Source organism: Protopterus annectens, chromosome 10.part0 (assembly GCF_019279795.1).
Source record: "Protopterus annectens isolate FY-2018-M chromosome 10.part0, PAN1.0, whole genome shotgun sequence".
Lineage (NCBI taxonomy): Eukaryota > Metazoa > Chordata > Ceratodontiformes > Protopteridae > Protopterus > Protopterus annectens.
This window is the reverse complement of record NC_056744.1, coordinates 1,686,696,735-1,686,768,823: the sequence shown is the minus strand read 5'-3', so window position 1 is coordinate 1,686,768,823 and position 72,089 is coordinate 1,686,696,735. Positions and strand designations below refer to the sequence as shown.

Sequence of the window (72,089 nt, the reverse complement as noted above, 5' to 3'; positions counted from 1 at the left end):
CATGATGCATCGGAGACCATCCAGGTGCAATTAACCATAGGCAAGACTGCTCTGCAATTTGTAGCATGTTACAGGCCACCCTCTCAAACTCAGGAACCTCACATAGCTTTCCTGAAAACACTGGAGGGGACAAATGTATCTCCAAACACCATCATACTAGGTGATTTCAACTACCCGAATATAGACTGGGATCACTACTCAAGCCCCAACACTCTAGCCCAAAGGTTCCTAGAGTTCATAAACTCAAATGCCATGGAACAACTAGTCATAGTCACCATCCCCACAAGAGGAGAAAACATACTAGATCTCATCATCACGAACATGGGGTCGCAATGTTCAACACCGGAAGTATACCCCTCACTGGTGAGATTAGATCATAAACTAATCTCACTGGAAGTCCACATCCCGCCCCCACCCTAGATAAAAAAGACCACAGTGAAGAACTTCTCTAAAGCCGACTTCACACTTCTAAAGACTAGTGTGGTCTCTTTCAAGGCCCCCGAGCCTGCGGAAACCATTACTCAAGCCGCTGAGTCACTTACAAATGCCTTCTACCAGCACCTACAGGACTGCATGGATCAGGCAATCCCAAACAAAACAAAGACTCTTTGTACCAAAGGCAAGCGTCCAGTCTGGTGGACCCCAGATATTAACAAGCTCTACAACAAAAGGAGGAAGCTACTACAAGATAGAGCAAAATCCTTAAAAGGGAAGACACCCTTGATCATTATAAGTAAAAAAACTAAGATCTGTCATAAAATCATCCAAGGCAAATTTTGAGAGAAAAGTCGCTAAGGACTCAAAAGACAATCATAAGGCCTTTTTTAGCTATGTTAGAAACCTGGGAGGAAACTCCCAGATATGCTCAGAATTAGTTCAAAATGATGTAAAAATCACTGAACCTACAGACATTGCCAACATACTGGCTGACAGGTTCAGTCCAAATTCCCCCCCCCTCCCCCCAAAAGGAGAGATATCTATACCAGAGGATTGTATCCCCCCAAACATCTCAAACGCTCAGGTGAGAACTGCTCTCTCCAAGGCGAAAAATACAGCATCCATGGGACCAGATGGTGTCCCCGGTTGTGTGCTCCACGAACTCAATGAGGAATTAAACCCGCAGTTAGGGCAGCTGTTTATCTTAGCCTCACCTCAGGATACGTACCCAAGGAGTGGCGTACGGCAACTGTGGTCCCACTTCACAAAGGCAGTGCCTCCACCGACCCTGGAAATTACCGTCCCATCAGCTTGACAAGCCTGGTCTGCAAAGCTATGGAGAGGATCATAATGGAACTCATAAATAAAGACATAGGGGACTTGCAGACATTGGATCCAACCCAGTTTGGCTTTGTCAAAGGCAGATCATGCCTTTTAAACTTGGTTGACTTTTTCGAAACAGTCACCAAAGCCATTGATGAGGGCAAGGCAGTCCACACAGCCTACCTTGACCTGGCAAAGGCTTTCGACACAATACCCCACTCGGGTATCATTGAAAAACTCACCAGCTTAAATGTAAACCCATACGTCACAAGATGGGTTGCAAACTGGCTAAGTGAAAGAACCCACAGGGTCAGAGTTGCTGGCGCCATGTCAGACTCAAAGCCGGTCACAAGCGGTGTCCCACAGGGCTCAGTCCTGGGCCCACTCTTGTTCGGCATCTACTTTTCAGAAGTACAAGCAAACACAGGAGGGTTATGGCTGACAAAGTTTGCAGATGACTGCAAACTGGGCGCCATAGTCGAGAACACATCTGACACAGATATTCTTCAGAAGGGTCTTATGGAAATGGATAACTGGTGCCAGAGCCATGGCCTGAAGTTAAACGCCAAAAAATGCATAGTCATACCCTTCTGGAAAAACTAGGTTACCCCTAGCTACCATATAGGTGGCAATCCACTAAGCACAGAAGAGGTTATCAGGGATCTGGGGACCCAGGTTGACCGTAACCTTTCGTTTGACACTCACGTTGCCAAAGTAGTTAGGAAGACCTTCTACATTGCCCACCTGATCATGAAGGGATTCACATCTAGATCAAGGGAGGTCATCGTTCCCCTGTACTCATCACTCATCAGACCAATGATTGAGTACAATGCCCCATTCGGAATGTATCTGACCTGACACTTGCAGCAATTGGAAAGGCCCCAAAAGTTCCTCACCAAAAGGATAGAGGGTCTCAAAAATATGTCTTATGCTGCCCGACTGAAGGAACTCCAGCTCTGTTCAGTCGCTTACCGTCTGCTCAGAGGTGACCTGTGCCTGACATACAAGGCCATGTCCAACCCGGAATTGATGAACATGCTTCACCTCAAAAAATCTAAGTCCATCAGAACTACAAGGGCAAGAGACTTAAACCTTAACACGGTTATTAATAGGACGTGCTGGAGGGACAGATTCATCACCCAGAGACTCCCTATGCTGTGGAACAAAATCCCGGTACATGTGAGGCAGAGCACCTCGCTGGCTTTGTTCAACAGAAATCTTGACCAATGGATGGGAGATCGCAGGTATACCCCAGGGATTACCTCAGTGTCACTGCTTGACAGAGGCACAGCAAAGTAATGGGCATAGTATCCTTCAAACTAAAGGGGTGGCGAAAGCCACAAAACTCTGGGCTAGGCTTATAAATGCCCTTGGGCAGATAGCCTAGTATGAACCTATGAACCTAAATATACCATCCCTGAAACATGTCTACACATTTACCACTGAACATTCCATTTTATGCAATTTCTAGTCTTGTCTACCTGTAGCCAGCACTCCCCTAGAGGTGCATGGATCATTCTGGAAGGCTAACATCCCTGTGTTATTGACAAGTGTGGGACATTTACATGTCAAGTATATAACCATAAAACGGTTGTAACATTAGCCCTTGTGATGAAATTTAATAAGGCTGTGCATCTTAGAAAGTAAAAAGCCTTTACAAACATGCCTATGCCATCAGTATACTTTTAAGAAATGTATACAGAGAAAAGTAGATGGATAGATATGCATTATCAAATGCTACATTAATGTAGAAAAATATATGTTTCATGGTGACATTTCAGCATATCCAGTATATAACTGAAAAACAAGCATACCTTATCAAGATCAGTTGTCTTTTGTGCAAACAAATCCCAAAGTAATATTTTCTTCTGTGTTATCCACATAAACAAGTCTCCTCATCTTCAGGTTCCCTAGCTACATGGTTCCTTTTTTATATAGTGTACATTCAAGGCTGTGAGCTTGGTGAAGATGCAAATGAGGTGTGAACTCATTAAAACGTCTGAATCCGAAATACTTGATTCCGTGTAGCCGCTGTAACAGTAATGCAGGTACTCCCTCAGTGTTTGTTGCTAATGGATTACAACTGTGAATGATTATTGGTAAGGAGAAGGAAAACACAGCAGCAATTCAGACTCCCTAATCTCCCCTGGGTGTGTTAGCCAGGTTAGACTTACAAAGTGTAGAAGTAATTATGCCAAGGTTTGAAATGTAAGTAAGCAGCACACATTCCACAGTTTCTTTTCAGTAACATCCCCTTCATTTCTCAACAACTATATATTATTGCCATTTAATATCCTCACACATTTTAAGGGCAATTATACAGAATGCCGTACAGACTGGTCAGATAAGACATGAATGAGCAACAAATACACAGAGATAAGACAGAGCTACATTTGTGCAAGCAGTAGTCATAAATGGTTGTGTGATCACTCAATGTACTGCATCTGAAATTATTAAATGTACAAACAACTATCACATGTTTTGTTAGTACTGTGGATGATGTTGCGTTTGGTTATATGAATAATGATTATTAATAAATGTACAAACAGCAGTCACATGTTTTGTTAGTTTTGTGGATGATGTTGCATTTGGTTATATGAATAATGATTATTAATAAATGTACAAACAAGTGTCACGTGTTTTGTTAGTACTGTGGATGATGTTGCGTTTGGTTATATGAATAATGATTATTAATAAATGTACAAACAAGTGTCACATGTTTTGTTAGTACTGTGGATGATGTTGCATTTGGTTATATGAATAATGATTATTAATAAATGTACAAACAACTGTCACATGTTTTGTTAGTACAGTGGTTGATGTTGTGTTTGGTTATATGAATAATGATTATTAATAAATGTACAAACAACTATCACATGTTTTGTTAGTTTTGTGGATGATGTTGCATTTGGTTATATGAATAATGATTATTAAATGTACAAACAAGTGTCACATGTTTTTTTAGTACTGTGGATGATGTTGCATTTGGTTATATGAATAATGATTATTAAATGTACAAACAAGTGTCACATGTTTTGTTAGTACTGTGGATGATGTTCCGTTTGGTTTTATGAATAATGATTATTAATAAATGTACAAACAAGTGTCACATGTTTTGTTAGTATTGTGGATGATGTTGCGTTTGGTTTTATGAATAATGATTATTAATAAATGTACAAACAAGTGTCACATGTCTTGTTAGTTCTGTGGATGATGTTGCATTTGGTTATATGAATAATGATTATTAATAAATGTACAAACAACTGTCACATGTTTTGTTAGTACTGTGGATGATGCATTTGGTTATATGAATAATGATTATTAATAAATGTACAAACAACTATCACATGTTTTGTTAGTTTTGTGGATGATGTTGCATTTGGTTATATGAATAATGATTATTAAATGTACAAACAAGTGTCACATGTTTTTTTAGTACTGTGGATGATGTTGCATTTGGTTATATGAATAATGATTATTAAATGTACAAACAAGTGTCACATGTTTTGTTAGTACTGTGGATGATGTTCCGTTTGGTTTTATGAATAATGATTATTAATAAATGTACAAACAAGTGTCACATGTTTTGTTAGTATTGTGGATGATGTTGCTTTGGTTTTATGAATAATGATTATTAATAAATGTACAAACAAGTGTCACATGTCTTGTTAGTTCTGTGGATGATGTTGCATTTGGTTATATGAATAATGATTATTAATAAATGTACAAACAACTGTCACATGTCTTGTTAGTACTGTGGATGATGTTGCGTTTGGTTATATGAATAATGATTATGAATAAATGTACAAACAACTGTCACATGTTTTGTTAGTACTGTGGATGATGTTGCGTTTGATTATATGAATAATGATTATTATTATATGTACAAACAAGTGTCACATGTCTTGCTAGTACTGTGGATGATGTTGCGTTTGGTTTTATGAATAATGATTATTAATAAATGTACAAACAAGTGTCACATGTTTTGTTAGTACTGTGGATGATGTTGCATTTGGTTATATGAATAATGATTATTAATAAATGTACGAACAAGTGTCACATGTGTTGTTAGTATTGTGGATGATGTTGCGTTTGGTTTTATGAATAATGATTATTAATAAATGTACAAACAAGTGTCACATGTTTTGTTAGCATTGTGGATGATGCGTTTGGTTTTATGAATAATGATTATTAATAAATGTACAAACAACTGTCACATGTCTTGTTAGTACTGTGGATGATGTTGCGTTTGGTTATATGAATAATGATTATTAATAAATGTACAAACAAGTGTCACATGTCTTGTTAGTACTGTGGATGATGTTGCGTTTGGTTATATGAATAATGATTATTAATAAATGTACAAACCAGTGTCACATGTTTTGTTAGTACTGTGGATGATACATTTGGTTATATGAATAATGATTATTAATAAATGTACAAACAACTGTCACATGTTTTGTTAGTACTGTGGATGATGTTGCGTTTGGTTATATGAATAATGATTATTAATATATGTACAAACAACTGTCACATGTTTTGTTAGTACAGTGGTTGATGTTGTGTTTGGTTATATGAATAATGATTATTAATAAATGTACAAACAAGTGTCACATGTTTTGTTAGTACTGTGGATGATGCATTTGGTTATATGAATAATGATTATTAATAAATGTACAAACAACTGTCACATGTCTTGTTAGTACTGTGGATGATGTTGCGTTTGGTTATATGAATAATGATTATGAATAAATGTACAAACTGTCACATGTTTTGTTAGTACTGTGGATGATGTTGCGTTTGATTATATGAATAATGATTATTATTATATGTACAAACAAGTGTCACATGTCTTGTTAGTACTGTGGATGATGTTGCGTTTGGTTTTATGAATAATGATTATTAATAAATGTACAAACAAGTGTCACATGTTTTGTTAGTACTGTGGATGATGTTGCATTTGGTTATATGAATAATGATTATTAATAAATGTACGAACAAGTGTCACATGTGTTGTTAGTATTGTGGATGATGTTGCATTTGGTTTTATGAATAATGATTATTAATAAATGTACAAACAAGTGTCACATGTTTTGTTAGCATTGTGGATGATGCGTTTGGTTTTATGAATAATGATTATTAATAAATGTACAAACAACTGTCACATGTCTTGTTAGTACTGTGGATGATGTTGCGTTTGGTTATATGAATAATGATTATTAATAAATGTACAAACAAGTGTCACATGTCTTGTTAGTACTGTGGATGATGTATTTGGTTATATGAATAATGATTATTAATAAATGTACAAACAAGTGTCACATATCTTGTTAGTACTGTGGATGATGTTGCATTTGGTTATATGAATAATGATTATTAATAAATGTACAAACAAGTGTCATGTTTTGTTAGTACTGTGGATGATGTTGCATTTGGTTATATGAATAATGATTATTAATAAATGTACAAACAAGTGTCACATGTCTTGTTAGTACTGTGGATGATGTGTTTGGTTTTATGAATAATGATTATTAATAAATGTACAAACAACTGTCACATGTTTTGTTCTGTGGATGATGTTGCGTTTGGTTTTATGAATAATGATTATTAATAAATGTACAAACAGCTGTTATGTTTTGTTAGTTTTGTGGATGATGTTGCATTTGGTTTTATGAATAATGATTATTAATAAATGTACAAACAACTGTCACATGTTTTGTTAGTACTGTGGATGATGTTGCGTTTGGTTTTATGAATAATGATTATTAATAAATGTACAAACAAGTGTCACATGTTTTGTTAGTTCTGTGGATGATGTTGCATTTGGTTATATGAATAATGATTATTAATAAATGTACAAACAAGTGTCACATGTTTTGTTAGTACTGTGGATGATGTTGCGTTTGGTTATATGAATAATGATTATTAATAAATGTACAAACAACTGTCACATGTTTTGTTAGTTTTGTGGATGATGTTGCGTTTGGTTTTATGAATAATGGTTATTAATAAATGTACAAACAAGTGTCACATGTTTTGTTAGTTTTGTGGATGATGTTGCATTTGGTTATATGAATAATGATTATTAATAAATGTACAAACAACTGTCACATGTTTTGTTAGTACTGTGGATGATGTTGCATTTGGTTATATGAATAATGATTATTAAATGTACAAACAAGTGTCACATGTTTTGTTAGTACTGTGGATGATGTTCCGTTTGGTTTTATGAATAATGATTATTAATAAATGTACAAACAAGTGTCACATGTTTTGTTAGTATTGTGGATGATGTTGCGTTTGGTTTTATGAATAATGATTATTAATAAATGTACAAACAAGTGTCACATGTCTTGTTAGTTCTGTGGATGATGTTGCATTTGGTTATATGAATAATGATTATTAATAAATGTACAAACAACTGTCACATGTTTTGTTAGTACTGTGGATGATGCATTTGGTTATATGAATAATGATTATTAATAAATGTACAAACAACTATCACATGTTTTGTTAGTTTTGTGGATGATGTTGCATTTGGTTATATGAATAATGATTATTAAATGTACAAACAAGTGTCACATGTTTTTTTAGTACTGTGGATGATGTTGCATTTGGTTATATGAATAATGATTATTAAATGTACAAACAAGTGTCACATGTTTTGTTAGTACTGTGGATGATGTTCCGTTTGGTTTTATGAATAATGATTATTAATAAATGTACAAACAAGTGTCACATGTTTTGTTAGTATTGTGGATGATGTTGCGTTTGGTTTTATGAATAATGATTATTAATAAATGTACAAACAAGTGTCACATGTCTTGTTAGTTCTGTGGATGATGTTGCATTTGGTTATATGAATAATGATTATTAATAAATGTACAAACAACTGTCACATGTCTTGTTAGTACTGTGGATGATGTTGCGTTTGGTTATATGAATAATGATTATGAATAAATGTACAAACAACTGTCACATGTTTTGTTAGTACTGTGGATGATGTTGCGTTTGATTATATGAATAATGATTATTATTATATGTACAAACAAGTGTCACATGTCTTGCTAGTACTGTGGATGATGTTGCGTTTGGTTTTATGAATAATGATTATTAATAAATGTACAAACAAGTGTCACATGTTTTGTTAGTACTGTGGATGATGTTGCATTTGGTTATATGAATAATGATTATTAATAAATGTACGAACAAGTGTCACATGTGTTGTTAGTATTGTGGATGATGTTGCGTTTGGTTTTATGAATAATGATTATTAATAAATGTACAAACAAGTGTCACATGTTTTGTTAGCATTGTGGATGATGCGTTTGGTTTTATGAATAATGATTATTAATAAATGTACAAACAACTGTCACATGTCTTGTTAGTACTGTGGATGATGTTGCGTTTGGTTATATGAATAATGATTATTAATAAATGTACAAACAAGTGTCACATGTCTTGTTAGTACTGTGGATGATGTTGCGTTTGGTTATATGAATAATGATTATTAATAAATGTACAAACCAGTGTCACATGTTTTGTTAGTACTGTGGATGATACATTTGGTTATATGAATAATGATTATTAATAAATGTACAAACAACTGTCACATGTTTTGTTAGTACTGTGGATGATGTTGCGTTTGGTTATATGAATAATGATTATTAATATATGTACAAACAACTGTCACATGTTTTGTTAGTACAGTGGTTGATGTTGTGTTTGGTTATATGAATAATGATTATTAATAAATGTACAAACAAGTGTCACATGTTTTGTTAGTACTGTGGATGATGCATTTGGTTATATGAATAATGATTATTAATAAATGTACAAACAACTGTCACATGTCTTGTTAGTACTGTGGATGATGTTGCGTTTGGTTATATGAATAATGATTATGAATAAATGTACAAACTGTCACATGTTTTGTTAGTACTGTGGATGATGTTGCGTTTGATTATATGAATAATGATTATTATTATATGTACAAACAAGTGTCACATGTCTTGTTAGTACTGTGGATGATGTTGCGTTTGATTATATGAATAATGATTATTATTATATGTACAAACAAGTGTCACATGTCTTGTTAGTACTGTGGATGATGTTGCATTTGGTTATATGAATAATGATTATTAATAAATGTACAAACAAGTGTCACATGTCTTGTTAGTTCTGTGGATGATGTTGCATTTGGTTATATGAATAATGATTATTAATAAATGTACAAACAACTGTCACATGTCTTGTTAGTACTGTGGATGATGTTGCGTTTGGTTATATGAATAATGATTATGAATAAATGTACAAACAACTGTCACATGTTTTGTTAGTACTGTGGATGATGTTGCGTTTGATTATATGAATAATGATTATTATTATATGTACAAACAAGTGTCACATGTCTTGCTAGTACTGTGGATGATGTTGCGTTTGGTTTTATGAATAATGATTATTAATAAATGTACAAACAAGTGTCACATGTTTTGTTAGTACTGTGGATGATGTTGCATTTGGTTATATGAATAATGATTATTAATAAATGTACGAACAAGTGTCACATGTGTTGTTAGTATTGTGGATGATGTTGCGTTTGGTTTTATGAATAATGATTATTAATAAATGTACAAACAAGTGTCACATGTTTTGTTAGCATTGTGGATGATGCGTTTGGTTTTATGAATAATGATTATTAATAAATGTACAAACAACTGTCACATGTCTTGTTAGTACTGTGGATGATGTTGCGTTTGGTTATATGAATAATGATTATTAATAAATGTACAAACAAGTGTCACATGTCTTGTTAGTACTGTGGATGATGTTGCGTTTGGTTATATGAATAATGATTATTAATAAATGTACAAACCAGTGTCACATGTTTTGTTAGTACTGTGGATGATACATTTGGTTATATGAATAATGATTATTAATAAATGTACAAACAACTGTCACATGTTTTGTTAGTACTGTGGATGATGTTGCGTTTGGTTATATGAATAATGATTATTAATATATGTACAAACAACTGTCACATGTTTTGTTAGTACAGTGGTTGATGTTGTGTTTGGTTATATGAATAATGATTATTAATAAATGTACAAACAAGTGTCACATGTTTTGTTAGTACTGTGGATGATGCATTTGGTTATATGAATAATGATTATTAATAAATGTACAAACAACTGTCACATGTCTTGTTAGTACTGTGGATGATGTTGCGTTTGGTTATATGAATAATGATTATGAATAAATGTACAAACTGTCACATGTTTTGTTAGTACTGTGGATGATGTTGCGTTTGATTATATGAATAATGATTATTATTATATGTACAAACAAGTGTCACATGTCTTGTTAGTACTGTGGATGATGTTGCGTTTGGTTTTATGAATAATGATTATTAATAAATGTACAAACAAGTGTCACATGTTTTGTTAGTACTGTGGATGATGTTGCATTTGGTTATATGAATAATGATTATTAATAAATGTACGAACAAGTGTCACATGTGTTGTTAGTATTGTGGATGATGTTGCGTTTGGTTTTATGAATAATGATTATTAATAAATGTACAAACAAGTGTCACATGTTTTGTTAGCATTGTGGATGATGCGTTTGGTTTTATGAATAATGATTATTAATAAATGTACAAACAACTGTCACATGTCTTGTTAGTACTGTGGATGATGTTGCGTTTGGTTATATGAATAATGATTATTAATAAATGTACAAACAAGTGTCACATGTCTTGTTAGTACTGTGGATGATGTATTTGGTTATATGAATAATGATTATTAATAAATGTACAAACAAGTGTCACATATCTTGTTAGTACTGTGGATGATGTTGCATTTGGTTATATGAATAATGATTATTAATAAATGTACAAACAAGTGTCATGTTTTGTTAGTACTGTGGATGATGTTGCATTTGGTTATATGAATAATGATTATTAATAAATGTACAAACAAGTGTCACATGTCTTGTTAGTACTGTGGATGATGTGTTTGGTTTTATGAATAATGATTATTAATAAATGTACAAACAACTGTCACATGTTTTGTTCTGTGGATGATGTTGCGTTTGGTTTTATGAATAATGATTATTAATAAATGTACAAACAGCTGTTATGTTTTGTTAGTTTTGTGGATGATGTTGCATTTGGTTTTATGAATAATGATTATTAATAAATGTACAAACAACTGTCACATGTTTTGTTAGTACTATGGATGATGTTGCGTTTGGTTTTATGAATAATGATTATTAATAAATGTACAAACAAGTGTCACATGTTTTGTTAGTTCTGTGGATGATGTTGCATTTGGTTATATGAATAATGTTTATTAATAAATGTACAAACAAGTGTCACATGTTTTGTTAGTACTGTGGATGATGTTGCGTTTGGTTATATGAATAATGATTATTAATAAATGTACAAACAACTGTCACATGTTTTGTTAGTTTTGTGGATGATGTTGCGTTTGGTTTTATGAATAATGGTTATTAATAAATGTACAAACAAGTGTCACATGTTTTGTTAGTTTTGTGGATGATGTTGCATTTGGTTATATGAATAATGATTATTAATAAATGTACAAACAACTGTCACATGTTTTGTTAGTACTGTGGATGATGTTGCGTTTGGTTATATGAATAATGATTATTAATAAATGTACAAACAAGTGTCACATGTTTTGTTAGTTTTGTGGATGATGTTGCGTTTGGTTTTATGAATAATGATTATTAATAAATGTACAAACAACTGTCACATGTTTTGTTAGTACTGTGGTTGATGTTGCATTTGGTTATATGAATAATGATTACTAATAACTGTACAAACAAGTGTCACATGTTTTTTTAGTACTGTGGATGATGTTGCGTTTGGTTATATGAATAATTATTAATAAATGTACAAACAAGTGTCACATGTCTTGTTAGTACTGTGGATGATGTTGCGTTTGGTTTTATGAATAATGATTATTAATAAATGTACAAACAAGTGTCACATGTTTTGTTAGTACTGTGGATGATGTTGCATTTGGTTATATGAATAATGATTATTAATAAATGTACGAACAAGTGTCACATGTGTTGTTAGTATTGTGGATGATGTTGCGTTTGGTTTTATGAATAATGATTATTAATAAATGTACAAACAAGTGTCACATGTTTTGTTAGTATTGTGGATGATGCGTTTGGTTTTATGAATAATGATTATTAATAAATGTACAAACAACTGTCACATGTCTTGTTAGTACTGTGGATGATGTTTCGTTTGGTTATATGAATAATGATTATTGATAAATGTACAAACAAGTGTCACATGTCTTGTTAGTACTGTGGATGATGCATTTGGTTATATGAATAATGATTATTAATAAATGTACAAACAAGTGTCACATGTCTTGTTAGTACTGCGGATGATGTTGCATTTGGTTATATGAATAATGATTATTAATAAATGTACAAACAAGTGTCACATGTTTTGTTAGTACTCTGGATGATGTTGCATTTGGTTATATGAATAATGATTATTAATAAATGTACAAACAAGTGTCACATGTCTTGTTAGTTCTGTGGATGATGTTGCGTTTGGTTTTATGAATAATGATTATTAATAAATGTACAAACAGCTGTTATATGTTTTGTTAGTTTTGTGGATGATGTTGCGTTTGGTTTTATGAATAATGATTATTAATAAATGTACAAACAACTGTCACATGTTTTGTTAGTACTGTGGATGATGTTGCGTTTGGTTATATGAATAATGATTATTAATAAATGTACAAACAACTGTCACATGTTTTGTTAGTTTTGTGGATGATGTTGCGTTTGGTTTTATGAATAATGATTATTAATAAATGTACAAACAAGTGTCACATGATGTCCTTCAAGGATGCATCTGCAGTCATAACAAATGGGTTGTCCTGTCGTCAGGCAGCTCTTCGGTCGGCCGGATTCCAAAGTCTGGGTCTGGCCTCGGCTGGTGTCGCACTTCACCCGACGTCATCTCTGCTGGTCTTCGGGTATAAAGGCATCAGCCGATGCCATTTTCCTCAGTCTTTCTTGCCGCGTGGCGCCCGAAGCAGAAGCTGTTCGCAAGTGCCGGTCGGTCAGATCCAGAGATTAATACTACCGAATACAACTTCGAAGACTTCTAAAAGCTAAGTACCCCGTTGGGGACTCTTTCTTGCCTCAGCCGATGTCAGAAAAAGTAAATAACTGTTTAACCTGTGGGAAACAAATACCTCATAAAGATTTCCACTCTTACTGCTTACCTTGTTTAGGCCCAGACCACGACGTAGCAGCTTGTTTAGCCTGTGCTTCCTTCAACCGACGAACGCTTAGGCGTCGGTCGGAGTTTGCTGAACAGTTTTTCGGCTCAGAATTTGCGTATATTATGCCGTCGGATCCTCCGACTACCCAAATTGTTAAGAAACGCAAAGAAAAGGACCGACACTCGCGGTCCGCGGTTTCGGCCGAAACCACGGTAAAGCAAGCCGCAAGTGTCTCGGTTTCGGCCGAAACCGAGCAAACGGTTCAATCTACAGCCGAATCCATGACTACTACCGAGGCCCCTTCTACCCTAGCTGAATCGGCCTCTGAAATTCTGCCTACAAATGTGGTTTCTTTAGAATTATCGGACACCATTCCTTTGGATGTCTCTACCCCAGCACGTGGTGCTGCTAGGCCTCCTGCAGCCATGTCTATAAAGGCCTTTGCCAGGGCTAAAGCAGCCAAAACTGCTAAATCAGTGCCTGTTAAGGCCCCCTCTCACAGGCCCAGCTCCAGTTCACAAATGCTTACTTTGGCAGAGGATCTCATCTCTTTAATAAGGGGATCCCAATCTCACCCAGACAGGGCCTCTCAACCTCCAGAAAAGAGACCTAGAGCAGAGCCCCCAGAGCCAGGCTCCTCAGATGACTCTTCAGATGACTCAGACATTACAGACCATCCAGAGGCTCCTCTTTCTACATATGAAGATTCGGATGCTGAAGAATCTATTCCTTCTGCCTCTCCACCAGAGGAATTTTCCTTTGGGGAAACCTTACATGCCATGAGAGAGCAATTCCAATGGCAGGGACAAGATTTCTCAGATTCAAGAAAAAGGCTTAGGACCTTTTTACACTTACCGCAGCATAGGCCTTTAGCTATACCTCCAGTTCTTCCTGTTGTGGATGATGCATTTAATGATGCTTGCACTGCTCCTGATACTTTACCTCCAGCCCCTGCTAAGCCAGACAGGTTCTACAGGGTACCGGACACTCATCACCACTTATACAAGGCCCCTTTTGCAGATCCGGAGACTATCTCCCAGGGACCTAAGGCAGTTGCTTCGACCTCAGCTAAAAACCCTCTCCCTTCTGATAGGGAATCCAGGTCCTTAGAGAGAAGGGGTAAAAAAGTATACACCTCCGCTACTCTCTCAGCTAGAGCTTTAAACTGTCAGTTTCATATGATCCAATACCAAGAGTTTATGCTTGATCAGTTAACTAAGAAACTGTCCTCTGATGAGTCCTTAGATAAGAAATATGTTCTAGAAATGGTGAATAACATTCAGCAGGTCAGTAACCATTCCTTAAAATGTGGCTATGATGCACTGGAGGCTTCTTTTAGATCAGCCATGACTGGCACATTTATAAGAAGGCATGCATGGTTAAAAGAGCAGGTCTTGCCGGATCATGTTAAAGCAAAGCTTTTAGATGCTCCTATGGACAAGGTCAGTCTATTTGGTTCTCCTGCACAACAAGTAATGAAGAAAATGGAAGAGAAGGCAAAATCTGTACAAACAGTTAAAGATTTCTTACAGGTACAGCCCCCAAGGTTCAGCAGGAACTGGCCTTCCAAAAATTGGTCCTTTCCAGACTCCTCTAAAAATCAGAGAGGCAGGAATAGACGTTCCAGAGGCAGAAATCAAACCAGAGGAGGTGCCTACATGGGACGCCAGTGGCAAGGCAATAACCAACGAGGCACGGATGCAACCACTACCACTGCAACAGGACAATCACAGTGACTTGGTTCTAACACCGCCTACCAGGTAACAAATAGTAGCACCTTTAGGCGGAAAGTTAGCCTTATTTTCAAAAAACTGGCACTATATCACAAGAGACACCTGGATTTTGCAAACTATAGACCAAGGCTACAGGTTTCATTTCCACACCTTACCAGCAAAAAGAGGAATGCCAAACCTGCCAACAAATCAAAAATCAGAAGCCCTAAAACAAATAGCTCACTTAACAAAGATGAGAGCTGTGGAAAGGGTACCACCTACAGAACAGGGCAAGGGATTTTACTCCAGACTCTTCCTAGTACCAAGAAAAGAGAACAGTTGGAGACCTATTCTCGACCTGTCCGCTTTAAACACATTCATCATCGTTCCAAAATTCAAAATGCTGACCCTACACCAACTTCTTCCCATGCTGGGCAAGGAGTATTGGTTGGTAACTCTAGATCTCAAGGAGGCATACCTGCACGTCCCCATACGACCAATTTGCAGAAGATACCTCAGATTTCTTGCAGGATCAGAGCATTATCAATTCTCAGCATTGCCCTTTGGCTTATCTACTGCGCCCAGAGTGTTCACGAAATGCCTGGCATCAGTAATAGCTCATTGCAGGCTTCAGGGAATCCAAATTTATCCATACCTGGACGACTGCCTGATACAAGCGGACAACAAAAGCAAGCTGACACAAGACTTACAAAGGGTCATTTGCATACTACAAGCCCTGGGATACACAGTCAATTTAAAAAAGTCAAAACTGATACCATCCCAGACAATAACATTCTTGGGTGCAGAATTGGACACAGTAAAACAGATGGCATTCCTAACTGCAGAAAAGCAAGAACAACTCCCTCTGTACTTCTTGGCACTAGCAAAGCAAAACAAACTAACAGCAAGAAAAGTACTACAGGCCTTGGGTTTCATGGCATCCTGCATAATCTTGGTCCCCCATGCCAGACTGCATATGAGAAAGCTACAGTGGTACCTAAAGAATTTATGGTCTCAACACAAGCACAGCTTAGAAACCGAAATCCCAATAATTCCATGCCTGAAACAAGATTTCCTGTGGTGGGCTCAGACATGCCAGGCAAACCCAGGATTGTCTTTCCACAATATTCAAGCAAGCCAAACCATCACAACGGACGCCTCAGATCTCGGTTGGGGGGCACACATGATGGACAAGTGCATTCAAGGCTTATGGACTCCAGATCAACTGCACCTGCACATAAATCAAAAAGAAATGCTGGCAGTAAAACTAGCAATCCAGAATTTCAGATCATTCCTCAAAGAGGGACAATTGATGATAAGGACAGACAACACCACAGTCATGTGGTACATCAACAAACAGGGAGGCACTCATTCATACCCCCTATGCCGAATGACTCTGGACCTCTGGAATATGGCTCTGAGCTACAACATTCAACTACAGGCAATATTTGTACCGGGAAAAGAAAACATCCTAGCAGACATGTTAAGCAGAACTACCTCGGATGCTCACGAATGGATGCTACACCCGGACATCTTCCAGGCCATCACAAAGAAATGGGGAATACCACAAATAGACCTATTTGCATCCCCACTCAATCACCAGCTCAAGAAATTCTGCATAAGGACATTCCACCCTCTTGCTTGGAAGGTGGACTCTCTATCCTTCAGTTGGAAAGGCCTGACAGCATATGCATTTCCACCCCTTCCTTTGATGCACAAGGTACTACTGAAAATCAAAGAGGAACGACCAAGGATAATTCTGATAGCTCCAAATTGGCCAAGGCAACATTGGTATCCATTACTGAGGAGCATGTCTCGGGGGGGGGACGTGGCCACTACCCCTGATTCCTTTGATGTTGACTCAGAGCAACTACAACATCTTGCATCCAAACCTGAAAACTCTACAACTCACTGCCTGGAACATTACATAAGAGCATCTAACCCAGATTTATCCCAAAGGGTTAAAGACATTATCCTTGAGGCCCACAGACCTTCTACTAGAAGGAACTATGCAGGAAAATGGAAAAGGTTTGTCATTTGGAGTACGGAAAGAGGGAAAGATGTGTCAAAGGTAGATATTGCCAACATCCTGGAGTTTTTGGCAGAGCTCTTACATACTGGCCTGTCCTATTCCTCCATCAAGATACATGCATCAGCTATTTCTGCAGAATACAGCCTCGATCATCCTGTCTTCTCGCATCCTCTACTCAGGCAATTCCTCAGAGGAATTAAAAATGTAAAACCTCCTAGGACACCACCATTACCAGCATGGGACTTGAATTTTGTGCTAGAAAAACTGACACTCCCTCCATTCGAACCAGCAGCAACAGCAGATCTTCAACACCTATCCTGGAAAACTGCTTTCCTTCTGGCAATTACTTCAGCAAGAAGGGTTCCGGAACTACAGGCCTTAATGGCAGTACAACCCTTCCTAACCTTCCATCAAGATAGAGTGTCCATGAGAACTAATCCTACATTTATACCTAAGGTGGTATCCAGAGTGTCCCTAAACCAGGCAATCCACCTACCTACCTTCTTTCCCAATCCACAGAACAAAGGGGAAAGACTGCTACATACCTTGGATGTACATAGACAGTTGCGCTACTACCTGGACAGAACCAAGGGCAATAGAAAAACTGACCAGCTCCTAGTAGCCTATGCAACAGGAAGGGAAGGAAAAGCAATTTCCAAACAGACAATCTCAAAGTGGATAGGAAATTGCATAAGATTCTGTTACTCCTACCATGGAAAGCAAATTCCACAGAACATAAGGCCTCATTCTACAAGGGCTACAGCCACTACCACAGCCTTCTTACGAGGAGTGGCTACCAAGGACATTATTGAGGCTGCTACTTGGACCTCCGTGCATACATTTGCCAAGCATTATAACTTACCTCTATACTCTAGATCCCGAGCAGGGTTTGCCACTGCTGTGTTGCAAGGGATCCTAAGTACACCATGATTCTTATTCCTCCTCCCCTAGTTTGGCTATGGTATTCTACCCATTTGTTATGACTGCAGATGCATCCTTGAAGGACATAGTACAGTTTTGTACCTACCATAAATGTAGATGTCCGAACAGGATAGCATCTGCAGTCAGGATTACCCACCCTCCTTCCCCTCTGTGGTACTCCTAGGGTATTGCCCACCTAATAGCTAGCTGGGGGGGGATCTCTTATGGTGTATTTGTTGTATATATGTACATACATGCATATTTTTTGTATTTGCCTTCTACTTTTGGGAAACATTGGCATTTACCCAAAAATTTAGCTATCCAAGAGGGCTACTGGCATCTGGGGCAAGAAACACTGAGGAAAATGGCGTCGGCTGATGCCTTTATACCCGAAGACCAGCAGAGATGACGTCGGGTGAAGTGCGACACCAGCCGAGGCCAGACCCAGACTTTGGAATCTGGCCGACCGAAGGGCTGCCTGACGACAGGACAACCCATTTGTTATGACTGCAGATGCTATCCTGTTCGGACATCTACATTTATGGTAGGTACAAAACTGTACTTTTTGTTAGTTTTGTGGATGATGTTGCATTTGGTTATATGAATAATGATTATTAATAAATGTACAAACAACTGTCACATGTTTTGTTAGTACCGTGGATGATGTTGCGTTTGGTTATATGAATAATGATTATTAATAAATGTACAAACAAGTGTCACATGTTTTGTTAGTTTTGTGGATGATGTTGCGTTTGGTTTTATGAATAATGATTATTAATAAATGTACAAACAACTGTCACATGTTTTGTTAGTACTGTGGATGATGTTGCATTTGGTTATATGAATAATGATTATTAATAACTGTACAAACAAGTGTCACATATTTTGTTAGTACTGTGGATGATGTTGCGTTTGGTTATATGAATAATGATTATTAATAAATGTACAAACAACTGTCACATGTTTTGTTAGTTTTGTGGATGATGTTGCGTTTGGTTATATGAATAATGATTATTAATAAATGTACAAACAACTGTCACATGTTTTGTTAGTTTTGTGGATGATGTTGCGTTTGGTTTTATGAATAATGATTATTAATAAATGTACAAACAAGTGTCACATGTTTTGTTAGTTTTGTGGATGATGTTGCGTTTGGTTTTATGAATAATGATTATTAATAAATGTACAAACAACTGTCACATGTTTTGTTAGTACTGTGGATGATGTTGCATTTGGTTATATGAATAATGATTATTAATAAATGTACAAACAACTGTCACATGTCTTGTTAGTACTGTGGATGATGTTGCATTTGGTTATATGAATAATGATTATTAATAAATGTACAAACAAGTGTCACATGTTTTGTTAGTACTGTGGATGATGTTGCGTTTGGTTATATGAATAATGATTATTAATAAATGTACAAACAAGTGTCACATGTTTTGTTAGTACTGTGGATGATGTTGCGTTTGGTTTTATGAATAATGATTCTCATTCTCAGCTGCAAAGCTGTTTCTGTGGCAAAGAGGGCTAAGCCACCCTTGCTGTGTTTTGAAGATTCATTGGAGTGAGAATTCAAATCCACACCTGTGTAAAAATATTTCATGTATACCAACATACATTTTGTAGTGTTTATTTAATAGATTACTTTTCTTTATTTCTCCTTATTTTCCCATTTTCTAATTTGTCTATGCCATTGTTTGAGTATTGCACAGCTTAGTGCAAACAAGGGAAATGGAGAAACACGGTGAATGTCATGTTTAGCTTTATTATCTTGTTTGCACAATGCTTAGCAGAACATAAACCTGGACTATTGGCCCACACAGGAAGCAGACATAATGCCTCTAGACAAGGGCATAGACAGAGTAAAGGTCAAAAATGGTACATTGTTGTGATTTTTGCTTTCCATCGTGCAGCACCCTTAAGCGAAGTTGTGAGGTGGCTAGCAAGCTTCCCCAACACCTGCAGCCATCAAATACCTGCAGATAGGAAGCAGTCAACAGTGTCAAAATGGATGCATTCTTTTACTTCAGCTGGGCACCACACAAACACGCTAAGTGGCATTGTGAGGCGATTAACACACACAACTTAAGAATGAGTACGGAATTACGGAAGTGTTTTTTTAACTATTCTTGTGGTGGCAGGTGTAAAGTGTAGGGATGTAATACAGATGGTCATGGGCTCTATTACACAGATTGTAATATAATTTTACTTTTGTGACAGTCTAGTTTATATCAAAGGGGTTCCCCTGCACGAAAGGCAATTGCACGGCTTGAATAATGCAAAATCCAAAAATTAAGCCAGCAAACTGTTAGACTGAAATAATATTTATTCAGTAATGCAATGAGAAGCCCTTGAATACTGGTTGCATAAATTGGAATTGTATCAGCCAGGATTCAATACCTTTTTATTGGGCCTGATAGTGCATGTCTTAACCAATAATGTCTTTTTTTTCTATCAGGACCCATGCTATTGGCAGATTAAATGGATGGCTATGGGGGCATCTTTTGCCCCCGTTTATGCTGATCTTTTTATGGCTTTTATTGAAGAACAGCTTATCTATGATGCAGGCCATAATTTGTACCTGACAGAGATTGACATTTGAAGGTGTTATTTGGATGATTGCTGGATGGTATGGAGGTCGGATGTGTAACATTTGTCTGAATTCATTGACTATTTAAATGAAAACAAATGGGGTTTACACTTCACGGTTAACATTGACACGAACATCATCACTTTTCTTGATGTTTCCATTTCCAGAAAATCAAATCACACTCTATGTACTGAAGTTTTCTGGAAGTTTCCCCAATATAACACCCTCCTGCATGCATCCAGCTTTCATCCACCCCATATAACAAAATATCCCCAAATCCCAATATATTAGAATGAGACGTATTTGCTCCAGTGATTCCACCTTTCAGGAATACAGACAGGATCTGACTCACAGATTCAGGGACAGGGGATATCAGATGAGACATCCTACAGGCTAGTAATTGGACCAACAAACTTTTAAGAGAGAAGATATTTTGATATACAAACAATGGGAGCAGCATAGGTTGTCACCTATTAGGTTAGTGACTATTTATGGTAGGAATTCTGATTTGTTAATAAAAAGTGTACAAAGACACTGGAATATTCTACTGAGTGATCACAATCTAATGTCCTACCAGAAAGATGTTGTTTTTCATTTCGTAACGGCAGAAACCTAGCCTCAGACTTTAACCATTACAAACACTCACATTCCAGGATACCAACTCAAGAAGCGTAAACTACAGTAACGGGTGAGGTGTTCACAGGATGTTATCCATGTGGACATTGCACTCACTGCAGTAAGGTTTTTAAGTCCAAACATTTTACAAGTAAGAACTGTGGCACAGTTTATGATATTAACTTTTTTGCCAATTGCAGTAGCGAATGGTTGATATATTTAGCTACATGCAGCTGTGGCTCCTTCTACATCGGACGAACTTCACAACCACTTAGACTGAGAATCTCTGAACACACCAGTGACATGAGGAATAAAACACCAAGCAGTGCTCTATATAAACAGTCCACAAAACATTCATCTGCCAAGTTTAGTTTTATGGTTATAGACATTATAAAAGGGAATAAATCCAACAAAGCGGGGTGGCATTCCATTCTTGACACAAAGGAGAAGAAATGGATTGTTAAACTGGGGGGTTTATTTCCACCTGGATTAAATGAACAATTTTGATTACCCAAGTACAGACTTGATTCAATTAAATGCATGTATAAAAGACTACTTGAAATGGATTTGATTTACACTGAGGAAGGCTGTGCTCTATACCAGCCGAAACTGGTTTGTTTCTGCGTTGCATTACTGAATAAATATTTGGATTTTGGAGTCTAGTTTATAGTAATAATATATGTTATTTCAATATTCCTTTCGTAACAAGTGTAAATGTAGAGCTGCCGTACACATAGCCCTGGGTTCTAATACAGAAAATTCCAGATATTTTAGTCATGTTCCATTTCACATTACATATAAAATGTTATAAGCAATATTTAATATAATTATACATAGCGGAGCTGATCTGAATTATATGTATGAGGTATAAGACACCCTTACTGTGTTTTGAAGGTTGAGATGTATGACTGAGGGTATACTGTCTACTATGTTACTGTAAGTATAATTTTGCATTCTGGACTTGGATGGCCTTTACACTTAAGTAAGACACATACACAAATGAATATATATATATATATATATATATATATATATATATATATATATATATATATATATACAAGGACCTTGTCAGGCCACACACATACATGGATAACACCTCAATCTGTCATCTGTATTTATGAATGATTCATGACTATGTCTAACATGCAGTTCTTCTGTGGCAAAGATGGAAAATCACCACTGTGAAAGAAAATGTTTTGTCCCTTCTGCACAGGTTTGAATCCCAAATTGTAAAAGTCAGCTTTAGCAGTGTATAAAGCCTAGCAAATATGTGTCAGGTCATGACATTCATGCCCCCAGTGCATGGCAGCAAAGTTAAATGACCTAACAATTGCAGCAGCAGACACCCCTCAGACTAACATTGTGTCATATTAACCTTCCAGTTTTAAAAATTCCATTCCTCCCTGCTTGGCACTGTTGCTCTCCACTTAACATTGTGCAGACATTGGTGACATCATTGCTTGGATTTGTGCACTACCAGTAAACACAATAACAGGAATTAGTGGGAAATCATTGTGATGCCCGTGCACTGGCCTAGTAATCAAGGAGCCTCAATCCTCACCACTAACACCAGTGAGGGGCGTCCACATTGGGAAGGATAACAAATAAACACACAGCAAAGTACAATTTCCCTTAAGAGCACACAGAGATCACAGTCAGTCTGGGGCTGGATTCTCCTTTCTCTCCAGATCCCCAGTAAGACTCCCCACTGCACAGCTGTAAGGTCCAGATATTAGCCTAGTGGTCAAGCTAAAGCCTCCAGCACCCTCTCTGTCCAACCAGTGCTTCGTGTCCCTGCCCAAGTGGCTAACACACACACTTTGAGATATGAGTTTTATACAAATGCACAGACACTCCTTGGGAAGGCTGGCACTGGTTCTCCAGCTATGCCCCTTCTACCCAGACTATACGGTAGTACCACTTGCCACCAACCACTAATAGCTACTAATACGGACCTTATCAAAGAGTGTCCAATTATTACTGTGCAATATTATTATCCAAATGGTAAGTGTAACTGAGCAGCAAGATTTACTTGTTGTGGCTTTGTACAGTATCACTATATACATGTAATGTACTCTAGAGCTTACATTATCTCGACATAAAACAGCCACACTTGAAAGGTTTAAAATATTTAATAAAAAATAATAAAGAATACAAGACAGTGCTTTGTACTACACAGTGCTAGTCAAGACTTCGGAGATCACAGGAAAATGTTTAAAATAATACAGTAGAAGAGTTCTGACATCAATATACAAAACAGCTAGTCTAAACTTACTATTTTCTATCTATTTCTTAAGAGCAAACCCAGTTCTAAAATAAACGTACATACAGAGCACAGGCAGAGTGCTGTTGAGTTGTATGTTCTCAAGACAAATACAAAATGCACTCTCTCTCTCTCTCTCTCTCTCTGAGAAACTCCTTTAAATTGATAATACATCCTGCTGACTCATTTTAGATAACATCATTCTTAACAATTTTCTGGTTCCCAGGCTGACAGAAACATTACATTTCTTGGTAAGCTTGCACCTGGTCAGGAAGCACAGCAATAAACGACATTATACATGTAAATTCCTTCATCCAGACATCTTGGCTCTGAGTTTTGAGATCAAACAGTTATACAATGCTTAACTTATCAGCTTTCCTCCAGCAGAGTGCAATGTGGTTACATTTTTGCAGTTCAACATCCAATACAGTCTTTTCACATTTAAGCGAACAAGTCTGTGGCTTATATTAATATTTACAAATGGCAGAATTATCTACAAAGTTCTATCTAGCTAGGCTGGCAGCCTTCACATATCGTCACAGTCATTATTCGCTGTTGCTATTAGATTAGACACGTCTGGATTTGGAGATGAAGGGGCTCAATTTAGGGTGCAGAGGTGGGGTGTTCAGGAATCCAAAATATTTATTGTACTTCTGGTAAAGCACCACAGGCTTGTGCAGGAGGAGTAATCTGGTATCCAATAAATGTCTGAGGCTTGGAATAGTCTGGCCAAGGCTGTATCCAGTGTGACTGGCATCCCACACACTGGTGAACAGTGTAGGCACCACCTCAACAACCTAAAAAGGTGAAAGAGGGATGCACTCAACCAGTGGATGGATAACATTCAAGCTACCGAAATCCAACAATTGTGTAAGTGTGCTAATAAAGGGAATGTATATTACATAGAAAGCTAAATATAGGCAAGAATGCCATGTACAAAGATTGTCTTTCCTTTTTTCTTTCTTTTCTTTTTGCAGCTAATCCTGAAATAATGGCAAATAGGCAGGCTCATGCTGATCATCTGGAGAGACTGAGAGAAGCAAGTGTTATGTGTGCAGCACAAGAGAAGTATTATTCCATCAATCCATCCTCAACCCCTTTTCCCATTTTGCACATGGAGTTCGGGGTGTCACTTCAGCAGTGACAATCATCTCGAGCCAAGGTTTATGCTGCAGGTGGCTAGCCCTGCCATGGTAGTTCATTTGTACAACTCACTTACACACACACTCACCTACGGCCAGTTTAGAGTGCCTAATTCATATACTGCATGTCTTTTAAATATGGGAGGAATCCAGAGCACCCAGAGGGAGCCCACATGACCACAGGGAGGGCATGCAGACGCCGGCTAGAAGGCATACCAGCCAAGAATCGAACAGGAAAGCTTTTTGCTGTGAGGCAACAACACTAACCGCTGCACCATCATTGTAGCTTTAAAAGTTAAAGAAAAATGTTTTTGTTTTCTATGTAGTAGTAGCAAAGTAAGCATGCATGTCCTAACTGTGAAAGCAAGTATACATGCATAAGTCTGTAGCACAAACCAACTTTGGAGTCAAGTGTAAGACTGTAGTCAGAGGTTGTGGGTTCAAATACTACAAGTAACAGCTATGCAATACTGGAATTCTTTAATAATATTACATAAATTAAAGTCTAACAGCAGAAACAAAGCAAAGCTTGTCCACCACAGAGAGGTTTAAAACTATTTAATACTAAAAATCAGTAAGTATAAGCAAAATAAAAATGTAGTAAAACATGATGTCATCTTAAAGTAACTGGATGAGCGCTCCTCCAGTTTTTAAGTATAAAATAGTTTTAAACCTCTCCATGGTGGAGAAGCTTTGGTTTGTTTCTACTGTTAAGTTTTAGATTGCCAAGCTGCCTTTAACTGTTTATGGTGCGTTTTTTACCTGGGTTTAAATTAAAATCTATACAAGTGGCATAAAAACCTTGTTGTTAGCTGTAATCTGTATAAATAGACTAAGTAAATCTGCAATATGCACATTGCAAGAATTACTTTGAGCAATCTATACTTATAGTTTGCAGTTCTTAGGAAGTATATTTAAATGTAATACTTCAGATAAAAATAGTTGTATTGTGATAATGCATTGTATGTCACATATCTTCTTCTTCTTTCGGCTTTTCCTGGTTAGGGTTACTAATTTTATCTTTTTTTTCCTCTCAACACAATCCTTATCAAAATGTCTCCATGTCATCCATCTGTAACAGATAATTAAATGCTTCACAACACAGCCAGGTATGCAAACCCCAGTGGGTCAGCCTGTCCCTGTTTCACTGGCTCCAACACGACAGCCAGCACATCTGAGACCCAACCTTGCAGTACTGTCTCTGATGCCCCTGCACTACCTGTGCCCTCAAGCACTACTCTGGCAACTGGTGCTCTGGTACCCTCCGGGAGTACTGGTGGAGGTGGAGATTTCATCACCTGCCAGGAGATGCTAGGGTTGGTGTGTAGGGTCATGTATGGCAGCATTGGTGTATGCCTGCACCGAATGGAGAGGTTGCTCTCCCTCATGGTCTGTAGGAGGAGACAGTGTCAGGCACTCCAGCAGACAGCAGAGTAAAGGGACAGTGATGACAGTCCTGCAGATGACTAGATTCTTACGTTCTCTATGTTTGGGCATGAGCTTGCATTGTCTCCTTCCTCACCATAGTCATGGTGTCCCCTAAGCTTTTGTGTCCTCACTCCAATCATGGTGTCCCCAATCTTCTGTGCCCCTCACCATCCCTGTGTTTTCTCTTATTTGTCCTATTTTCATTTGATCCTTCTCCTACCCAGCTTACCTGACCCAGAAATACCAACTTCCTTTACCCAGCATTCCTCTCTTACTGAAGTAAAAAAAAAAAAAATGGGCCCTTGTCCTATAAAAAAAATAAATAAATAAAATAAAAGAACAAATCATCCCATACATGGCTCTCCATTTCGCACATATGTCTTCATTGAAGTACTTGATTTGGTCCACTAGCTAATATTCTGTATGTATTTTAATTTTACACTGCTGAAAGAATGGATAGCTATGGTTCTTTTTTACCTCCCTCCTGCAAATTCCTATATTGCTTTCCCTTTGTTCTTCCCCCTGCTTGCCCCCCCATTTCACCACTTTCCTGTCTACCCTATTTTAGCACCAAAAATTTGGTCAAAAAATACAATCACACTCAACATACAACTGTCAAAAAATGGAGCCCTTCAGTTTTTGGCCTGTATGTGCTTAGTTTTGGCATCGCTCACCAACACTGAACGATTCTTTTAGTGTGGTTACCTCTGTGCAATGCTGCTTAAGCACACTGTACTACATCCACACACAGTAACACACTGTGAATGTAGTGTCAAGTATAATTTCATTGCATTATTACTACTTTTTTCTAAGTATTGCGTACACCTGGATTTGATCCCTATATCATTTGGGCTCAAAAAGAATGTGTCAATACTTTTACACCTGCTGCCACAGAATCACCTGAGCAGCAGGTATGTTTCATACTCTCAGTACTGAGACTCTTTAGAAATATAGCACTGAGGCTTGTGTTTGCACACTGCTTAACTACATGCAAACAAGGAAAGTGGTATCTTGCATGTGTAAACACTTTGCCAACCATCACGCAAACCTGCTGCTCAGCGGTATGCTATGCAAAGTGTATGTAGCATGTATTACTTTTGTTTATTGTCCATTTAGTGTTCATGACATGAAACTACATGCACAAACAGAAAAAAATGAACACCCTGTCTAACAAAATGCTACATATATACAATGCAGCCATCTGTTACCTCCCCCCATACAATACAACACTGGTCTCATTGCTGAATCCAGGGCTGTGTTACAAGTTTCTGTGCTGCCCATACCTTACTTGAATGGAAGGAAGTTTTTCTGTTCACCTGTGAGAGAGGGTAGCTTTGAGCAGCCTATCTGTCTTTGGAGGAGTGGTTTCAGCCCAGAAGTTATTGGCCATTTTGGGCTAATTTCTATCTCTTTCACTTCCGTTCTATAAAAAACACATTTGTGCAGTTTTTGCGCATGTATTGCGCTCAGCAAGTGCCTTCCAGGTGTTCTGCAGAGTCTACAGCAGCAGAGAGACAAACGAGTGACTTTGGAGTGATTAAGTATCATTTTTCTGCTTTTCTTGTTGTCTTAACTAATTCTGCCTAAAACGCCAGTTTTTTTTAGCAAATCTGTGATTTAAAAAGTTTGTTATTGCTACATATTGTACTTATTTGCTGCCTGCACTTGAATTAAGTCATTTTGTGTTTAAAAATCTGTTTAATTGTTGTAGGCTACACACTAAAGTGCGATAGCCTTTTCTGTGCATTTAAAGTGTTGTTTTGATTGTATCTACTCTATCTTCTGAAAAAAATAAATACAATAAAATACTTACGTGCCTTTCTGAACTAGTATAGTCCAGTTTTCAGGTTATTGCTGAATCCAGGGCTGAGTTACAAGTTTCTGTGTTGCCCATACCTTACTTGGATAGAAGGAAGTTTCTCTGTTCATCTGTGAGAGAGGGGAGCTTTGAGCAGCCTATCTGTCCCTGGGGGAGTGGTTTAAGCCCAGAAGTTAGTAGTTTTATCATATATCACAAACTCCGTAAATGTGGATGATCAAACCTCCTCTGCACAAAAGTAAATCCCAATGCAAACGCTGGTAAATACCCGCACTTTATTTTAAGCTAAAAACAAAAGCTTTTCGTCGGCTTGAAAACAAATTGCCAACTTCCTCAGAACTACAATTCGAATTGAACAAAGCGGAGCACACATCATCCGCCTACTGCTCTTTTTATAACATTGCATGTTAAAGGAATACTGCTAAAAATGCTATGTTAAAAGACTATTCTAATAACTCAAAACAATAATAATTTTACATTTACAATATGTTCAATGAATGTAAAATTATCATCTTTACATTATAAAAATTTATATATATATATAAAAATTGTTTGTATGAAAAAACTGAAGATATCGATATATAACTCTATAACTCGTACCATACCTTTCGGCCACAAAACCAGGACCGAAACACAAAAGGCGGGTGTGTATCCATATTCATCAGTGATACCCACACCTCCAGGTTCGTGGCACAGCACAATGCATCAGAGATCATCCATGTGCAACTAACAACTGGCAAAACTGCAATCCAAATTGTAGCTTGCTACAGATCACCCACCATGGCCCAGGATCCCCATTCCGCATTTCTAGAGACACTGGGAAATATGAAGGTCCTACCAAACATCCTAATACTGGGTGATTTCAATTACCCAAACATAAACTGGGACTCAAGTACTAACTCCCTTGCCCAACGCTTTCTAGAATTTATAAACTCGAACACCCTGGATCAATTGGTCAACACCCCCACCAGAAGGTACAACATATTGGACCTGGTCATCACCAACATGGGCGAACGGTGTACCACACTGGATGTCAACCCCTCACTGGTTAGATCAGACCATAGACTAATCACTCTGGATATCCACATTCAGCCCCCACCCCCAGTCAAGGAAACCACCATGAAAAATGTTTTAAAAGCAAACTTCACATTACTTAAAACCGAGGTGGAAAGTTTCACAGCCCCCATGCTAAAGGACAATGCTGTCCAAGCTGCTGAAACCTTTACAAAGGCACTCTGTTAGCATCTGCAGGAATGCATGGGTTGTTCTATCCCAAGTAAAACCAAGACTCACTCCTCCAAGAAAAGGAAAGCAGTCTGGTGGACCCCTGCTATAAACAAGCTATACAACAGAAGGAGGAAACTAGTACAGAAAATAATAAAATCCCAAGAAGGAAAGACATCCCTGATCAGTAACAGCAATAAACTACGATCCCTCATTAAATCATCCAAGGCTAGTTTCGAAAGAAAAATTGCCAATGACTCCAAAGATAACCACAAAGCGTTCTTTAGCTCTGTCAAGAACCTAAGTGGAAACTCTCAGATCTGCTATGAGTTAGTGCAGAATGGCACAAAATACACTGAACCGACTGATATTGCTAACGTCCTGGCAGACAGGTTTAGTGCAAACTTCACCCCCTAAAGGGCCCATAACCATGCCAGAAGAATGTAGGGCCCCATCAATCACCAACACACAGGTTAAAACAGCCCTATTCAAAGCCAAAAACACAGCTTCAGTGGGACCGGACAGTGTCCCAGGCTGTGTCTTGCAAGAGCTTCAGTGGGACCCAGGCTGTGTCTTGCAAGAGCTCCAAAGTGAACTAACTCCTCACCTAGTCACACTGTTCAAACTTGGCCTCTCTACAGGCTACATACCCACAAAGTGGCACACAGCAGCAGTTATCTCGCTCCTCAAAGGTGGAGCCACAACAGACCCCATGAACTATCGCTCTATAAGCCTGACTAGCCTGGTCTGCAAGGCTGTGGAACGCATCATCATGGAACTCATTAACAGAGACATTGGGAACCTCCAAACCTTGGACCCTTCCCAGTTTGGCTTTGTTAAGGGCAGGTCATGCCTCTTAAACCTGGTGGACTTCTTTGAGATGGTTACCAAGGCATTAGATGAGGGAAAGGAGGTCCACACAGCCTACCTAGACCTTTCAAAGGCTTTCAACACCATTCCCCATTTTAGTATTATAGACGAGCTCACCAGCTTGAACATAAACCCCTACGTCACGAGATGGGTTGCCATCTGGCTCATGGATAGAACATACATGGTGAGAGTTGTAGGCTCTACGTCCGACTCTAAACCGGTTACAAGTGGCGTCCCCCAGGGCTCAGTCCTAGGACCCCTCTTGTTCGGTATATACTTCTCATAGGTACAGGCAAGCATAGGACTATGGCTGACCAAGTTCGCAGATGACTGCAAACTAGGGGCCATAATTGATTCTCCGGCTGATACAGACACCCTCCAGATGGGTCTCACTGAGACGGATACCTGGTGTCAAAATCATGGCCTCAAGCTAAATGCCAAAAAGTGCATAATCATCCACTTTGGAAAAAAACAAAGTACCCGTGAACTACCACATAGGTCGTAGTCCTCTAAATACAGAACATGTAATAAGGGATCTGGGAACCCAAGTAGATAGTAATTTCTCCTTTGATAATCATATTGCCAAGGTGGTTAGAAAATCCTATGTGGCTCACCTAATCACAAAAGGGTTTGCATCTAGAACAAAAGAGGTTATTTTGCCTCTCTACTCATCACTCAGACCCATTATAGAATACAACACCCCATTTTGGATGTACCGTACAAGACACCTGCAACAGCTGGAAAGACCACAAAAGTACCTCACCAAGAGGATTACTGGCCTCAAACGGATGCCCTATGCAGCCCGCCTCAAGAAACTCCAGCTGTACTCTGTTGCATACTGCTTACTCAGAGGTGATCTCTGCCTGACATACAAGGCCATGTCCAACTCAGAATTAATGGACATGCTCCACCTAAAAAAAAAAAAAATCCTGGAGAGCCACAGGCTCTAGAGATATAAACCTCACCACAATGATAAATAGGCCAAGCTGGAGGGATAGATTCCTGTCCCAGAGACTCCCCATGTTTTGGAACACGATTCCAGTATACATCAGGCAGAGCCCCCCATTAACACTCTTCAAGAGAAACATTGACGGGTGGATGGGAAACAGAAAATTTACCCCAGGGATCACTGCAGTGGCTCTGCTGAACAGTGGCGCAGGGAACTAATGGCTCTGCTGGACAGAAGCACAGGGAACTAATCTAAGGGGGTGGCGAAAGCCAACACATTCTGGCTGGCCTTATAAATGCCCTTGGACAGATAGCCTAGTACTTACCTATGAACCTATACTTGTACATAAATTACTACAAGTGTCGTGTTATATACCACACATGTCTTTAAAATGAAAATACATATTGAGTTTCTGATACTTGTAGTAATGTAGGCACTTGTTTGTGTATAGTTTGTAAAGCTGCCCCTGAAAATATACCTGCACATTGGAACATAACCAGCAATTACTGCACATAGTACACTCGTCAGTCTGGTAACATGCAGAACTTAAAATATCTTGACAGTTGAACATGGTTAGCTGTCCGTTTCATGCAAGCCTCCCAACATTTTCTCTCCAGCCTGCATTGCTGATGTCATACACTATAAGTTGTCCTGCAGCTTTGTAAAAGTCAGACTTCTGCCATAGTGCTGAATTCTGTAGTCTGTATAATTAGGTAGGGGTTCTGTTCTCACTGCAGTCAACTGTGATGTGTGTCTGTGTGTTTGTGCACTTGCTTGACATTATAGAGAACATGTTACACCAGCATGTGACTCACTGCTTTTACTATTTTCTCCCTACCAGACACTGCTGATGTCCTCACCTATAAAGTGCTGTCTGACACTCTCCAGGTCAGACTTGAGCTGTTGTGCTTGCTTTAAATACAGAGTTTTGTAGTCAGTGTACTTAAGTAGGGGTTCCGTCCTCACTGCAGCCAACTGGGATGTCTGTGTGCTTGTGCACTCACTTGTGATTAGAGAGAGAATATTTTACACCAGCATGTGGGACACTGCTATTAAAATCTTTCTGTCATCCGACTCTGCTGATGTCACCAGCTATAGCTAATTTGTGTATGTGCAGTATTCCCATCAGAGCAGGGTCAGAGACCAGCTTGTAGGCCAGGCACAAGTCACCTGTTCCTATACGATACAGATTACAGTGACATGGCTTTCAGTCTAACCACCTACATCATGGCATGGTTTGTAGGCCCTGTATTTTCTTGGTGAGAAACCCCTGTGGTCTCTCCAGCTGCTGTAGGTGTCTGGTGAGGTATGTGCAAAAGGAAGCATTATACTGTATTAGTGTTCTGATGAGGTTCGAGTACAGTGTAGTTATGTCATCCTCAGATCTGGATACGATGGTCTGACTTATGGGGTGCATGGCATAGCCTTTCCATACCACTGTGGACACTTGATAGTCAAAGTTCAAATTGATATGTATGTGTGTTCAATGGTCTTGCACCACTGGGTTTTAGGATAGTTGCATGTTGTCAATGTTGCAATTAGAATGGAATTCAACTTTGCAGAAGGCCAAAATAATGACAAATTTTGCATTTATTTGTAGACTGTGTGGCTTTGGCACCAGTCATTTGTCTGTTATCCCCTCCTATAGTATGTTAACATTATACAACGACAAAAAACAGCAAACCAGGACCACCACAGCTTCAGATAAAAGAACATTAATAAAAAGTAGAACTTTAATAAAAGGTTAGTGCTTTCATGCCAATAACTCGGCACTTCATTAGACAAAATACAAAGAAAAAAAAGAGAACTCTTTATAATATAAGCAATTAATGAATGTAACAATTTACGCTCTTTTAATAAAGGCTTTAAAGGCACATGGGCATAAAGTCCAGGGCTTCTCTGTACCTGTAATTTCATAATCCATTTACTTTCATCCTTTTCAATAAAACTATTCAAATCACCACCCCTCTTGTTAACATAAAACCTCTAATACTAAAAAACAAAAAGAATGGTCTTTAAAAACTTGAACATGCTTGTACAAAGCACTACTATCTTTATTTCTTATATAACCAATATGTTCTAAAATGCGTTCCTTTAAAGTCCTAATAGTTTTGCCTGCATAAAAACAACAGCAGTTCAAGCAAGATATATAAGGTGTTTACTAGTGCAATCCGCATAAAACCTAGGGTTAAAAACAAAACTTTTAGATGGATGTGTAAATGTTTTAGTATCAGAAATATATTGACATGCAATACAATTCCTGCACATAAAAGTACCCAATCGATCAGAAACAGATCTTACACCACCACTTTTACCATAACAAAGTTGCCTCTTACGGGACATACCATTCTTGAAACAAAAATGTGGTTTGACATCTACAACCTCATAGACAGAACTATCTGAGGTGAGTATAGGCCAATTCCTACATATCACCTCACAAATGTCCCCAGTGTTACTGGAAAAAGTGATCACCTAAAATACCTCCTGTTGGATACTGTAGTCTTAACACTGTCATTTTTAGAAAAAAAAAAAAAAACGGTCTTGCTAAATCGGACCTAGCTTCTCTCACATTACTCATAGCTGAATTAACCTCTCTAGCAGAATAAAACTGTGCATGTAATTCATGTTGCAATGTGCCTAAAGCAGTATCTAAAGCTTTGTTGCTAGTATGTAATCTAGAAGCCCTAAAGGCTTGATTCCTAGCTATGTTCTTGAAAACATTTTCATTTTGAGAAGTTCTAGCATTACCAAAGAACTTCCTCCTGCACATAGGTCAATGCACGGCTCCCAAAATGAAATCAGCAAAACAAGAAACCGGAGCCAGCAAATGGTGACTAAAATGGATATATTTAACAAAATAACATCCCAGCAAGTACAAACATACCGGTTTCGGCTGGTAACATACACAGCCTTCTTCAGTGTATACATATAGTTCATTACATGCTGTTTAAATAGTCAAAACCTGAATCCCATTGGTTTATTCCTCATAAATATTCATTAAGACCAGGGTGGAAAAGACCACCTAGTATGATTATCCACTTCTTTTCTTTATAATTTAATATATTATGCCAACCAATTTTATTCTTGCGATCACCTTGTATTGAATCAATTATAGTGAACATAAATTTTGCTGTTGGATGAACCAACTGATGTTTATAAAGGGCATTGGTCACCTTTTTGTGTTTTATATTGCTGTAGTGTTCAGGAAAACGTAATCTGATGCACCTGGAGGTTTGCCCAATGTAGAAAGCCCCGCAGTTGCATGTGGCCATATAAATAGCCCAATCGCTGCTACAATTCACAAAACACTTAATATCAAAAACTTTGGGGCAATTTCTACTGGAGAACTCATTAGTTGTTGAAATGTATTTACAATTGATACAGTGGCCACAAGGAAAACACCCACGCAAAATATGACTGACAGAGTACATTGTATCTTAGTAATATGTTTAGTATCCCTACTTTTATAATGGTTAAAATAAGATTGACGCTTCTTGCCATTCCTATAAGAAAACATACACTGATCAGGAATAATATGTGCAACCTGAGGGTCACATTTCAAAATATTCCAATGTTTTCTAACACTCCCCAGTAGGCAGTTGGTGTTGCGGCCATAGGTAGTAACAAATCTCAATGGTTGAGATGATTGAACCGGTCGTTCCCTATATTGCAATATATCATGGCGTTGCATATTGTTAACCCGACATTTGGCGATGGCAATAGTACCAGCATTATAGCCCCTTTGTTTAAATCTATGAGTAAGATCAATTTGGTTACTACAAAATGTGGAATGTTCAGAGCAGATACGTTTTGCTCTGATAAATTGGGATTTAGGTATGTTCCTCGCTATATGTGGAGCATGGTAACTGGAGGCATGTAATAGGGGGTTGTATTGTGGGAACTTCCTATACATTTCAGTTTCCAATGTACCATCAGGCTGTTTCCGCAAAAGTACATCCAGGAATATGATCTTATTGATATCATGTTGTTCCGTAAAACACAACCCCCATTCATTATTGTTCAAATAATGAACAAACTCAGTAAGTCTAGACTCCGTACCCCTCCAGACCAACCATATATCGTCCAGGTAACGTCTCCATATGTCCATATCTGTAAGAAAGATATTCCTTGTAGAATTGTAGATCATCTCAGTCTCTACATAGGCCATAAAAAGGTCGGCATATATGGGGCAAAAGATGCCCCCATAGCCGTACCTTTAATCTGCCAAAAACATATATCTTTGTAATAAAAGACGTTACAGGTAAGGACATACCTAGCCATATCTACCAAAAAGGAGTTAAAAGTGGAACTATACAGTTTGGAATATTCAAGCCAATATGCTAAAGCCTTGAGTCCTGCCTGATGTGGAATATTAGTATAAAGTGCACTCACATCAAGCGTGCACAAAAGCCAATCTGCTTCCAATTGTGTAATTTGCAAAAAATTAGTGGTGTCTTTTAACCTGGAACGAATGGAAGTTAGCAAAGGCTTGAGATATTTGGTCAGAAACAATGATAAGGGCTCCGTCAAATAGTTTCTACCAGAAACTATTGGTCTTCCTGGGGGATTCTTAACATCTTTGTGGATCTTAGGTAGAAAGTAAATGTACTGAGCACTTGGATCCTTAATAGTCAATTGTTGTACTGTGTCTTTAGATATGACCCCTCTATCATGTGCATCTTGTAAAAACCGTGCAATACATTTAGCAAATCTACCCATAGGATCCACCCCCATCTGTGTATAGTATCTTACATCAAACAATTGCCTCCGAGCTTCCTTATCATAGTCAGACCAATTTAAAACCACTACAGCTCCACCTTTGTCAGCATTTATTATAACAATTTGTTTGTTATCCTGAAGTTCCAAGATTGCCCTTCTCTCGATAGGGGTAATATTGTTGTTCTTAAAAACTGTTTCAGAACCAAGAAAATGAATATCTTTCAATACACTATTTTGGAACTGCTGGACAACCGCATGCATAGGCGGAGTGAAATTGGATTTATGATATATAAAATTGCCACCATCCAAATTAGTACTAGTATCACCAAAAAACATTCTTAAATTAATAGATCTACAAAATTGAATCAGATCTTGTGCAAATACATCTTCAGATATAACAGAGCCGGGTATAAAATTTAAACCTTTATTAAGAACTTGAATGTGTACATCAGACAGGTCATAGTTAGACAAATTCAAAACATTGTTTACTGTGGGGCAATTCAATTCCCTAAGGCCAAATCCAGTAACCCTTGTAGATTGCTCACTTTTCTTGTGCTTACACCCCCCCCCCCCCGTCTACGTGTGTTCCTAAAGGGACACTACCAGAACTTCTTTTGGGTGTTGGAGACCCTTTTGTTGCCAGGGATTCATTGTCAGTGCCTGAAGAAGTATCATCAAAAGATGAAGTGCCCTCATATGTGTTCCTACGTAAAATAGACCTAGGTCTTTTCCTTTTTCTAACAGATGTGGGGAGATTATTAAATCTCACGTGTTTGGACTGGAATGAAAATGGATTGCCATTGGAATAATCCTCCTGATCCCTAGTAAACTTTTTCATTTTCCTGGAACAAAGCTCGGCATCAAATTTCTTCAAATCCGAACCAACCTTACTTAGTTTGGCCTCAAAAGAAGCTTCATGTTCAAAACTTTTCAGTTTATCAGCCAAGGCATTAATCTCCACTAGTCCCCTATCAATAGCCCTGTTATGAAATTTATGTAATTCAACTACAAAAGACATTGTAGCTTCCTGCTGTATTTTTAACCAATTGGTATTCAATTCAGCATCCCCATTATTGACATGTGGAATTATTCGTATTCTCAAGCCCCTAGGGGTAATGTTGGCCGCTTGGTAAGCCTTAAAGCTTACTGTGCCACACATTGGCACATAATGTTCTAAGTTGTCTATTAAGATCCTCAATTAACTTGTGGCTTGTTAGATCAGAATTGGTGTTAACACCACAATCAACATTTTCACTGTTCAAAGACCCCAAGCCAAAAACCCCAAGATCTTCTCTGTCAGCTACCAATCCAGAAATAAGATTAGATAGATCCATAATGAAGGCAAGATGATGTTCCAAAAGGCTGTCAATAATGGTCGATATAATAATACCACGACAGCAAAAGATACAGGACAGTGGCAGCAAAGAGACAAATATAGTAAATATCTGAGCTGCGTCCAGATTAGAAATCCAAATCCAAACTAGTTAAACAAAAAAAGGGGGCATGGATAGAGACCAAGCACAATAATGCCCAGGCACCCAATAGAATATTAAATAAAGCAGGTTGATGCCGAGCAATGTTCCAGGCAATGAAAACAAAATCCTAAAGTTCTATAGTATTATGTAAAAAATATATATGTAACCAAATATCCCAGATATCAGAGGGATATATCCCATAGACACAAAACACCCCAGTCCTGTCGCTGATGAAACAGCTAAGATATCTCAAAATGGACTAATAAACCCTCCTATTCTAAAAATATTTGGAAAAAAACTATTAGGACCAAAAATCAGAAGGACATATACACATACAAAAACCCCAAAATTATCAAAGGATGGTAAATGGGACCAATATGTGTGTAATTCCCAATAAAGAAATATACTTAGTTAAATAACAATGTATGGTATCAGCATAATAGTTATCACCTGCTGCCAATAACATGAACCAATAATGGCTCAAAACATACTCATAAATGAGTGTAAGTACATAATGTAAAATAAATTGCCCAACATTGTGATAAACCTAAGCCTGATAATCTGTTTTGATCCTAATGTTATAATACTCAAATTCAAAAAACCTCATACATAATAATGACAAACTCAAGAAATATGTATGAAAAAAGATATACAATAATGTAAATATAGTCCCAGTTTGTCTCAAAATGAGAACATGCTGTTACTCAAAAGAGTCTGGCAAAACCATAACAAAATAAGCAAGTTCAGTCATCCATAGATCCGTTGGTACCGGCAGTAATCCAACCTAAATCATTCCAAGATGTCATCCAAAACTGCTCGTAAATAAAGTGCTTCCAACCCCTTAGAGTGAAGTAAGGTCCATGAAGAAATAACACACCACAAAAGGGACAATCACCTGCAATGTTCACGTCAATGCACGGACAAAAACATAAGTACAGTGATATCCAGAACACGCTTATATGGCCAGCAAGGTCTGTGTAGTATACTGAAAATAAGTTCCTTGTAGTTCGGTAGGCCCTTTTCAAAAAATGACCCCCCAATATGAACACAATAGCATGTTAACAAAACGGAACATCAAAAGTGTCTATAATATCCAGAAATTAAAGAATATGTACACTAATCTGTATATATGTATTAAGAGCCAGTAAAAGTTGTAGAACATACAAAAAATTATTCCCTTTAGTCCTGTTAGTTCCGTTAAGGCATGTCCACTTGTTGCGAGAAAATAAGCGTGGTGACGAAGCGATGACAACAAGTTCAATATATGTGCAAAGATTCTAACTTGAAGTATATAACCAATAAAGGTTATAAAGCATACATACAGTTAGTCCTTTTATGTCCCTTTATATCTCACTTCCTGCTGGGGTTGGTGACTCTGTTGCTGCTTCATTGATTCGTTGCAGCTTGCCTTATTGGATTATTCAATATTTTTGGACCCCTTGGTTATTCCTTGTCTATTGGATACTTATATGGTTTGACTATATCTTTTTTCGTCTTGGTTTGGGTGCGGAGACTGGTGTATATACTTTGTTTTTTATACTTGGATTAAGCCTCCTTTTCTTGCCATCGCTTTTTCAACATCACGCCATTTTGTGTGCCACTGGCAGAATTGCCTATACGGGACTCTTTGGATATAAAGGGACATAAAGGGACTAACTGTATGTATGCTTTATAACCTTTATTGGTTATATACTTCAAGTTAGAATCTTTGTACATATAGTGAACTTGTTGTCATCGCTTCGTCACCACGCTTATTTTCTCGCAACAAGTGGACATGCCTTAACGGAACTAACAGGACTAAAGGGAATAATTTTTTGTATGTTCTACAACTTTTACTGGCTCTTAATACATCTATATAGATTAGTGTACATATTCTTTAATTTCTGGATATTATAGACACTTTTGATGTTCCGTTTTGTTAACACGCTATTGTGTTCATATTGGGGGGTCATTTTTTGAAAAGGGCCTACCGAACTACAAGGAACTTATTTTCAGTATACTACACAGACCTTGTTGGCCATATAAGCGTGTTCTGGATATCACTGTACTTATGTTTTTGTCCGTGCATTGACGTGAACATTGCAGGTGATTGTCCCTTTTGTGGTGTGTTATTTCTTCATGGACTTTACTTCACTCTAAGGGGTTGGAAGCACTTTATTTACGAGCAGTTTTGGATGACATCTTGGAATGATTTAGGGTGGATTACTGCCAGTACCAACGGATCTATGGATGACTGAACTTGCTTATTTTGTTATGGTTTTGCCAGACTCTTTTGAGTAACAGCATGTTCTCATTTTGAGACAAACTGGGACTATATTTACATTATTGTATATCTTTTTTCATACATATTTCTTGAGTTTGTCATTATGTATGAGGTTTTTTGAATTTGTTTGAGTATTATAACATTAGGATCAAAACAGATTATCAGGCTTAGGTTTATCACAATGTTGGGCAATTTATTTTACATTATGTACTTACACTCATTTATGAGTATGTTTTGAGCCATTATTGGTTCATGTTATTGGCAGCAGGTGATAACTATTATGCTGATACCATACATTGTTATTTAACTAAGTATATTTCTTTATTGGGAATTACACACATATTGGTCCCATTTACCATCCTTTGATAATTTTGGGGTTTTTGTATGTGTATATGTCCTTCTGATTTTTGGTCCTAATAGTTTTTTTCCAAATATTTTTAAAATAGGAGGGTTTATTAGTCCATTTTATGATATCTTAGCTGTTTTCATCAGCGATAGGACTGGGGTGTTTTGTGTCTATGGGATATATCCCTCTGATCTCTGGGATATTTGGTTACATATATATTTTTTACATAATACTATAGAACTTTAGGATTTTGTTTTCATTGCCTGGAACATTGCTCGGCATCAACCTGCTTTATTTAATATTCTATTGGGTGCCTGGGCATTATTGTGCTTGGTCTCCATCCATGCCCCCTTTTTTTGTTTAACTAGTTTGGATTTGGATTTCTAATCTGGACGCAGCTCAGATAATTACTATATTTGTCTCTTTGCTGCCACTGTCCTGTATCTTTTGCTGTCGTGGTATTATTATATCAACCATTATTGACAGCCTTTTGGGACATCATCTTGCCTTCATTATGGATCTATCTAATCTTATTTCTGGATTGGTAGCTGACAGAGAAGATCTTGGGGTTTTTGGCTTGGGGTCTTTGAACAGTGAAAATGTTGATTGTGGTGTTAACACCAATTCTGATCTAACAAGCCACAAGTTAATTGAGGATCTTAATAGACAACATAGAACATTACGTGCCAATGTGTGGCACAGTAAGCTCTTTAAGGCTTACCAAGCGGCCAACATTACCCCTAGGGGCTTGAGAATACGAATAATTCCACATGTCAATAATGGGGATGCTGAATTGAATACCAATTGGTTAAAAATACAGCAGGAAGCTACAATGTCTTTTGTAGTTGAATTACATAAATTTCATAACAGGGCTATTGATAGGGGACTAGCGGAGATTAATGCCTTGGCTGATAAACTGAAAAGTTTTGAACATGAAGCTTCTTTTGAGGCCAAACTAAGTAAGGTTGGTTCGGATTTGAAGAAATTTGATGCCGAGCTTTGTTCCAGGAAAATGAAAAAGTTTACTAGGGATCAGGAGGATTATTCCAATGGCAATCCATTTTCATTCCAGTCCAAACACGTGAGATTTAATAATCTCCCCACATCTGTTAGAAAAAGGAAAAGACCTAGGTCTATTTTACGTAGGAACACATCTGAGGGCACTTCATCTTTTGATGATACTTCTTCAGGCACTGACAATGAATCCCTGGCAACAAAAGGGTCTCCAACACCCATAAGAAGTTCTGGTAGTGTCCCTTTAGGAACACACGTAGACGGGGGGGGGGGGTGTAAGCACAAGAAAAGTGAGCAATCTACATGGGTTACTGGATTTGGCCTTAGGGAATTGAATTGCCCCACGGTAAACAATGTTTTGAATTTGTCTAACTATGACCTGTCTGATGTACACATTCAAGTTCTTAATAAAGGTTTAAATTTTATACCCGGCTCTGTTATATCTGAAGATGTATTTGCACAAGATCTGATTCAATTTTGTAGATCTATTAATTTAAGAATGTTTTTTTGGTGATACTAGTACTAATTTGGATGGTGGATATTTTATATATCATAAATCCAATTTCACTCCGCCTATGCATGTGGTTGTCCAGCAGTTCCAAAATAGTGTATTGAAAGATATTCATTTTCTTGGTTCTGAAACAGTTTTTAAGAACAACAATATTACCCCTATCGAGAGAAGGGCAATCTTGGAACTTCAGGATAACAAACAAATTGTTATAATAAATGCTGACAAAGGTGGAGCTGTAGTGGTTTTAAATTGGTCTGACTATGATAAGGAAGCTCGGAGGCAATTGTTTGATGTAAGATACTATACACAGATGGGGGTGGATCCTATGGGTAGATTTGCTAAATGTATTGCACGGTTTTTACAAGATGCACATGATAGAGGGGTCATATCTAAAGACACAGTACAACAATTGACTATTAAGGATCCAAGTGCTCAGTACATTTACTTTCTACCTAAGATCCACAAAGATGTTAAGAATCCCCCAGGAAGACCAATAGTTTCTGGTAGAAACTATTTGACGGAGCCCTTATTGTTTCTGACCAAATATCTCAAGCCTTTGCTAACTTCCATTCGTTCCAGGTTAAAAGACACCACTAATTTTTTGCAAATTATATCGGACGCACAATTGGAAGCAGATTGGCTTTTGTGCACGCTTGATGTGAGTGCACTTTATACTAATATTCCACATCAGGCAGGACTCAAGGCTTTAGCATATTGGCTTGAATATTCCAAACTGTATAGTTCCACTTTTAACTCCTTTTTGGTAGATATGGCTAGGTATGTCCTTACCTGTAACGTCTTTTATTACAAAGATATATGTTTTTGGCAGATTAAAGGTACGGCTATGGGGGCATCTTTTGCCCCCATATATGCCGACCTTTTTATGGCCTATGTAGAGACTGAGATGATCTACAATTCAACAAGGAATATCTTTCTTACAGATATGGACATATGGAGATGTTACCTGGACGATATATGGTTGGTCTGGAGGGGTACGGAGTCTAGACTTACTGAGTTTGTTCATTATTTGAACAATAATGAATGGGGGTTGTGTTTTACGGAACAACATGATATCAATAAGATCATATTCCTGGATGTACTTTTGCGGAAACAGCCTGATGGTACATTGGAAACTGAAATGTATAGGAAGTTCCCGCAATACAACCCCCTATTACATGCCTCCAGTTACCATGCTCCACATATAGCGAGGAACATACCTAAATCCCAATTTATCAGAGCAAAACGTATCTGCTCTGAACATTCCACATTTTGTAGTAACCAAATTGATCTTACTCATAGATTTAAACAAAGGGGCTATAATGCTGGAACTATTGCCATTGCCAAATGTCAGGTTAACAATATGCAACGCCATGATTTATTGCAATATAGGGAACGACCGGTTCAATCATCTCAACCATTGAGATTTGTTACTACCTATGGCCGCAACACCAACTGCCTATTGGGGAGTGTTAGAAAACATTGTAATATTTTGAAATGTGACCCTCAGGTTGCACATATTATTCCTGATCAATGTATGTTTTCTTATAGGAATGGCAAGAAGCTTCAATCTTATTTTAACCATTATAAAAGTAGGGATACTAAACATATTACTAAGATACAATGTACTCTGTCAGGTCATATTTTGCGTGGGTGTTTTCCTTGTGGCCACTGTATCAATTGTAAATACATTTCAACAACTAATGAGTTCTCCAGTAGAAATTGCCCCAAAGTTTTTGATATTAAGAGTTTTGTGAATTGTAGCAGTGATTGGGCTATTTATATGGCCACATGCAACTGCGGGGCTTTCTACATTGGGCAAACCTTCAGGTGCATCAGATTACGTTTTCCTGAACACTACAGCAATATAAAACACAAAAAGGTGACCAATGCCCTTTATAAACATCAGTTGGTTCATCCAACAGCAAAATTTATGTTCACTATAATTGATTCAATACAAGGTGATCGCAAGAATAAAATTGGTTGGCATAATATATTAAATTATAAAGAAAAGAAGTGGATAATCATACTAGGTGGTCTTTTCCACCCTGGTCTTAATGAATATTTATGAGGAATAAACCAATGGGATTCACGTTTTGACTATTTAAACAGCATGTAATGAACTATATGTATACACTGAAGAAGGCTGTATATGTTACCAGCCGAAACCGGTATGTTTGTACTTGCTGGGATGTAATTTTGTTAAATATATCCATTTTAGTCACCATTTGCTGGCTCCGGTTTCTTGTTTTGCTAAGTTCTAGCATTATCCACAAAAAGTGGTCCTGTCCATCTGACTCCATTTTAATGTTCTGTACAAAGCAATGTAAGGATTTATTCTTCTTAACTCACAGACCTAAACTGCTTTGCATACTTTTTCTTCTCTTTACTTACTTGTACTATTAATATTTTCTACTCACTGTCTTACATAGTGTATACCTACAAAACTAAGCTTCACGTTTACATGTAGTCCCTTGTCTCTATTATATAAAGCTGTGTGTTATTTTTTTCATTCCTTACTTGTTTTAAGTGTATGTTTACTTTTTTGTTTTCAGAATAGATGTGTACATTGTTTTTTTTCCAGATGATGTGCCATAGATGTATATACCTGTATTGCACTTCACAGTTTTATTTAATGCATTTTCATTTCCAACAATTAGCTAAAATGGAACTTTAACAAATCAGAAAAAAAATATTGTATGTGGGCATGCTTTTCTAGTCCAGCTAACCTTGATAATCCCCAACTTACTCTCACCCTGAAATGAATGTGTCTCTGTAGCTGACGGTTTATTTCCATTTTATTATGCTGGGCCTCGGATGGTTCCCCAGTATCTGTGTGTATATCTAGCTGTCTGTATATGTAAGAATGGACAAAGCACCAAAACACTTATTTGCAGTGTCAGCAAGATGGCACATTATTATTAATAATAATAATAAAACATGGATGGTATAAGAGAAATAAGACCCTAAGTATTCATTCCTAGGAATTAAGTATCTGTCCCCCATGGGTGAAAAGTTGTGTTTTTTAGTATTATTCTGTCTAGGTTATGTGATCCCTTTTACTTGTATGTTCTTCAATACGTCAAGGTTCTCATATGCAGAAAAAAAAAAAAACATTGTCCCATTTTTCTTTCACATAATCGGGAGGAGAAGGATAAACTGTATGAAATTTCTCATTCTTTTTAAGTAGTTGCATGAAGTTATGCTCTCTGAAACTGGTGTGCAAACATGGGAGCTAACCATGTGGGGACTTTGTTTTTTTTTTTAACAAGATATTTTCAGAAAGCCACATTAACCCCTTACTTGCAGGTATGTATCCCTGATTTCATTCCCCTCTTTTTCCCATCAGTAGTGGAAAAGCATTGTACATGAATATAGTTGTCTGATTTGTAAGGTGACACTTTTCTACACTAGTTTTAATATATTCTTTAATCTTTTAATCTCTTGACTTTTATATTCAGGGTGATAATTAAAACAATGTACCAGTAAAACCTGTAAAGCAGGCTAGGTTACAAAATGTATATAAGCAGAGTTAGAAGCATATGTTTCACTCTGTCACCTAAACTCCATTCTGATTCCTGATCAGAAGACTATTTCTCTGGGCACTACAGAACATGAATCCTTGCAGGGCCCTTCTCCCACCCTAGAAAATGGAGGCTGTAACTTTCTTCAAAAATGTGACAGCCTTAATAAAGTAGACTGCTAGACAAACTCTTGAGCTTCTAGGTCATATGTGGCTCCTCTAGCCAGATTTCACATGAAGGAATTACAATGGCTTCTAAGGAATTTTTGAGGTCAGTAGTTGCAACTCTTATAAACTCTGGTGGTGTTTTGTGTGAATAGGGAAGTAGTTTGGTGGGTGAACCAGATGAAAAAAAAAAGGTTGCCCTTTAAATGACCAGGTCACAACCAGACCCGAACCATGGATAAATCAGACAAGTCCTGGCGTATTCTCTCCTAAAACAGTGACCACACACAAATATCCACTGTGATGTTAAGGGGGCTATTCAGTGCTACTTTCTCTAGATATGCCTCTTAGGTGTGTCAGTTTATGAGGTATGTTACTCATTTCCATCCTCAAAACTCCTTTTGCATCAAGGACATGGCAGCTTCATGTGTTGCTGAATGTAATGTATCAGTATAAACTTATATTAGTAAGTGATGCTCTGTAATCTGCATACATTAAAGACATTGTTGCACTTCATTGTAACCATTTGTTACATTGTTGCACTCAGTTTTAATGTTCTCTGCTCTTTTCTTCTTATTTGTTCATGTGCCTCACATGTTGCCAGTTTATCTATTTTTTGAACTTTCGGAACCAGTGCTAATCCGAAAGGACCACTTTCTGACTCCCAGCAGAGTGCAGAATGTTGCATTTAAATGTGCTGCGGTAGCATTGTCGCCTCACAGTTAGACGCTGTCCAGTTCGATTCTCAGCTAGAGTGTCTTCTGCGTGGAGACATGCATGAATGGGTGTACCTTCATTGAAGGTTGTGCGTCAGGGCTGGTAACTCTGCACATAAAAATCAACTACCAATCAGTGGACCGGAGTTCTGTGGTGGCGACCCCTAACCGCGAAAAGCCAAAAGAAACAACAAAAGTATAAATAGGTTTGCATGAAAAGATTAAACAATGTTATGGGAGTCAACGTTACACTACAGCTACAGTATGACTTTAATAAATATTAGGAAAAGTGGAGAGTTATGCCTGTAGGTATGATGGGATGGTATGTTATATATTCTAAACTATTGATTTTTGCAAATTATTTTGTTCTGTACTGTTTTTGTACCTTTTAAAACTCTCCATAGAAGACTAATGTCTCATAAATTGAGTCTGAGTTGTTCTGCTCTTTTTCTCATGTTAATAGCAGCAGAAAATGTCAACTTTAAAAATGGAAAAAAACTGTATGTGTGTTTTTAATAAAATGAAACACATTTATTTCATCGTTGTGATACAGTACTAATAATCTATTTGTAGGCAATGGGAGCAGAGAATGGACCATTTACCAGAGTCAGCAGCCATTACTTGGAGCAGCTCTATTACGTAATCCTATGGAGAACCTACAGCACTCTATTCAAACTCTGAAGGGCTCCGACAGGCATCCTGTTATACCTGTAGCACAGCTTCATCCAGGATACACCTGCAACATGAACTCTGAATGTGAACCACGTTCTATAGTACAGCAAAGTCCATTAGTACGCCAGCGAGCTAACAAAGAAAAGAAACCATATAAATGTCCTGAATGCAATAAATACTTCAAATACAAGAGCCATCTAGTAATACATGAAAGGATTCACACTGGGGTGAAACCATATAAATGTGCTGAATGTAGTAAGGGATTCACAACAGCTGGTAACCTTAGAACTCATCTGTCAGTTCACAGTGGGGAGAAACCATATAAATGTTCTGAATGCAGTAAGGGATTCACAACAGCTGGTAGCCTTAGAACTCATCTGTCAGTTCACAGTGGGGAGAAACCATATAAATGTTCTGAATGCAATAAGTGACCATATAAATGTGCTGTATGCAGTAAGTGTTTCAGACTAAGGGGTGGTCTAGTAATACATGAAAGATCTGTCAGTTCACAGTGGGGAGAAACCATATAAATGTTCTGAATGCAATAAGTGTTTCAGACAAAGGGGGAATCTAGTAAGACATGAAAGGATTCACATGGGCAAGGGGGAGAAACCATATAAATGTGCTGAATGCAGTAAGGGATTCACATCAGCTGGTAGCCTTAGAAATCATCTGTCAGTTCACAGTGGGGAGAAACCATATAAATGTTCTGAATGCAATAAGTGTTTCAGACAAAGGGGGAATCTAGTAAAACATGAAAGGATTCACATGGGGGAGGGTGAAAAACCATATAAATGTGCTGAATGCAGTAAGTGTTTCAGACTAAGGGGTGATCTAGTAATACATGAAAGGATTCACATGGGCAAGGGGGAGAAACCATATAAATGTGCTGAATGCAGTAAGGGATTCACATCAGCTGGTAACTTTAGAACTCATCTGTCAGTTCACAGTGGGGAGAAACCATATAAATGTTCTGAATGCAGTAAGTGTTTCAGACTAAGGGGGGATCTAGTACAACATGAAAGGATTCACATGGTCAAGGGGGAGAAACCATATAAATGTGCTGAATGCCTGTCAGTTCACAGTGGGGAGAAACCATATAAATGTCCTGAATGCAATAAGTGTTTCAGACAAAGGTGGGATCTAGTAATACATGAAAGGACTCATATGAGGGAAAGACCATATAAATGTCCTGAATGCAGTAAGGGATTCACAACAGCTCAAAACCTTAGAAATCATCTGTCAGTTCACAGTGGGGGAGAAACCATATAAATGTCCTGAATGCAGTAAGTGTTTCAGACTAAGGGTGGATCTAGTACAACATGAAAGGATTCACATGGTCAAGGGGGAGAAACCATATAAATGTGTTGAATGCAGTAAGCGATTCACAACAGCTGGTAGCCTTAGAATTCATCTGTCAGTTCACAGTGGGGAGAAACCATATAAATGTCCTGAATGCAATAAGTGTTTCAGACAAAGGGGGATCTAGTACAACATGAAAGGATTCACATGGTCAAGGGGGAGAAACCATATAAATGTGTTGAATGCAGTAAGCGATTCACAACAGCTGGTAGCCTTAGAATTCATCTGTCAGTTCACAGTGGGGAGAAACCATATAAATGTCCTGAATGCAATAAGTGTTTCAGACAAAGGGGGGATCTAGTAAAACATGAAAGGATTCACATGGGGGTGAGACCATATAAATGTCCTGACTGCAATAAGTGTTTCAGACAAAGGTGGGATCTAGTAATACATGAAAGGACTCATATCAGGGAGAGACCATATAAATGTCCTGAATGCAGTAAGGGATTCACAACAGCTAAAAACCTTAGCAATCATCTGTCAGTTCACAGTGGGGAGAAACCATATAAATGTCCTGAATGCAGTAAGTGTTTCAGACAAAGTAGTACTCTAGTAAAACATGAAAGGACTCACACAGATGAAAAGTCAGCAAACAAAGCAGAGTAGTAATGCTGAAAATGAATTCATCCTCAAGACTTGGTGAGTACCTTCACGAAATAGACCCTGTTTTTCACAAAATCTCACCAACACGACACTGATATATAGACTGTATTTAAATAGCATATATCATGGACAGAAGCAAGTAAAAAAAAAAAGTGGGGTGCACAAGTCCCAGGAAACAGATGTGCCCAATCCTGGTAGGTACACTGGTGCCAGGATGGGAAAAAATGACAGTGTAGAATCCTCAAAATCCGGAAATATTCCTACATTGGGGTTAGTTCAGGCCCAAGATGGCCCCCTGTTGTAGAAAGAAGTAGCAATCCACAAAAATCACAAAAACTGATAGGCCAAAAAAGAGGCATACAGATGAGAGAGTGGACTATTGAGGATAAGAAAGAAAGTATGTATTGTTACTATTATGCAAAAAGCCCAGAATTACCTGACAGAGGATATACAAAGAGATTGAGATAAATTAGAAGAAAGAAAAATACTTTCAGAGCAAAAGTTGTCAGAAGCTTCAAATAAAAATGTGTGTTCATTAATACAACAGATTTTTGAAAACCAATATATAGATCAAGAAACTTTGATCTGTTTGGAAAAAGAAGCATCTGAGGAAGTGCAAAAATGTAAACAACAAAACCTAAATATTTTTGAAAAGTATAACAAAGAAATATGGACATGGGAAAGAAAGAAAGATTTGATATGGTGCAGTATTATGTAAAGGAGAAAGCCAAGTTAACTAATATAGAGAAAGCAGTTGCAAGGTTATTGAAGAGAAATATAGGGAAAGCCATCCAGATGTGGACAATTTCACAATAAGGAAATTAATATCACAAAAGTGGAATGTGGAATAGAAGATTAGTAAAGCAGAAGTTAAGGAAATAGAAGTTGAAGTTATGGAGTGTCTGCAGAGTGAAGGATTTAATGTAGAAAGTCTAACACAGACTGTATCACAGCATGATGGAGTCAGTCCCCAAAGTAAGGAGAAGCAGGAAGATCAGGAGACATCTGAAGAAGGAATATGGACATTGGGAAGAAAAAGAGATTTAATATGGTGTAATATTTATGTCAAGGAGAAAGCAAAATTAACCAATACAAAAATAGCAGCACCAAAGATATTTGAAGAGAAATACAGGCAAAGGAATATGGATATGGGAAATCTTACAATACGAAAAAGAAGACAAAGAGGAAAAGTAGAAAAGGAGATCAGTAATGGAGAAGTTAAAGAAACAGAAATTAAGGTCATGGAGCACCTGCAAAGTGAAGGATTCAGTGTAGAAAATCTAATCCAGAAAGTACCACAACAGGATAGAGTAATGGATATCCAAATTAAGGGGAAACCAGTGGAAAAGGAACTAATTGGTCAGGTGCTATATCAAGACATTTGGAGTCTTCCACAGGAAACCAGTATAAACATTCAATTAAAGCTAGACAGCAAGGGAAGGGACAGGATACTGTGGAAGCTCTGATGCAGTCAACGTTGAGGAGTGATAGGCCATTGAGTTCCTGTATGACAAAGCAATGGATGGTACAGGATGAAATTGAAGATAAGGTGCAATAGAAAGATGCTATAGAACTTTCTATAGAATGCCCACAGGAAGTGGAAAACAAAGGATGTTCCTTTAGTTTGGAAGAAAATGAACTAAGGGAAGAGTTGCTTGATTTAATGGACAAAGATAGATATATTAAAATCAATGAAAGAAATAGATTGCAGAAGGTCAATAAAACCCCAAAAGTCAGAAGTCTGATAAAACAAATGAAGACAGTAATTAGGACTGTCCATAGAGATCCATGAGATATAACAGAAGTAAACAGGATATGTTACTGTGCAGCTAAATTAAGAACTGATAAAGTTTTACAAGAGCACATGGTAGTGAGGCAAAGGAAGGGGAGAAATTGAATACCATCATAGAAGTATCGACTAGAGGAAAATGTAAAGCAATTAAGATAAGAAGTGTCACCGTTAGAAGAATATAGAAGAGGGAATAGATTAACAAAAATACTATGAATACACCTGAAACATTTTGTACCTATGCTTTGTCCATGAAATTGTTACACTTATAAACTGTATTGCAACTCTGTATCCTATGTAACTATTCACCACCTATAGCATGTTATTCTACTGTCTTTTCCATTAATACTATGTATAACTTGTGTGTTTCCTAATGTATGGAGCTTTTCTCCCCAGGACTCTTCTGAAAATGGACACTAGTGGTCCAGCCGACTATCCTGTTAAAACAACTGTTAAATAAAATAATAAATAAATAGGAAAGATAGATGTGATGAAAGCAGTGCATAGTATTAGAACAGACTAGGCTCTATCATGCACTATTGTAAATAAACTAAACATTTCAACACAGACGGAAAAACTTAGAAGATATACAGATAAATATAAAGGAAAAGTACAAAATAAGCAATTTAGTGATGACCCAAAAAAGTTTTATAGAGAATTGGGAAACATGGTAAAAGGAAATGAAAGACTGCCAAAAAAAGAAATAGATGTATTTTGGAGAAGTATCTATGAAGATCCTGTGGAACACAATAAAGATGCTAAATGGATAAAAGAAGTAAAAGAGAGAATAAGAAGTTTAAAGGTACAGGATATGAAATGGGATGAAATAACAGCCACAGCGATTGAAACAAAGTTAAGAAAAGCCTCTAATATTAAAACCCCAGGCCCAGATGCAGTACCTAACTTTTGGTTAAAAGTATTAACATCTTTGCACGAAGACTTAGCCATGAGTAAGAACTATTTATATGTGCAGCTTGAACAGACACCAACCTGGCTAACAACAGGTAATACAATGCTGCTCCTTAAAAATGCACCTGCAAGCTACCCTAAAAATTATAGACCAATAACTTGCCTACTGATAATGTATAAACTATACATGGGAATTGATGCCAATAGATTTTATGGTCATCTAGAAGAAAATTCAATTATAGCAGTCGAACAAAATGGCAATAAAAGAGTCATATGGAACAAAGGGTCATCTGATTTTAAATAAAGTCATAGTGGAGAACTGTAAAAAGGGGAAGAATCTAAGTGTGGCATGGATTGACTACAAAAAAGCATTTGATAGTATTCCACATTCATGGATAAAAGAGGGCTTAAAATGTATAAGATACATCCTACACTGATCGACTATGTTACAGTGACCATGAAACAATGACAGAGTACTTTGCAATTAAATCATGATAAAGGACAAATTACTATCCAAGGGATAAAAATTCAAAGGGGGATGTTCCAGGGTGACTCTCTGTCTTGCTCTTAACCCATTAACCTCTTTACAACTTAGGCCATGGCTATAATGTGACTCCTAGAAAACAACAAAGTCTAAAGAATTCTCATCTTCTCTTTGTTGATGATTTAAAACTGTATAGTTCATCAGATGAGGAATTGAAAGCACAGCTGCAGGTTGTCAAAACTATTTCAGATGATATTAGAATGTCATTTGGCCTTGATAAATGTGCAAAAGCAACCGTTAAAGCAGGAAAACTGCAGCACCAGGAAAACATCAGTTTAAGACAAGAATGTGATATAAAAGAAATTGAGCAAGGGGGAGTGTATAAATACTTGTGAAATGATGAAGGATCAGCAATAAAACATGAACAAATGCGTATAAAACTTAGTAAGGAGTACTTTAGAAGACTTAAATTAATCCTGAAAACAGCATTGACGTCCAGGAATAAAATCCAAGCTATAAACCAATTTACTCTTCCTGTCTTATAGTTTTGGATTGATTGCTTGGCCCCAAAATGTACTGGATAGATTAGATAATAAAACAAGAAGTATGCACCATGCTCATCAAATGATTTGTAAAAATCAGTGCATACCAAGATTATATATCCCCATTCCAAAGGAGGTATGGACCTCCTTGAAATGGATTACATGTTTAGATCTGCAATTGTGGGACTGCATGCATGTCTGCTGACCTCAAAATCCCCAGACATAGTGAAACTTTTGGAACATGAGGAGAATAAATATAAGATGACTTTTCTTCTTAGTCCAGCCGAAGCATATCTGCATCAAGTTAGAATGGAAATCAAACCAGAAGTAGATAAAAATCAGGCAGCAATTGAATGTCCCAAAAGAAAGGATATAAGGTGAAGGATCAGATGAGACTGCAAGAAGTGTGTTGGAAAATGCATCAGTATAGTTGCAAGTATAGACCTTGGTTTACAAGGTGCATTGAACATGTGCGAGAGACAGACAAATCTATGTTTTGTATAACATAATTGGAAACAGTTCATAGGTAAGTACTAGGCTATCTGCCCAAGGGCATTTATAAGCCTAGCCAGAATGTGTTGGCTTTCGCCACCCCCTTAGATTAGTTCCCTGTGCCCCTGTCATAGGTTGGTACTAAGCTATCAGCCCTAGGGCCTATATAAGCCTAGCCATAACAATTCCCTTGCTATTTCTTCCCACACAATTTACTTCCCTTGCCCCCTTTCTAGCAGGGCGACTGACGTGAACCCCGGGGTGAATTTCCTTTCTCCTATCCAATCGTCAAGGTTCCTTTTGAAGAGGCACTCTGCTTGACATGTATGGACAATCTGTTCCAGAGTATGGGGAGTCTCTGGGTCAGGAACCTATCCCTCCAGCATGTTTTGTTTATTGTGACAACAAGGTTTGGATCCCTGGAGCGTGTGGCTCTGAGGGATTGGGATTTCTTTAAGTGTAGCATGTTCAACAGCTCTGGGTTTGACATGGCCTTGTATGTTAAGCAGAGATTGCCTCTGAGTAGACGATATGCGACAGAGTATAGCTGGAGTTTTTTAAGGCGGTCAGGGTAGGGCATCTGCTTTAGGCCTATGATTCTTTTACTGAGGTATTTCTGTGGTCTTTCTAGTTGTTGCAGAAGTCTTGAGAGGTGCATACCAAATGGGGCGTTGTATTCTATAATGGGTTTAATGAGGGATGAGTACAGTGGGACAACAACCTCCTTTTTTTCTAGATGAAAAGCCCTTAGTGATGAGGTGTGCTACATAGAAGGATTTCCTGACTGTTGTGGCGATGTGGATATCGAAGTTGAGAACACTGTCCACCTGTGTCCCTAAGTCTCTTATCACACTTTCGGTGTTTAGTGTAATGCCACCTATATGGTAATTCACGGGTACATGTTTTTTTTTCCAAAGGGGATAACTAGACATTTCTTGGCATTGAGCCCAAGGCTCTGGCACCAAGCATCTGTTTCTGTAAGGCCCTTTTGTAGAGTATCCACATCATTTGGGGATTGAATAATGGCTCCCAGTTTGCAGTCATCTGCAAACTTTGTTAGCCAGAGTTCCTTAGTGTTGGCCTGTACTTCAGAGAAGCAGATGGCAAACAAGAGCAGTCCCTGGACTGAACCCTTAGGTACTCCACTTGTCACTTGTCTGGAGCTGGATTTGGGTCTGCTACGTTTACAGTGTGGGTTCTATCAGTAAGCCAGTTAGCAACCCATTTGGTGATGTAGGGATTAATGCCCAGCTTAGTAAGTTTATCTATGATTCCAGAGTGGGGGTGGTGTCAAAGGCCTTGGCAAGGTCTAGATAGGCTGTGTGGACCACCTTACCCTTGTCCATGGCTCTGGAGACTGATTCCAAGAAGTCATTCAGGTTCAGGAGACAAGATCGGCCCTTCACGAACCCAAACTGGGTGGGGTCCAGTGTTTGAAGGTTGCCAATGTCTTTGTTTATAAGTTCCATGATAATACGCTCCATGGCCTTGCAGACAAGGCTCGTCAGACTGATGGGACAGTAGTTTCCGGGATCTAAGGTGGATCCCTCCTTGTGGAGTGGGATAACTGTAGCTGTGTGCCACTCAGTGGGCACGAAACCCGAGGTGAGGCTATGATTAAACATGACACTTAGGTGAGGTGCCAGTTCATATTGTAGTTCATGTAGTACACAGCCCGGGATGTCATCTGGTCCCATGGATGCTGTATTCTTAGCTTTGGAGAGTGTTTTTTTTTTACCTGTGTGGCCGTTATTACCGGATTTTGGCAATCTTCCGGTATTGAGATGGGCCGTTTAGAGGGTGAGAGTGGGGTGAAGTTGGCACTTAATCGATCTGCCAGGATATTGGCAATATCCTTGGGATCAGTATATTTAATGACATTCTGTTTTAGCTCAGAGCAGATCTTACTGAGGCTGGTAAGGGAGTTTTTTTGCATCCTGGGATTTTCCTCTTTGCTGCAACAGTTTCTTCCCTTTGTTGTAAAGTTTGTTTATGGCAGGGGACCACCAGATTGGCTTCCTTTTTTTGGATGAGAGCATCTTGGTTCTGTTTGGAATGGCATGATTCATGCATGAGTGGATGTGCTCGTATAGTCCCTTAGTGTAGGATTCAGCAGTTGAACTTTCAGTTCCAGTCTGCATGGGTGTAGTGAAGTTTGTCAGTTCTGACTTGAGTAGTATGAAGTTGGCTTTGGAGAAGTTTTTTATGGAGGTTTCCTTAGTGAAGGGGTGGGATGTGGATGTTAAGGGTGATTAGCTTATGGTCAGACCTGACTAACAAGGGGGTGACCATAGGTGTGGAGCATTGATTTCCCATGTTGGTAATGACCAGGTCTAGGATATTGGAGCCCCTTTTGGGACTATGGATTAGTTGATCTATGTCCAGCAGAGCCAGTAATTCCCTGTGCCACTGTCCAGCAGAGCCACTGCAGTGATCCCCGGGGTAAATTATCTGGTTCCCATCCAGCCGTCAAGGTTTCTCTTGAAGAGTGTTAGAGAGGGGCTCTGCCTGATATATATTGGAATCCTGTTCCAAATCATGGGGAGTCTCTGGGACAGGAATCTATCCTTCCAGCATGTCCTATTTATTGTTGGACATCTTTTTGCTGGTTGTGATATACTAATGGCAAAAGGACTGTATACTGAAAGGCATAATGTGGCAAGAGTGTTGCATTGGGGATTGTGCAAATGTTATAATACTGAAGTAGCTGAAAAGTACTGGAAACATGAGCTAGGAAGCATAATAGAAAATGATGAAGTTTATATCACATGGGATCATCCATTACCAACAGTTCCTAAAACAGATGCAAGCAAACCAGATCTAGTAGTCCATGAAAAGAAGACAAAAGTAACATTGATTATTGAAATCACTACACCTAATGACAACAGTGTCTTACATACGGAGAGACACAAAGTCATACAATACCAGGATTTGCAGGCAGAAACAAAGGCAATGTGGAAGAAAGATACCCAGACCATTCCAGCAGTAGTAGCAACAGCAATGAGTTTTATTTATTTATTTAACGTTTCTTTACTGGGAAAGTTCGACTTGGAACTAAGCCAATTTTTAGCAGAATCCTGGGTAGAAACACTCCAGATGTATGCCTTTTAACATGAGAGGATATCTGAGTGCCCAGAGGAGACCCACACGAATGCAGGGAGGACATGCATACTCTGCACAGAAGTCACACCAGTCGAGAATTGAACTAGAGAACGTCTTGCAGTGAGGTGACAATGCTACCACTGTGCCATCCTATATTGTAAATAAAAAAATTAATTTACAGTCATACTTGGATATGATACTGATAAATGTAACTCCATAAGAATTGCAGAAGGAGTCATTACAGGACACAGTGCAGGTGCTTTGAAGAGCACTTCTGACTAACAGCAACAATTGGAAACAATACTAATTTCATGAACTTTAGTCATACTTTGGTTTAGGAATGGGGTCCATTCCAGTCTTGATATTAGAAACCTAAAAGACTTGGAGAGATATAAAAGATCTAAATGGAGAGATGGAATAAGCCAGAAAATGAGAGTGGTATTGCTGGAACTGAATTCATTAATATTGATAAGTACCTTCGGATGGTGGGCCCTGTTTTTAGAAACTCTCACCATCAAGACCCTGATATATAGAGTGCATATTAAATATAATGGAAAAAGGTAGATAAAAAATGGTTAAACGGGTCACAGGGCAAGTTAGTGCCCACTCTTGTATGCATTGGTTCCAGGACATGAAACGTTTCTGCTGCAGGGTTAGCAGGTTGGGGTGAAGGTAGCATCTCTGTAGTAGAAGGAAGTAGTCCACCAAAGCCAAAAAAAAAAACTATTAACCCAAGTATGAGGCACAGAGACAGTAAAGTGCACTGCTGAGGAAAGACATAGATTAAATACTGTTACTGTTGGGCCAAAAAAATAGAAAAAAAAGACTTGCACAAGGCAAGAAGACCAATTAAAAACTACAGATAATTTAACATCCTTAAATCTACCAGATCAGAAGAAAATACCTACATGAAGAAACTGAAAAGCAAGGAACAGAAGTAAAATAGGAAGGGAACAAAAAATGGAGGTGATTTAAAGTTATAGAAAGACAGACAGACATGGGAAGGAAAATGAGGTTGGATACAGTATATTTATGTAGAGAAGAAAGCCAAAATCAGCACAAAACATGCAGCTCTATAAAAATTAGAATACAAAGGTGGAATGTTCTGGGGGGGGGGATGAGCTTTTCATGCCTGGGAGAAAGTCCTCATTCCCCCCATTTTGGGAGACACCCCTGACTTTTATTTATATCATCTCCATTGCTGCATAACAGTAGACAAAGGGCAACACCATGCCTTCACTAAAAGTGACTGAGAGACAAGTCAGTGAGCTGTATTCAGTGTTATAAACAGCCCTTGGCATAGCAATAGTGGCAGAAATTAAACAAAAAGAATTTGTGAGGTGATAGACTATCTGTGACATGAAGGCTTTAGTGTGGAAACTCTGACACCAGTAATATCATAACATGATATGCCAATGAGTCTTCAGGAGGAGGAACAAGAGATGAAGCAGGATGTGTCTGAAGAAGATACACCACAGGGTGATGCACTGGAACCTTTTGTAGGAAACTTGCACAAAGTCCAGTTAGAATTGCAAAGGAAAGAGCAGGAAATGGCTAATACTCTGACATTGACAATATTTCTACTTGATGGGCCCAGTTAGAATTGTACTGAAAGGGAAAGGACAATAAATGGAGAGAAAGAAGGTGATCTCAGTCTAGGGGAAGAGCTGCTTGATTTAACATACAGATGGATAGACATGTTGAGAGCAATAAAAGAAATAGATTACAGAAAGTGAATAAGACTCAGCATGTTAGATAGATTACAGAAAGTGAATAAGACTCAGCATGTTAGAGGTGTGGTAAACAGGAATATTAAGAGAAATTCAAGCATCGTAGCAGAAATAAGTAGGATATACTACCATGCATCTGAACTAGGAACAAATAGTGTTACCACAAAAAATGTAGCGCAACAAAGGAAAGGAAGGGAGGAAATAAAATGTTACCCTGGAAAAACTGAATAGAGAAAACTGTAAAACAATTAAGGGCAGCATTACTGTCAGAAGAATACAGAAAAGGGAACAGATCTTCTAAAACCCTTACAAAGTTAGCTGTGGTAAAATCAATGCACAGGATTAAGAGAGACTATGATTTATCATGTACTATTTCCAGTAATAAACTAAAAATATCAATGGAAGCAGCAATACTTAAATGGCATGCAGATAAATGTAAAGAAATGTAGAAAATCGGGAATTCATTGTTGACACAAAAATTACTTACAGAGAAATGAGAAGCAAAGGAAAAAGCAATAGAGACGTCACAAAAAAGAAGAAATTGGTATTTATGAAGATCCTGTTTAACATAACTATTCTGACTGGATGAGAGAGTTAAAAGAAATGGAGTTGGGAGATCTAAAATAAAAGATAGGACATGGGAGAAAGCTATGACCAGAGAAATTAAAAGAAAACTAAACTCATAAATGGAAAACCATGGGTTCATATGCAGTGTCTAACTTCTGGCTAAAGGTATTAACATTTTTACACTAAGGTTTAACACAGTAAAATGACTTGTCTTCATATCACAAGCAGGCATTTAACAACAACAACAAAAAACACCTATTAAGAGTTATATACTGGATTTGATGCCTGGTTTGTAGCCATCTAGAAAAAAATTAAACCTGACAATAAAACAAAAAGTTAATAAAAGAAAGTCATGTGGGACAAAGGATTATAGATTCTTAAATGTTTTTTAATAATAACATATTTTACTACCAGATATCAGGCATTGTAATGGATACACCCATTGTGAATACTTATGCCAATTTGGTATTGGATAAATGGGAAAATCATTTTGTGTACAGTGCTTCAAATTATTACTCAGAAAAGGTGGCCTGCTTTAAACAATTTGTAGATGATGTGTTTTTTATTTGGGAGGGTGGGCAGGATGAAGCAGTTCAATGTGATGAATATTTGAATAGCGGTGCACACTTTATGATATGTTTTATGTCTGTTTTATCTACTAGAATTGTATTTTTGGATGTGGAGCTATTCTTCAATGGATGTGACATACAGACATCTATGCATAAGAAAGCTGTACATAGAACCAAATATTTATACTTTGAGTATGCATTTGCCACACATCTTTAAGGGAATTGTCAAAGGACAATTTTTACGTAACAGCAGGTTAAATACCAATATTGTTGAGTATATTGCACAAATGAATGACATGATTAATGAATTTAGAAGTAGAGGCTACGATACTTACTCATGCTATAACTGTTGTTGCTGCTATAGTATTATTAGTGATCAGGCTTTTACACACCCTATTACAAGATGTCATTCTTTGTATGAGTAATTGTATGTTAATTGTTTAATTGAATATTGTGTATGATTGACTGTGCTTTTATGAGACTGAGCTTTTAAATGAAATGTATTGAACTGTTTTAATTTGAACTGAGGAAGGGTTTGTTAACCTGAAAGCTTTGCTTTAGTTTATTAAATGTGTGTATTCAGTACACTGCTGAGTTACTTTTTATACTATTCTTAAATAACGCTATAACAGAGAAAGTAAAAATGGGAAGAATCTGAGTAAGGAAAGGGTAGCTTACAAAACAAACATTCAACAGCATCCCACATTCAGTGTAAAGGGGTGCTTACAGATGTACAAGATGTACCCTACATTTAGCAGTTACATTGCAGTGACTGTAAAACAGTGGCAAAGCACCTTGCAACGGGCCTTCATAGAGGACAAATTATTGTCAGGGATAAAAGTTCAAAGGGGGATATTCCAGGGTGATTCTTTGTCATCACTGCCATTTTGTCTTGTCCTTAACCTGTTACTCTTTTTTTTCTTAATAGACTTTGATATAGTTGCAGTTTAACTTCAAAAAACAAACTTTTTCAAAGACATCTCATCTACTTTTTGTAGATGTTATTAAATTATATAGCTCATCAGATGAGGATATGAAAACTGAAACATCAAGAAAGTACAAACTTGGTACAACAATCCAATGTAAATGAACGTGAACAGGAGGGAATGTATTGTTTGGGAATAGATGAAGGACCAACAGTAAAACACAGACAAATGAGAACAAACCTTAGGAAGGAATACTTCAGTAGAGTACAATTTATATTGAAAACTGCCTTAATGTATATAATTAAAACCCAAGCTAAAATATATATTTACTCTTCTTGTTATAACTTACAGCTTTGGTATGATTTACCAGCCCCAAATAACATAGTATCATCTGGACAACGAAACGAAAAACGTTTCCTGCTTATCAAATGATTTATAAAAACTGTGCAGATCAAGAGCATGTACTCCTCGCTCTGAAGGAGGTTTACACACCCCCAAAATTGGCTGCATGCATAGGTCTTCATTGTGCGACTGCATACATATTTGCCGACTGTATCATATCCAAACATAGCTGAAGTTCTAGAGTATGGAGAGAAGGAATCTAAGATGACACATTTGCTAAGGCTACCCTAATACTTAACTATGAATGTATAAGAAGAAAAGTGGCTCTTTTATTGATACAAGTTACAGAGATGTCAGGTAATATCTGCAAGCACAACAAGTTTAAGTCATTTATTTTCAAATACTTGGATTTGTGTGTTTTCTTGCACAAATTTTGGCCATATCTTATCTGTCCTGGGTGGGTTTGACATAGTATGTATGTTGTAGTTCATTAAGGTTTCAAACCTCACTCCAGTATATTTTTGTTCCACAACATTTGGAATACTATTCACTTTGAAATCTGTTATGTGTAAGGACATCAATGCCCCGCAGTGATAGACTATTCTTTGTATGACATGAAATGATAAACTGAACATGGCTTTCAAAATACCAAAATTTATGCAATGTAAAGAATGATATTACACACACACACACACACACACGTGTGCATAACACTATATCTGTTGAGATATATATATATATATATATCTATATATATGTATATGTGCATGGGTCTACTTCATAAGATCAACAGACCATTTGGTCGACAACCAGTATTCAAGGCAAAAACCTGGGAATTGCCCCCCCCCCAATGTTGTGTGACCCTGGAGTTGATATATATAGAGTTAGGGGGTGTGGGGGACACAGCCCCCACCTATTTCTGTTTAAAACATGAAAATACAATAAAAACTACACATTATAAACACTCCCCTAACTATATATATCAACACCAGGGTCGCACAACATTGGGGAGGGGGGGCAAATCCCTGTTAAGTGCCTTGAATACTGGTTGTCGACCAAATGAGCTGTCGACCAAATGGTCTGTCAATCTTATGAAGTAGACCCATGTGCTATACATATATTTATATATATATATATATATATATATATATATATATATATACACACATACACATACACATATGTACATACATAAATGGGTCTACTTGAGCAGACGTATTTTCACTTACCCAAATTTGCTTTTATTGAGATGACAACATTGAACTGTCACCAAATCAAAACTACATACCACCAAAATATTTAACTGGGAAAAAAGCACTTGGCGAAGAATAAAACTGAACATACACCTCACTATGTCAAACCCACCTTGGTGGGGGGTGCTGTGCCTCCACCCCCTGAACTAAATATACCAACTCTGGGACTGGAATACACTGGGGAAAAAGGGCAAATTTCAACATGTTGGCCAAGTTTAGCAGAAATTTTTGGAAGGCAGTTGGAATGGAAGTAGATGAGAATTAAACAGCAACTTATAGTGCCAAAAAGGAAATAAATAAATAAATAAAAATATATATATATATATATATATATATATATATATATATATATATATATATATATATATATATATAGGAATAGATGAAAAGTAAACAAAGTTGGAAAGCCCACAAGTATAGTGTCAGGTATACTGAATTCCTAGAATAGCCACATGTTGATAAAGATTTGATGCTAGAATGGTTAAGGAGAATTTAAATCAAAATATGTAAGGCTAGCAATGACGACCCAACATAGTAGGCTATGTACATGTTTGTTTATGAAATCTGTAGAAAAAAATGGATAAATCAACAAAGTTGAAAAATAGTTGCGCTTCTTGTTGCTGGTTGAGATATATTCATGGCTGGATTCATGATTACTTGCTAAAGGTCTTTTATCTGATTGTCAAAACAACAAAAACAATTGCTAAATGCCACATTTAGTCAACATAATTTTAGGGCCCTGCACCTCCCACTTGAAGGGCCCCCCCACCCATTAACTTTTATTTATACCATCTCCATTGTTGTGCAACAGTGGATAAAGGGCAACACCATACCTTGCTGCAAGTGACTTTCAGTGATAAAGTCAGTGAGGTGTTTTCTGTGGGACAAACTGTACTTGGTGAAAACAAAAGTTCCTTTATGGCTGAGGGTCTGAATACTGAAATGCACAACTTCTTCACTGAAGATTATGCAAACATTGCAGTATACAGGTAGCAATGGCAAACCTCTTCACAACTGAATCATGATAAATGGAAAATTACATTTCTAAGGATAAAAATCCAAAGAGGGAAATGCCAGGGTGATTCTTTGCTACCACTGCTGTTTACACTTGACAAACTAGGTTACGGTTATAGCTTTAGTGCCAAAAACAAATTTCCCAGTGTCTCATATACTTTCTTGGATGATTTAAAGACAGCATGGCTTGTCAGACAAGCAACTGAAAGAACATTGCAAATGTTAAAACTTTTTCAGATGATATACAAATGACATTGGGTCTTGATAAATATGTGCAAACAGCATTTATAGCAGGAAAGCTCCAGCATCAGGAAAATAGCCTGAGAGAAGCGTGGGATATGTAAGAACTTGAGGGGAGTATATAAATATATGTGAATAGATCAAGAAGTACAGCTAGAGAAAATAGGAACAAAGCTAACTAGGGATTATTTTTTAGATTATTTAAAATTAATAATTAATTAAAAATTAATATTGAAAACTTTTTGTACATCTGGTAATAAAGTTCAAGGTACAAATCAGCATACTGTTCCTGTTCTAATTTACAGATTTGGCGTTACTGACTGGCCCAAAAAACAGAGGTTAGGAAAACAAGAAAATTGCTCCATGCTCATAAAATGATATATATAAACCATTGCATTGCATGATTGTATATCCCTCAATGTGAAGGAGGTAAGGGCCTCCCAGAAATGTACTGTGTATACTTGGTGTTCAAATTTGATGCTAATCAGATGTCCAGATTTTTAGTTGGCTGTATCTACTTTTCAGTGCCTTTGTTCCTGGTTTTGTGTCCACAGGCTGAAATGCATATGTAGTAGGAACAACAGGGCTAAAAATTCAGTCATACTTGAATATGTTGCCAGTACACATAACCTGATCTGAACTATACAAGGAGTCCTTTCTTCCTACAGTGTGGTGCTAAGAGGAGCACTTTGTGCAGACATAAAGACTGAAGCAAAACTAATTTCGTAAGCTTTAGTCACATTATCCATCTGTCCTTTCCACTTCTCTTTTGTTGTCACAGAATTATGGAAGGTTGGTCTGCTTTAAACTAATGTAAATATTTTACATTACACTCTGCTTGTTTACAGGCAGTCCCCGGGTTAAGGACAAGATCCATTTTTTAGTCTGTCCTTAAATCAGATTTGTATGCAAGTTGAAACACGTACATATGGTTCTTATTAAATGTCACTTAGGCAAACGTTTGCCTCAGTCTAGCACTTATTTTACTTTTCTTTACATATAAAACAATTTAGGAACATTTCCAAATAAAACAAAATCTTAAACATAGTACTGTATACTGTAGCTATACTTCCTTACTTCCAATAAACATATCTGGTTTAAGGCTTCTTATGAAATGCAGTGTTTATGAGGACGCTTTTTCACACACACACACACACACACACACACACACACACACCTCTCAACTCTACAGAATTTTGCCTCATAGTTTTGGCTCATGTCAACCAAAAGTAGTGGCAAATAATTAAAGACTGAAGTTAGGAAATAATGACAGACATTTGAGTTTCAGAATTCATACCCTTAAGAAAATTTATGGTAATGCAAAACCTGCTATTGTATCAACTTTCTAAGTTTGTAAGAGCAAAATATTTATTAAGTGTCCCTATGCTGGGGCATTTGAAACACTTTCATTTATGACTTTGTCCAAATTTCTTGCTCCAAGTGGTTTAGACGTAACACACACACACACGTCATTTAAAATATGCTCCTATTGTGAGCCTTTGTCACCTGTTAATTTTAGGCTTATCCAGATTCCTTGTTTTAAGAGGAGAGATACAAAAACCTATACCTCTCAACTGTACAGATTTTACCTCATATTTTTACCTGTTTCTCATTAAATTGTGGTTTTCTAGCAAATCATTGAGGGTTATATTCAGAAAATAGTGGCAGTTGTTTGAGTTTCAGACAGGGCAGAAAATTCATGCTAATGCAAAACCTGTTCTATGTACTTTCTAAGTTTGTAAGAGAAATATTTACAAAGTGTCCCTATTTTGAGGCCTTTGTCCCCCATTATTTATAGCTTTGTTCAAATTTCTTGTAAGAGGTTCAGAGATATCAATGGAATATCAAGTCCTTTGATACACACATAAAGACACACATCGTACTTCTCAACTTCTTTGAGAAATCTGGACAAAGCCATATATAATGGGGGGACAAAGACCACAAAATAGGGATCCTTTTTAAATATTGCTCTTACAAACTTAGAAAGTTGATAGAATAACAGGTTTTGCAATTAGCAAGAACTTTCAGAAGGGTGTGAGGTCTGAAATTCAAATGTCTGGCATTGTTTTCTAAATTTAATCTTCAATGATTTGTCAGAAAAACACAATTTTATGAGAAGTAGGCCAAATATATGAGGCAAAATTTGGGCATTCTCATAAAATCTGGATGGTTGAGAGGTATGAACACACACACACACACACACACACACACACACACACACACACTCTCTCTCTCTCTCTCTCTTAACACTTACCTAGTCCATAACTAACCCTCTCCCCTTATGGAACCACCCAACTCGTAACTACTGCCAGAGGATCGCTCGTTTGCTCTCACTTCACTCTCTGTCTTTGTCTCACACACAGTCACTTCCTCATTCATACCTGCATTCACACACACACCACTCACTCTCTCCTGATCTGTCACACACAGTTACTTCCTCATTCATACCTGCATTCACTCACACATCACTCTCACTCCTGATCTGTCACGCATACAGTCACTTCCTCATTCATACCTACATTCACGCACACACCACTCACTCTCTCCTGATCTGTCACACACACAGTCACTTCCTCATTCATACCTGCATTCACTCACGTCGCTCACTCTCTCCTGATCTGTCACGCATACACAGTTACTTCCTCATTCATACCTGCATTCACTCACGTCGCTCACTCTCTCCTGATCTGTCATACATACAGTTACTTCCTCATTCATACCTGCATTCACTCATACATCGCTCTCACTCTCTCCTCATCTGTAAAACAGACAGTTACTTCCTCGTTCATGCATACAGTCACACACATTGCTCAATCTCTCTCACACACAGATTTGTGCAACTTTAAGGATTTATTTTTTCACTGTATTTCCAGCATTACGGCAACCACTTCGTACCTATGGGTTGTCCGCATGTCAGATGTCCATAACCCGGAGACTGACTGTACTATAGTGTGTGTGTCTTGTTTTCTATGCAACTAATCTAAAATATTTTGTTATTCTTACATTTGCCTTTTCGTGTGAAATGATTTATATTTTACTTGGGCTAAGCATGAAATTGGTTAATACTGATCAGTGCAGTACCCCAGTAAACAAAATACACACACACACACACACACACACACCCTTCTAAATTGGCTACATTATTGTCAGGGTATTAGAAATGCTAAACGCATGGGGAAACTAAAAAAAGGATACATACTGAGAGATTAAATCAGTATGCAGAAAAAGACTGCAGGAACAGAATTCATCCTCAAACCATGATGAGCACCTACCGTTTGTAAAATCTTGCAAGATGATACTGATATTTACATTATTTGCATTGAATATCATGGAAGAAAATCAGAAATAATAAGGAAGGGGGCGTGGCCAAGGATGAACACAGGATAGCAGCAGATTTCTTCAGCTCCACCAACATAACTACATTAACAGGAAATTATTACTTCAAAATTCAACTAATGGAATAATTTTCTTTCTAATAACGTTTGGAATATCAGTATCTTGAATAATATCTAAAAAAGAAAGAAAATGTAACTAATTTTCCTGTCAGAAATCTTTTGGAAATTTCTCTCTCATCACTTCTGTTCAGAATGAGTTCCAGCAAGGCTAACAGCCAGGATTCCAGCATTAAGAAAGAGCTTCAGACTTTACTATCAACTATTCAGCAACTAACAACTAAAATGGACAGACTGGATGTTAAAATTGATAACTTTATAGAGAAAACCACAAAACAAATGGATGTGCTACACCAAGATCTACAACATCAGAAAGCTCAGATTACAGGTATAGAAGAGACACTTAATGATATGGACAACAGAATTAAGGAAGAAGAAATAAACATTGAATTTTTATTGAAACAAAACACACACCTTCAATCCAAACTAGATGACTTGGAAAACAGATCCAGACGCAATAATATAAGGATTTTTGGACTGCCAGAAAATATAGAAGGTATTTTAAATACTTGGCTTCCCAAAACTTTAGATCTGTCAGAGGCATTTTCTTTTGGTATTGAAAGAGCCCATAGGTCTTTATCTAATTCTAATACAAATAAAAAGTATCCTAGATCAGTTATTGTAAGATTTTTATCATCTTATGACAAGGAGATGGTATTAAAATCTGCATGGGCTAAAGCACCTATAAAAATTAATGAAGCAACTGTGCGCTTTGACAATGACTATTCTTCTTTGGTAATATCAAAAAGAAAGGTCTTTTTACCATTAATAAGAGAGCTTAAGAAAGCACAGTTCAAAACTCATCTTTTATTTCCTTCCAAACTAAAAATCTTTTTACCTGATGACCCTAGAATTTTTGAAGACTTGGACTCTGCTTTGCTGCATATTAAAAAAAATAAAATATTAGATAAAATAGAGGATATGGAATGGGCAAATCCTTCGTTAAAGAGAATGGCAACAGGAACTTCTTGGAAGACATCAGAGAAACAAAAAAGACTAAAAAACAAATGACATGTTTTATTTTTCTTTGAACTCTTTAATTACAGTTACTACATTTACAAGAAAACCACAAATATCTTAATGATTTGTTCAAAGATATTTCAATGTGCAAGAATTGAATTTTGTTTTATAAATAATCAAACTTCCTGAGGAACAAATAACCTGATATGAATCAACTTGTTTCTCTTTTGTGACAAAGAGACCTAAGGTTAGTAATTTGATACATCTCCTTTCTTTTCTTGTTTTAAATAATGGCATTCTCTTTAAACTAAACATTTAGAGAAGGGTGGGGGAGGGCAGGGAGAGGAAGGATGAAAATAAGGAAATAAGGGGAAAAATAATCTATTATCTCTTTAAAATTATTTATGCTGTTTAAATATTACTGCTATATATTATACCATGACTAAATTGCTTAAATACTTGATATCAAATAATATGTCATGATATAACTGCAATTGACTAGAACTAAAGCAGTTGAAAGTAATATGTCTCAGGTTTTACTTTATTAAAACAAACAGCAAGTAAATATCTTTGTAGGTACTTTTTTTTCTCTTATAAGGTAATAAGGTTCTGATAATACTGATATGTGTATGTAACAAACTCTGAATGAGAAAATGAAATGGGGCATATAAAAATAAGTTATGTTTATGTTAAACAATTGAAGGCTTGGTTTCACTGCCATAGAGACTGCAATGACTTGTGAAGTGCTTCGAGATGGTTTTACACTGCATAAATCTATTTGTACTACAAAATGAATGTCTGTCACTTACTTTTATTAAAATTCCCACCAGAATGTTATGTAAGACAATTTGGGTTGTGGGTATCCTCGTGAATAGTGTCCTCGAGTCGTTTTAAAAGCTTCAACATCCAGAAAACACGCAGAGAAGCTGAAAGCAGCCATTTTGAACTTTGACCCCTGATTTCACACAGACTCATCGCAAATTCAAGAAGTAAACTGTTTCAGGAAGTAGAACTGCTGTAAATGCGGTATTGTGATGAAAAACGAACTTTATGACAACAAAATGTGAGTTTTTCTTTATAATAATTTACTTATTTAAGATGTAACTTATAAAATATAAAAGTTATAATGATTTTAAATGATTTAATATGCCATAGTAAACAAATGAGATAATTTAGAAGGCATAGAAGGTAAAACTCATGCACATATGTCTTTGAAAGCTTATATGACTGCTGCACTTTAATGCATATAGATGCTTATGATTTAAAGATATGTAATGTTATAATGCATTTGCCTTGACTAAAAGACAAGTATGTGCATTATTATGATTATATTTCAGAAGAAAATGTCATGTGATACATTTTAAAGCTACAGTGCAGATATATAAGATACAGATGGCTTTCATCACAATGATTTGTGTATAACTAGGGATCAATATTGCTGTGTAGTATGTTCTTTTAATTTATATATTGTTAATAATCATTTTATTTAAATGGTAAGAATAAGTATAAGAAGGAAGCTTCTAGTGCATGTAATTTAAAGTTTTAAAGCTACTAACAGTACTGCTATGACAGAAAATGGGAATACCCTAATGTAAATAATGTCTGAGTCATAATAGCCTGAGATAACAAATGTTATTGAATTCAAATGAGCATAAACATATAATAAGAACTTATTATTACAAATTTTTATTAAACTACCATATGGGTATTCTTTTTTTTTTTTCTCTCTTCTCTGCTCCCACTTTCAAGATTGTTAGAATGCTATTATGATTATAAATTTATTATATAGAATAGATGTACATAGCAATATTAGTTGATTATAAATGTTTTATATGATTATATGAAGCTGTTATATAAATTGTTTAAGCCTTGCTATAATAGATAATCAAATTAAATGAGGTTAACTTTAGTTAATAATAGTTAGTATTGAATTAATTTGGTGGCAGCTGGAGTACTGCTGCTTAGGATAGGGGGATAACTTGAGTGGTATTTGCTACTCGAAGTTGGAGTTCTTAACTCCAGGCTGGATGCATTGTTTAATCCAAACAATATTTTCACCTGATTATTATCATGTGTATATAGTTTTGACATCCACATCACATTGTATAAACTCATTGTCACTACAAACAAAAGTTAGAATTACACAAAATTCCATAAGATTTTCATTAAATACAGCTATAATTAATAGAACACCTAAAGGAGGAGACATAATATTTATTTTAGTAAATGTTACTCTGATTATACATTTTATATGTTTATAAAAGTTAAATGGTAACTTTAAAAGGAATTTCTTTAAACATTAATGGATTGAATAACCCATGTAAAAGGGCAAGTTTAATGAGATATATTAATCTGCATAGAGCCAATTTAATATTCCTTCAAGAAACACATCTCCTGAAAAAAGATATAGATAAATTAGCCACTAATAAATATACAGTCTTGGTTAGCTCAGAACACACACAGAAAAAAAGAGGAGTGGCTATCTTATGGAACAAAAATATGCCCACACCTAAAACTATTAAGTCTTATAAAGATGATAAAGGAATGTTCTGTATGGTTACAATACAGATTAATGGGAAAGTATATACATTAATTAATGTATACTGGATACCAGGAATTGGCACTAATACAGTGAAACACCATCTCAATAAGATTATATCATTTTCTATAGGAGATATTATTTTAGCAGGAGATTTTAACTGTATTCTGCATGAAAAAGATACTACTACTATAGGAAAAAGGAAAATCACATCTAATGCAAAACATTTAAAGGATTTCATTAATTTATATCATTTGAATGATATTAATAATCAGACAGATTCTAAATCATTACCATGCACTTTTTTTTCTAATAGACATAAAACTTATTCAAGAATAGATAGAGTCTTTATTTCTAACCAACTGGTAACAGACAATTAATTCTAAGATCATTTCATGTCCTATATCAGATCATAATTCAATTGTCTTTGAATTTATGGTAAATAGTACTTATAATGTTCAGATCAAAAGAATACCAGCATACTTAACTCAACTAAAGGATTATAAAGATTATATACTTACAGAGGTGCAACATTTCTTAGACTTAAACACTACACCTGACGTCTCCATTATTCACATTTGGGATGCTCTAAAATCATATTTATATGGACAAAGTATCAGATGGTATAATAATAAAAGGAAATCTTGGGACAAGGAATTAATAGACATTCAAAACAAATTAGACTCATATAAACATAATAATAAAGAAAATATTATGGACAAAAAAGTAATTGAGGAAATAAATAAATTAAATGAGAAATACAAAGAAATTTTAAGTCACAAAGTCAAAATAACATTAGAGAAATATAAATTTTTGTCTTACTCAATAAGTCCCAAATATTTACATAGACTTAAAAATAAAACAAAAGGCTGAATAAACAAAATCACATCAAAGAAATTTTCTCTCCAAGGAAAAAGAAGAACGTCTCTAGTTTACCAGAAATATTAGATGAATTTAGAAATCACTTTCATAACATTAACCATAATAACATTAATATGGATTCTAAAGACAAAATAAAGAACTTTATAGTTACAAACATGAACAAAAAACTTAATAAACAACAGACTAAATTAATAGATAAAAATATTTCATATACAGAGGTTATCACACAAATAAATAAACTTAAATCAAACAAAGCACCAGGTAATGATGGTATCATTCCAGAGATTTATAAAATTCTTCCTAGGAGTACTTACTCATTAATACATAAGGTTTTCATTCCAGCGCAAAATGAGTTATCAATTCCCCCATCCTGGCAATACACATTTATTTCACCAATTTTGAAACCCAATAAAGACCCAACCAGGTGCACTTCATATAGACCTATTTCATTACTTAATGTTGACTATAAAATGTTCATGAATATATTTACTGACAGATTTAAGACAATTATTCCAGGTATAATAGATATAGATCAGACAGGCTTTATTATAAATAGAAATACTTTTGATAATATAAGGAGAACTTTAACACTAATTGATTATGCAAACAGAAAAAAGAAAGACTTGACACTCATTAGTCTTGATATAGGTTCAGCATTTGACTCAGTAAGTTGGGACTATTTGTTTATCTTATTGAAGTGTACAAATTTCTCTGATGCATTTGTGAATTTAATTGAACATCTATATAAAGGAGCATTGGCTTACATTAAAATAGGAACATATGTCTCACAAAAATACCCATATTAAAAGGTACAAAACAAGGGTGTCCACTTTCACCATTATTATTCACTTTAATAATGGAGCCTTGGGCTAATTTGATTAGAAACAGCAATGATATAGAAGGATTTGATATAGATGAAAATACAATATCTAAAATCCAACTTTTTGCAGATGATGTTCTAATTACATCAGCAGGAACAAATTCTTCTATGCGGTCATTATTTGACAAGATGTCAGATTTCAAGAATATTTCTGGTTTGATATTTAATGAAGAAAAAACTAAAATATTACCAATATACGCATGGAAAAATGTTCTCACTAATGATTTTCTCAAATATATACCCGATTCAGGTCAAATAACTTACTTAGGCATAATATTAACTAAAGATATTAAATCCACTATACATAATAATTATAGTAATTGTCTTCATAATATACAAAATCTTTTCAATAGCTGGAACAGTATGTTTTTTACCATGGAAGAAAGACTCACAATTATTAAAATGATAATATTCCCAAAGATATTATACATAATACAATCAATAATACTCCCACCTACAAAAATAATTATTAAGAAATTGAATTCACAAATGTTAAATTTCTTATGGGCACCTAATAGACCTAGGATTCCATTAAAGAAACATACTAATAGTTGGTCTCAAGGGGGCATATCATTTCCAGACTTTAATTTATATGCTATCTCTTCTATTATAAAAGTTATAACATTGCTAATAGATCAGTCATATGTTGCAAAATGGAAGGAATATTGGGAACTAATTAGCATGCACTTCACGAAAATATCATTAATACACAAAAATACTATTGTAAATAATCCCATGTTATGGTTACTAAAAGAGTTTTGTACCTCATCTATTATCCGGTTTTTTTTTTTTTAATTTATAGATGTACATAGCAATATTAGTTGATTATAAATGTTTTATATGATTATATGAAGCTGTTATATAAATTGTTTAAGCCTTGCTATAATAGATAATCAAATTAAATGAGGTTAACTTTAGTTAATAATAGTT

General features: G+C 36.8%; 1 pseudogene; it reads left to right on the top strand.

The window, feature by feature from the left end:
* The first annotated feature begins 47,011 nt into the window (after nucleotides 1-47,011).
* LOC122814422 lies at nucleotides 47,012-48,592 on the top strand (annotated as a pseudogene).
* The last annotated feature ends 23,497 nt before the right edge of the window (nucleotides 48,593-72,089 follow it).